Genomic DNA, 69,634 nt, shown 5'->3' with positions numbered 1-69,634 from the left:
GGCCGGCGTCACCACCCTCACCTCCATGGTAATTAACTCAATCTTCCGCGCTCTTCTCCGCGATCTGACACGGTCTCTGCTTCGGATCTGTGAGGCGCAGAGGCCAACTCCACGGATCCATCGACGCGTGGCTCCTGGCGCGATGATAAATTCAGAAATTTATGACGAATGAAATGAAATACGGGACTAGTTCTTCAGTCATGACGCTTGTCGTTCGCGCTAGTCCGTTTCTTCGATTTGATCTGGGCTGAACACCGTCAATTCGAGCTAGTGCAGAGATTGCTTTGCCTCTCAGTAGAGCCATTTCTATTTTCTTGATGTATGTTCATGCTTACTTATCGAAAAAAAAAATGTTCCCTTTATTGAAAAAAAATATTCATGCTTACTTATTCAGTAGTATGAATGTTCTGATCCTGTGCAACGATTGAGTGATGTCGATCCGAAATAAATGAGCAACCAGTTTGAACTGCGAAACTTTAATTTCAAACTACATTGGCTGGGTTGCCTTTCCTACTTCACAGTTGAATAGTTTTCAGCGTCATCAACTTCAGTAACTAGTACATGTCAAAAAAAAACTTCAGTAACTAGTATAGCATATCACTCTCCTGGCGCGATGATAAATGAAATAGTTCTCAGGATATGACGCTTGTAATTCACGCTAATTCATCCATTCGATTTAATCTGTGTTGAACACCGTCTCATTTCGAGCCGGTGCGGAGATTGCTCTGCCTCTCAGCAGAGCCATTTCTAGATGTATGTTCATGCTTATTTATTCAGTAGTATCAATGCTCTGATCCAGTGCAACGATTGATATCGATCCAAAACAATTAAGCAGCAAGTTTAAACTCACAAAACTTTATTTGGTCCTACATTGACCGGGTTTCCTTTCCTACTTGACAATTGAATAGTTTAGCATCTACAGGCTTTTCAGCGTCATCAACTTCGGTCACTAGCATATCACATCACTCTTGTGACAGTGAAACTTTATCCCCTTTCAAAAGATTATCTGGATTAATTTCTGATAATGATTGCCATTGTTTCAGTCCGCAATACTTGGTGAACTGTTGGGCTCAGGAAGGGCAACACCGAAGCTGCTTCAGGTGTATGGTCCGTACATTGTGTTTGCAGTAATTGCAATTCTGCGTGGCCTCTGCTCATGCTCGGCGCCTTCCTCGGCTGCGTCCTCTGTTCAGAAGATGAGGAAGAAGAGGGTCTAGATCAAACATGCGTTTCTGATATTTCTGGAGCAGTGTTATAAAAATTCAAGTGTACCTGATGTAAGATGATTTTTTATGAGAAATTTTGTTTTGTTAGAGGAAAAAGGCTGTTATTCATTCATTCAACATCAGCGGACAACGCCGACTTGATACAGTCCGGCGCTTCACTGAACCAGGTTTGAACTGTGAAAATTTAATTTCAAACTACATTGGCCGGGTTGCCTTTCCTACTTCACAGTTGAATAGTTTTCAGCGTCATCAACTTCAGTAACTAGTAGTATAGCATATCACTCTCCTGGCGCGATGATAAACGGAATAGTTCGTTATGACGCTTGTAATTCACGCTGATTCATCCATTCGATTTAATATGCATTGAACACCGTCTCATTTCGAGCTGGTGCAGAGATTGCTCTGCCTCTCAGTAGAGCCATTTCTAGATGTGTTCATGCTTATTTATTTAGTAGTATCAATGCTCTGTTCCGGTGCAACGACTGATATCGATCCAAAAAAAATTAAGCAACAAGTTTAAACTCACAAAACTTTATTTCATCCTACATTGACTGGTTTGCCTTTCCTACTTCACAATCAAATAGTTCAGCATCTACAGGTTTTTCAGCGTCATCAACTTCAGTCACTAGCATAGCGTATCAATCTTGTGTCAGTTAAAACTTCATCCCCTTTCAACGGATTATCTCGATTTATTTCTAATAGTGATTGCAACTGTTTCAGTCCGCGATACTTGGTGAACTGTTGGGCTCAGGAAGGGCAACACCGAAGCTGCTTCAGGTGTATGGTCCGTACATTGTGTTTGCAGTGATTGCAATTCTGCGTGGCCTCTGCTCTTGTTCGGCGCCTTCCACCGCTGCATCCAATGCTCAGAAGACAAGGAAGAAGAGGGTCTAGATCAAACATGCTTTTCTGATATTTCAGGAGCCATGTTATAAAAATTCAAGTGACACTTGATGTAAGATGATTTGTTATGAGAAATTTTGTTGAACATTCGTTCCATCCGGCATATACATATCATTCGACCAGGAAAAGACCAACAAGTGGAATGTAGTGTCCTTGCTGTCAGAGTAGAATTTATTCACAGTTTGAAAGGATTATTATACTAGTAGTGCATCCGTTCTAAGAGAGATACCTATGTAATCAAAGCTCTACAACTTATGATGAAGTGGCTTAATATGAGAGAAGCTTTAGATATCAATTAGTAATTCTTAGTGGGGAAATATAGGATACATCACAAATCATCCAAAAGGAAGTATCAAGTGCAATTGCCAAAGTAAAAAATAGATGGTAGACCATACTACTGTACACATATACATGTTACATATACAATATTGTAGCACATATACATGTTACATATACAATATTGTAGCAAATCACAAGGGTAGACCATACTACTGTACTGGACTGGATACTTATTCTGCCGTCTCATAGTGACATACCAATTGACTCTTAACTAACAGAAACACTGAAGTTACAAGGATGGATACAGCCCCAGACTAACCATAATCTTTGCAGAGCAAGACAGGTAGATGGGCATCAGATAGATATACTTCTTTCCTAAAAGCATCACAATCATAATGCTGGCCCCAAGCGATTGGCATTTACAGCATTAAGGCATCACCAGGATAATATGATAGACACAGCAATCTACTGGGCTGACATAATTACAGGCATGGCGGCAAAGATCATCCGAGATGCAGGGATGTGGTAGAATGAAATAAGCTACTGTAAGGATTTCGTGTTGTTTGAGTTCGAGGTAGTCCATCTTCTAAAGCAACAAGTTCGTGTCATCTGGATCCACAGAGTTGCCAGCTTCATCACCGAGCCCCCCTTCATGGAGTAGGTCCTCCCAGAAATCATCATTCAGCTCTCCACTGGGCCTGCTTCTCAGTTGCCCAGAGCTGCTAGAAGTGGCACCCTGTTGCACTTTGGCTCCTTTCGTCCCCACTGACGAGCTTTCAAGATCGGGTGCAAAGCCATTGACAAACGGATCCACCGGCTCATGCGGCTCAAACATTACCTGTGACCCTTGCTCCAGGCTAGAGCCAGTGCCTATGCTATCAACAACTTCTGGTCCCTGATCGATGCGGCGCCTTCTCTTGTTAGAGATGGCTTCTTCGAGCTCCTTCCTCATCTCACTCTGGGAGATCAGCTGGCGTATGAACTCAGGATTCTGCATGACTCGTGCCAAGAAGGACATCATCTGCTGCTGCTTCTGCTCAGTTCCTTGCAGCCTCTGTTCCATGGCTTGAAGATTTGACCTTGTGTTCTGTTGCTCCTGCCTGAGCTTCACCACTTCAGCCATCAAGAGCTGCTTGTCCCTTTTCAACTGATCCATTTCCCCATCATATCCAAAGTGCCCCACCTCAAGGTAGGAGGCAAGAGATTGCTGATTTGGAGACCCGTGCGTAGGTTTGCGACGCTTAATATTTTTAAGAAGGTGCCTCTGCCCCCTCAAGAATCCTTCATTTGCAAATTCCCACCTGTCGGGATCTACCTTTCTGAAGCCCTGCCGAAGGCAATAACAACCATATTAGAAATTGGATGGACCATTCAAATCAAATTAAACAAGGCAAATAAAATTTCTCCAACAGAAAGTTAATTATTCAAATATTTTTAGATAAATAACAGTGACAAAGAGAGAGGGTGTGGAGAGATGAAACTGTAAGAATATCTCCAATTTACCTCTTTATGACAGATTTCAGTTCACTTGATACATTTTTCAGTTTGCTGATTTCAGTTCTTCACTTTATTTGTCAACTTTCCTCTTCATCTTCATCCTTTAATATTCTATAAACTGGAAGTTTACTCAGGGCAAAATGAAGCATCAATTGAAAGATTTCTAAAGGCAAACAAATGAATTATGAACTGGAAGATTTTAATCGACTGCACACATGCCCTTAAAGACTTCACAAGGTAATAAAAATTGAACAGAGGTTAAATTTTTTTTTTTGAGAGGGAACATAGAGGTTAACCGATAGCCCAAATCTCCCTATATTAAAATCTCAAGGTTCTCCTAGAATGCAACAACCATCCAGAAAAATCCAACACCCACAAGTTTCTCAGATAAAAGGACAATCCACGGTATCGGCAGTGTTGCTACAGGCAACAGAGACACTAGTATAACAAACTTTCTCTTTCGTCTTTCTTTTTTTTCGCCAAAATATATATAGATGATAAATTACGTTAAATGGTACAAAGTTTTCAATTTTTCCATCTTCAATTTGAAAACACGACGATATAAGGCTTTCAGCTTGTTTTATGGTTATCATATGCTTTTAACTTCCAAATTATCAACTAATGTTGTAGTTTTGGATTTTACTCAAGAACTTTGAAGCTTGGTTATTTCAAAGATTATTCTGAACCGCCGCTTAAAAAGAAAAAGAACTACCAGTTGGATTTAAGGATATCATATGCTTGTACATTCCAAATTAATGTTTCAGCGGATTCCATAGGTCTAAAATTTCACTCACACACTTGCAATTTTTGGTGGCCATAATTCGAGGTTATTTATGAATTACTGCATAAAACGAGAACATCACACAGACTACCAAGTATCGACTATCATTCTATCAGTTATTTCTTCTGAAGAGCAAATTAACCATTTAAATAATTTCAGATAAACAACACTAACAAAGAGAGCGGGAGTGGAGAGATGGAACGGTATGTACTTTACCTCTTTCCGACAGGTTTCGGTTCACTTGATACATTTTTCAATTTGCCGATTTAATTCTTCACTTTATTTTTCAACTTTCCTCTTCATCTCCATCCTTCAATATTGTACGAACCGGAAATTCACTCAAGGTAAAATAAAGCACAGTTGGAAGACTAGGCAAACAAATAAAGTATAATCTGGAAATTTTTATCACAAGATGGAGGTGATAGCCTAATTAGAACGTGTGACACCTAATCGGAGAAACACTACCATGAAACCATTGGGTTGGTGACTGCACACATGCCCCCAAGGACTCAACAGGGTCAAGGAACTTGAAAACATAGGTTAAACCATAGCCCAAATCTCCCCAAAAGTTGAAAATTGGTCTTACAACAACCACAGGTTTCTCGGAACAATCCCTGAGTGTCAGGAGTGCTGCTACAGGCAACACAGACGGTATTATAACAAACTTTGTCTTTTATTTTTGTAGGTTTGGGATTTACTCAAGCTTTGCGACTTGGTTATTTCGAGTATTTATCTGATCCACCGCATAAAAAGAAAAACAGCAGACAAACTACTAGCTGGATTTAAGGTTGGCGTCTGCTGGTACGTTGCAAATTGATATTCAGCTGATTCTGTAGGTTTACAATTTTACTCGCACACTTTGGTTCTGATAATTCGCGGATTCTTATAAATCACTGCAAGAAACAAAAAACGGCACACAAACTACCAAGCAACGACTATCACTCTATTGGTTAGTTTTTCTTATGGTAATGGAAATAACTGGATTGGTTAGCTTAGAGGATTTGAATTCTGTCCATGTTTAAAAATTAAAACACAACTATTTTAGGCTTTTAGCTTGTTTTAAGGTCATAATATGCATTTAAACTCCCACATTGCAGTCAACTATTTCTGTAGGTTTTGTTGTTTACTCGAACTTTGGTACTTTGTTATTTCTAGTATTTTTTTGAACCGCCGCATAAAAAGAAAAACAGCACACAAACTACCAGCTGTATCTAAGGTTGGCGAATGCTGGTACGCTGCCAATTGATATTCAGCTGATTCTGCAGGTTTAAAATTTTACTCACACACTTTGGTTTTGACATTTCGCGGATTATTATGAATCACCGCATTGCACAAAAACTACCAAGCATTGACTATCATTCTATTGGTTATTTCTTTTTTAGGTACCTAGCTGCGCATTTCTGCAATATCTTGCAGCATCACTTGAGTAAAATCAAAACCCCTTGCATAGAGATGGATATCTAGGTAGTGCATGTGTAAACTACGAGCACTTCGATGTTATAGGTAGCCAGCAACTTCCACTGTCAATCACCCCCTACCTATCTTGTTCTATCCATCTGTTGCTGTTCCCCTGGCCAACCCTTGAGCTACAGCTGACAATAGGGTAGCGTGAGGCAAAATTGGATGCATGAATTTTTCAGTAATCCCAAGGTGGGGAAATGCTTGGTGCTTGTTAGTGATCTTGTAATTGAAAAAGGAACTAAAAAATGAAGACCAATTTAGCCAATTGTTCAAGTATACCACAATAAATTCATAATAATCAATCAAGCAAACTAGTCCAGTTTTTTTTTTTTTTTTTTTTTTTTTTGCGGGGAGTCCAGTTATTCCATTACCATAGCCAAGAATCATTTGAAGAATTAATTTCTTATAGAAGCGCTAACCATTCCTAACTCTTCTGCTTTAGTGAGGACTGAGCAGCACTAATTTTATCATAGAAAGGGCCAGACCAGCAAGGAGGAGGGGAGGGGGCAAACAGCAAACTTACGTATGTGTTGAGCTGGCGGACGAAGCTGGAGAAGTTGTTGTGCTTGAAGTAGCGCGGGAGCAGCACGGTCCCGAAGAGGTGCGGGTCCCAGACGACGAAGCTGTTGTTGGTGGCGCTCCAGGAGACGACGGCGTCGGTGGTGGGGTCGTCGACCATGTCGTAGGTCTTGGCGAGGAACGGCGTCGGGCCGGCGTGGTCCGCGAGCCCCTCCAGCGGCCTCGGCGCGCCGCCGTTGACGGTCGCCGAGGAGGCGTGGCCGTTCTCCACCTTCACCGGATGCATCGCCCGGTGGCTCATCGCAGCGGACGACAGACGGCGACGGCGTGGGCGAGAGAGAGAGAGAGCAGTTGAGAAGGATGGGTACTGAGAGGAAAGGCGACGGGTAGGAAGCCGCTTCGGGAATGGAAGGTTCTGGAAGGCCGAAGCGGTGGTGGGGATTATCCTCCTGGATCCGTCAGAGAAGACGGCGACACGTGGCCAGACAGACGCGCACGGGCCCAGTGGGCCAACAGAGGCGTCCAGCGAGACGGGCCGGACGGCCCACGGGTCCAACGGGCCCGCGTTTACTTGCACGGCAAAACTTCCACGCGAAGGCAGTTGGTCTTCTTCTTCTTCATCACCATCCGCGTTCGTCCAACCAAACGAAGCGTGCCATTTGCTTTCTCCTCCGACGACGACCGAAACCCTAGCCACCGCGCGCCGCGAAGATGTTCGCGTACCAGAAGGCGCCGGACCTGGAGGCCGGCGACGGCTCCTCGCTGCTCTACCCGGGGATGGAGGAGAGCCCGGACCTGCGCTGGGCGCTCATCAAGAAGATCTACGTCATCCTCTCCATCCAGCTCGCCATGACCGCCGCCGTCGCCGGATTCGTCGTCAAGGTCCCCGCCGTGTCCGAGTTCTTCGTCTCCTCCAACGCCGGACTCGGGGCCTACATCGCGCTCCTCATCCTCCCCTTCATCGGTACGCCCCCCACCCCGTCCCTCTTCCTGGAATTCGTGTGCTGATTAATTGATTCGTGTCTGTTGCAGTGCTGTTCCCGCTGCACTACTACCACCAGAAGCACCCGGTCAACCTCATCCTCCTCGCCATCTTCACCGTCTCCATCAGCTTCGCCGTCGGCATGACCTGCGCCTTCACCAGCGGTAATAATGCAACCTACCGTTTCCCTTGCTCTATCTCAATCGTTGTTAGTTGCTCACCTCTGGATGAAGTTTTAAGTATATTATGGTTCAATTGATTGAGCATATGAACTTGTGGGATAGATACTAGTTTAATTGCGACGAATAGACTCAATCATTGGTAGTTGTTCATCTGTGGATGAAGTTTAAGTATACGGTTCAGTTGATTGGGCATATAAACTTGTGGGATATTACTAGTTTAATTGCGATGAATAAACTATTTTCATTAGCAATCCTTTCCTTGCTTGCATCACTCACTGAAATCATTGTTAGATATGTGCCTGTTGGTCAGTTTTGTAATTTGCTCCAGCGAGCGTTCAGATACAACAACCGTTCCCTCTCAATCATTGTTAGTTGTTCACCTGTGGATGAAGTTAAGTATATGGTTTGATTGATTGAGCATATAAACTTGTGGGATACTTGTTTAATTGCGACGAATAGACTGTTCTCATTAGGAATCCTTTCCTTGCTTGCATTACTCACTGAAATCATTGTTAGATATGTGCCTGTTGGTCAGTTTTGTAATTTGCTCCAGCGAGCATTCGGATCAGTTCCGTAAGGTAATGCACCACATATAGAACTAGAAGGAAGCCGCTATTGCCACTAGGATTTTGTTCGACCCGTAATAGGGCTCAATAGGTTTATTCGCTCCCTCCAATTATCCTATATTTTCTTTTTTCTGTACTTAAGGATGCTCGATATGTCGGTATGGATGGGTTCTTCATTTGATCGTTTTTTAGCATCCACAACACTTATGCAAGATTATGCATGAAAGTACTGAATGGAAACCACTTTAACAGTGGGAATCTGTTCTATGATTTCCGGCACATGAACATAGAACATATTGCTGGTGTTTAATTGCGACGAATAGACTCAATCATTGTTAGTTGCTCACCTGTCGATGAAGTTAGGTATGTGGTTCAATTGATTCAGCATATAAACTTGTGGGATACTACTAGTTTAATTGCGACGAATAGACTGTTCTCATTAGGAATACTTTCCTTGCTTGCATCACTCACTGAATCATTGTTAGATATGTGCCTGTTGGTGAATATTGTAATTTGCTCCAGCGAGCATTCGGATCAGTTCCCTAAGGTAATGCACCATAGAACTGAAAGGACGCCACTATTGACACTAGGATCTTGTTCCACCAGTAATAGGGCTCAATAAGTTTATTCGCTCCCTCCATTATCCTATATTTTCTTGTTTCTGTACTTAAGCGATGCTCGATATGTCGGTATGGATTGGTTTTTCAGTTTGGTCCTTTTTGAGCATCAACAACAGCTATGAAGATTATGCATGGTAGTACTGAATGGAAACCACTTTTAACAGTCGGAATCTGTTCTATGATTTGATTTCCAGCACAGGCATATAGAATATGTTGCTGGTGTTTCGATAAGTTGAACATCTCATGCATGGAATTTTTGGATTGCTACCAGCATGTTTATGTGTGTGGTGCTTTGGTACACAGAACCTTGCTGCAATAATAGAATGCAACACTTTGTAGACCCTTCTGATTACAGGATCCTGTGTGTTTGTTTAGGTAGCATGTTTTTGTTGTCTCAAGGTTCAAGGTTGTTACATATAAATGTTCTATAATTATCACAGCCCTATTTGTCGATATGTCAGGAGAACTTAGCAAATGTAGCAAAAGACGTTCTAGTTGCCCCTTCCCATCATGTTATGATAGTTGCTAATCTTTCATAACTTTGTGCGATCATCAAGGGCCAACCTTTTCATGGTTCAGAAATATTATCATGTACCTATCCAACATGGAATCACTGTGCATATCAGCGCACCTCTGTAGAAACAATCCTTCAGTTATCTTCGTGTTCCATTGTTGTAAGGTTGCCTGGTAGTGGTTCCCTTTTGTTTTTATTTCCCTTCATGCGTTTTACCCTTGTTGTGCTTTTTGACCTTTTGGAAACAGAATTTTTTTGACTTACCTTTTTCAACAGCAACATAGTCACCTGTGACCTGTGTATTTTTCCTGCCTGCATATGTTGTAACGGGCATGTCATAAATGTTCCTACAATCAGTCAACCATTGATATACAATCACTTTAGCTCTGTATATAAGGTCCAGAGAAATTACTTAAATACTCCGAATTTTCTGTGGAAGGCACCCCCTGTTGAAATCTTTCCTCAAGCCCAGGGGTCAGAAGGGGTTGGAGGTGCTCTGGATGGCATATTTCAGAGCTCAACAATGAATTAATTGTTATTAGTTAAAAAATGCTCAGTTTACTCTTTGATTTTGAGCGAATTATGTTGGGTGCTAATTCGCCAAGCACTTGAGATATCACTGGCATGTTTGGATTTTGTAAGACCTACCTTTTTGGATTTGATGCTGGGGCATAACTGATGGCTGTTGAGGGCTTTGGCATCCCCTTCTTGCATTATTTTATTATCATGAATTTGATTATTGGATGTTCGAATTAGTTGGTAGTGCTTGTTTGGAAAATAACAGAAGTACTCTCGGTTATTATTCATGTGCTTTTGCCCTGTTTTTATGTGCCCTGGGACATTACTTGTTAATACTCTTCAACAGGAGTTGTACACATCAACTCAGTATAGGTCATATGCAGTAATAAATTGACTGTAGCATTTTGTGTGAACAGGTAAAGTCATCTTGGAGGCTGCAATTCTCACAGCGGTGGTGGTGATCAGCTTGACTGCTTACACTTTCTGGGCTGCAAAGAGAGGCCATGACTTCAACTTCCTTGGCCCCTTCCTGTTTGCGGCTCTTATGGTGCTGATGGTGTTCTCATTAATCCAGGTTGGATAGCTGCACCTTCTCACTAACTACTGTATCTTGAAACATATGCTTATTGAGATGAAAATATTGCAGAACTTGTTTTGGTTATGTTCGTTTGTGCATGATATTAATAACACTTCTGCTGGCAGATCTTCTTCCCACTGGGCAAGCTCTCTGTCATGATATATGGTGGCATCGCATCGCTTATCTTCTGCGGCTACATCATCTACGACACGGACAATATCATCAAGCGCTACTCGTACGATGAGTACATCTGGGCTGCTGTGTCGCTCTACCTCGACATCATCAACCTGTTCCTGTCTCTTATGCAAGTGCTGCGGGCAGCCGATAGCTGAGCGCATCCAGCCCTCCTCTGCTTGATTTAGTTACCTAGCTTGTGCATATAAGAAATTCATGAATCCCTCTGATCCATGTAGTCGTTATCAGTAAATTCTCTTGATACTGTTGGAGTCTCAATATCTCCCTTACCCACTTCCAGCATATGCGATGTCTGTTTACTTTCTCCATTGATGAAAATATGAGTATTGGTGGGTTGAAGTTGTAAGACGCATGAACTTAATTCAAAGTATCTCATTTTACCGCTCCATTTTATATGAAAATCTGGGTGCTTCGATCTTGTGATATAGCTCTAATTTAAGAATCGTACAAGGGTCGGAGAGAAAGGGAGAGGGAATTACAAGGTTGGTGTTGTGCGGGCATGACTCCGTCGCCAGTTCAGCACAATGCTACCATCTATCTTCAGCATTGAGATCTCCAAGCCAGGCCACTGGGCTGTAAAGCCAATTCTTTGCGGACATGGCGTTTTTGCTCTCGGGCTCATATGAGCTCGTTTTGTGAACCATTCGTTTGGTCTTGATCCGTGAGCCAATGCTATTTTTTAGTTGGGATACGGATAGTTGGGCAATGGGATACCTGCCAATGGAGTACAGTGGGGCAAGATTTAACGGGACGTTTCAAGGTGACGAGTGCTGGACCCGTGAACCTATGGTACAGATTGGATAGCCCCAGCCCGATGACGACGCCTGCCACCGCACGCCGGTGGCCGCCTCGCCAAGATTAATAAAATGTCTTAATGTTTCATTTCTGTTTAATGATTATAGAATCGCTTGTGATGGACGGGACGCCCATGCAGTTGCTCCGCTAGCTCATCCTATAATATAAGCTAACTATGCCGGCAGCACTGGCACTTTCAGTCTCACTTTATACTAGCCGGCCCGGACAGCAACCTTGGCTCGGCCGAGGTCAAAATCACTGGCGCCGGCGCTGACAGCTACGAGCTCCTTCGATGTCCGCATCAGCGGCCGCCTCCATGGCTTCGCCAGCTTCCTCTACCTCCCATTCCGCTTTCACCCGTCCATCCGCTGCTCCTCCCCTGCGTGCCCAGCTCGCATCAGACTCGGCCATGGGCCTTAAGCTATACGCCTGTACTACATCTGGACTAGACGCTGGCTGTCAACTGTGTGAGGCTTATCCACAGGCTCTTACAGGATGGCGAGATCGACGCGTTCTTGAGGTGGGTCCGTTCGATGAACCTACTGTGGTTACGGTGTCCGAGAAAAGAGGAAGCGCCGGCGAAGGAGGAGAAGACGAGCTGCCGGCTACCGCGGCCTTGAAGTTCGACTTCTACTCGGCGGTGTTCGATGCACTGTAGGCCACGGTGCCGCCAAGCAGCATAGAGCTGTTGTTGATGGAGCAGGAGTTCCTCGCCACGGAGATCGATGCAGTGCGGGGCCTAGTGGCGGTGGCGGGAGGCCCTGATGCTTCAAGGCGTGGCCTGCCGACGCGCAGTCTCTGACCGGCGAGCACGTTCGCTACAACGTAGGCGTGGGCTGCCAAGTGTTGACGCCCGCGGCGTGGGCTGCCGGCGTTCGCGACAACGTAGGCGCGGCTTCTGCTAAGGCTGCACTACCTGTGGTACCGTCGCAGGGGAACGCTGGAGAAAGACCGTGGTACTGTACGTGTTTCCTACCGACGGGACAATAGCCGTCCGTTAAGTGTAACATAAATACTGTATATGAGTAGGTGTGATCCCCTGCTCTGCCAGCCCCATGTTTTAAAATAGATATACGGCAGTGAATACATCCCAAGTACCAGCCCCTGAGAGGAAACGAGTGGCCTAGAAAACGAGCTCATATCTGCTCGGGATCAGAATAGCATTTTCGATTCTTTGCTGAATTCTTCAGGAAAAGGAGGATGCAGTCTGACTGCATTATCAAAGTGCCTAGACGAGAGAATATAATAGCCCATACTCATAGTTAGAAGAACTTTTAGAGATCGATCAGGCTTAAACTCTATGCAGCTGATTATTTTCTGAGGCATTTTTAAAGGTGCCAGGAAAATCTATACTAGGCAGTTATCATACTGGCTGCAAACATTCAAGCAGCATGCATCGCACTCAAGGAGTCAAGCAATATCTTAAACCAATATTTGGTAGCAATCTGGACTCCCCTTTTGTAAATCTAGTACGTAATCCCTCTTTCCATAAAGGATGTCTCAGATATAATGTCTAGATTCATTCAAATTTTAACAAATCTAAGACATCCTTTTTAGGATGAAGAGAGTATCTCTCTTTCAGAAATTACAATGTGCAACTAGTTGTCTTAGATTTCTAGTCACTATTCAGTGTTAGATACTGTCATATCTCTTTCTTATCAACTCCCTCCGTCCTAAAATATAAGGCGTCTAAGGATTAGTTAAAAGTCAATATTTTTAAAGTTTGACCAAGTTTATACAAAGTTTGTGCCCCAAAAGAATGGGGGGGGGGGGGCTTGGGATCCCCAATCTCCGGTATATGAACATTGCCTTAAGGGCCAGGTGGTTGTGGCTTCAACGAGTCGACGACTCAAAGCCGTGGAAGGAGTTCAATATCCAGGTCCCACGAGTGGTGCGACATCTCTTTGAAGGTGCTACCTTCTCGATACTAGGGGATGGAGCGTCCACCTTCTTCTGGACAGATCGATGGTTACCTGATGGCCGTCTGATGGATATAGCACCAAATTTACTGAATGCGGTGCCAAAGCGCTGGCTTCGAACACGTAAAGTGCGTGAAGGACTGGCTGGGGCTTGGTTGGATGATGTCCCGCCGGATCTTGATGCATCAGCGATCCAGGAGCTCTTCCACGTCGGTGATATGCTAGAGGATGTTGCCCTAATCGAGGGCGTGGATGACAGCTTCAGATAGGGCTGGGAGAAATATTTTGCTTGCTCTGCGCGCTCAGGCTACCGAGCTTTGTTTGGAGCCAGGGTGGATATGCCAGGGGCGCTCCAGATTTGGCGCTCGAGGGCCCCACCTAACTGCAAAGTTTTCCTCCGGCTGGCTAGCAGGAACAGATGCTGGACTGCTGACAGATTGAGCATGCGGGGACTTCCACACCCGGCTGCATGCCCCTTCTGTGACCACCGAGACTCTAGATCACCTGCTCATGGGCTGTGTGCTGTCCCGGGAAGTCTGGGCAACCTGAAGCGTAGTGGACCTGGAGGGGATCGCGAGCTCTGGACAGGAGTTGCCCTTGTTTGCTGGTGTCTTTGGCGACATCGCAACGACATTGTGTTCGAAAGGGCCGCTCCTTCCAAAGCCGCGGTGCTCTCAGCGATCGCCACTGAGGCGGAGATGTGGATAATCGTGGGATTTTTAGAGGCTCTCTTGCGTTAGTAGATAAGTGGAGATGCCGCGAGTAGTCCGGTTCCGTGTGTGTGCTACCCTCTGGGTAGTGGGGTTGCGTTGCGCGGGCGTCTGTGCCCCGAATGTGTTGTAACTTAGGCCTTCTGGCCTTCCTTCTTGATTCCGATACGTCTTTCCATGACGTATCCTTAACACCAAGTTTATACACAAGAATATAAATATTTACAATACTAAATCATTATCAATAGATTCACCCAAAGTATATTTTCTTAATATGTCAATTTGATATTGTAGATGTAAATATTTTTTTCTAAATATTTGGTCAAAATTTGTAAGGTTTGACTTTTGACCAATTCTTAGATGCTTTACATTTTGGAACGGAGGCATTACTTGCCAATGGCCTCTTGTAGTCTTTGCTTCCCCCTTGGAAAGATTTAGTATGTACGCCATGGTTGCTAATGAAGTAACGTCTTACTTTGCCAAAAAAAGGTTTTAAACGTTTTGGCGCTCATGTTAAAACTTTAAGCGTATGTGGCGCATCCAATAACAATTCAGTGAAATTCATGTTTCTCGATACTAAATTTAGTGAAATTCACGTCTAAACTTCATTTTGTCTGTCGATGGCGATCAGGAAGATGCTGGAGACTCGAAAGGAGACACGAGGAAATCGTTGTTTCGAGCAACCAGCCAAGAATAGAGGAAGGCATGCATAGCCGACAATCGGCCATGACCTCTAAAAAGAATTGTCGCCCATGGCTCGCGCAGCCTATCTACCATTCGCGAGGACGCCACGAGCAATCCTCGAGCTTGGAGAAGCGAGGCGCCGGAGGTACGTAGCCGGGCATGGGCAAGCACGATAAGCACCACCACCACCACCACCACCACGACGTGGAGGCAGCCTACCCGGCGGAGCACGACGGCTACATGATCGAGACGCCGGAGCTCCGGTGGGCCTTCATCCGGAAGGTCTACGTCATCGTGTCGCTGCAGATGCTCGTCACGGTGGCCGTCGCCGGCGCCATGTACCTCACCCCGGCCGTGAGGAACTTCTTCCTCTCCCAGACCCCCGCCGCGCTCGTCGCCTTCATCCTCATCCTCATCTCCCCCCTCCTCGGTACGCACGCACATAGCTAGCTTAGCTTCACCATGACACGAACAATGCCGGCCGCGTTCTAGCTCGCCATTGATCGATGCCGTTGCTTATGATGATGTGCAGTGATGCTGCCGATGGTGTACTTCCGGCAGAAGCACCCGATCAACCTGGTGTTCCTGTTCATCTTCACCGTCTGCATCAGCGCCTCCGTGGGGCTGGGATGCCTCACCAAGCGAGGGCCGATCATCTTCGAGGCGGCGGCCATGACGCTCGTCGTCGTCGCCGGGCTCACCGCCTACACCTTCTGGGCGGCCAAGCGCGGGCACGACTTCGAGTTCCTGGGGCCGTTCCTCTTCGCCGCCTGCCTCATCCTCTTCATCTACGCGCTCCTCATGGTGCTGTTCCCCTTGGGCAAGACGGCGGCGCTGGTGTACGGCTGCATCGCGTCGCTCGTCTTCTCGGCCTTCATCATCTACGACACCGACAACCTCATCAAGAGATACACCTACGACGAGTATGTCGCCGCCTCCATCACGCTCTACCTCGACATCATCAACCTCTTCAAGGCGATCCTCATCGCACTCGAAGGCGCCGACTGATGGATCGATCGTACAAACCAGGCAGAAATGATTGTCATCCCCCTTCTGCGCCATGTATGCTAAACTAGATTTGATCATACGTAGATTCTGATGTAACCTGACGTGCTCTCTGATTAACAGAAAATATTGCCAATCGAGTTATCATTTCACGTCATCAAGGCAACATGAAAAAAAGATACATAATCGAAAACGACCAACTCCCAGGAGATGATCATCAGATGAATATGATTGATAAGCAGCAATACATCATCGCTATTCTGCCACATGTAAGCTAAACTGGATCGATTATATATGGATTCTCATTCTCGTGTAACATTATGTGTTCTGCATGGCTGGAGATTTACAGAGAAACATTGGCAATCCAGTTATGGCCTCAGCACATTTTCACTTAAGGCAATATGAACAAAGACAAGACCAAAGCAAATTGAAAACAACAAATTCCCCGGCAAAAGAAGATGAATATGAATTTTCTGAAGAGGGAACATCGTTTCATTTGTGACACAAGCCCAACTTGAAATTGCAGCCTGCACGAGGCCAACAGGCAATCGCTCTAGCATAGACCGAGAGACATGAAGCCCTTAAATACCACACGTTTAAAATGGGGCATAAAGTTGCCAGGATCAACCACAAGTTTTCCCAACAGTTAACTGTTTACACCCACTGGAACACACTAACTTAGATGGGACTGCTTAATGCTCTTCTATCTTCTTCAGGTCCTTCATGTTTGTTGTGTCCACGCTGCAAAACACAATTTAGCACATCAATCACAGGTAACGATGGATTTCCATCAGAAGTGTTCTCTAGGAGGGGACATTTCAGTCTGCAATATCTATGAGGTGAAATTTTGATGTACACTCAGATGCTGGAAATAAGAACATACTTTTTTTTACAAATTATATCACAATTCTTGCACATTAAGTTCACACCTGGTAAGATAATTGCTTTCACCATTCAATTTTTTTTTTCTAGAATGCATCCTATTATGTTACTAAAAGGTATAATAAAATATAAATAGATTGTTGTGCAGCTTCAATGTTAGGAAACTACGGATGCTCATTGCATAACTAGGATCTATTGTCTTGACAGAACAGAACCAACATATGCATAGTATGTTCAATAGCAAGGAGTTGCAGCACAAAAATCGATTACAGGTTCCAAATCCAATTGACATGATTATTGTCCAACACTAATGCTCACAAACTAAACAACCTGAAAAAACTAGCTCAATATGTAATTTGACTCTCCCTTCCAGTAATTCTGAATTTAGTATCGCACCATGATGTTCTAGATCTATAGTCACTCCTACTTCAGAAATGATGACCAACTATTTTTATCTTCACTGAATCATAAACCTCCCATATTCTGAGCAATCCAACTAAAAGAGCAATACAATATGTGCGCCAGCTGCAAATTAGGAACCAAGAGCTAATATAACTTACGTTGTTCCATAAAGCGCAATCTTCTGAATTTGTGTGATGTCAGCTCCGCTTTGATTGTCTTCAATAAACATAGTCAAGCTGGAATGGGAAAAAAAGAGGTTATAAGAATAGGATAGGATAACACTAACAAAATCCCTGTTCCACGCGTGCTAGAGGTAGCGGTACATACCTGCGAACATTCTGGAACTTCACATACTTTAGCGTCACAGGCTTGCTCTGTAGAAAAGAATAGCAAGGGCTCATCAATTTGAGGCAAGGCATAAGCTAAAACAGGAACAACTGATGACGCTACATGGTAATCAAGGAAAGAGCCTGAAAAAACAAGACTGAATTTTGTTAAGAACATACTTCTAGTAAATGGCTGGAGGATAGGTCAACACTGTCACTTGGTGGAAAGTCATTGACATTGCTGCCATCAAGTAAACAAATTTATGTCAGGCCTAAGGGAAAAGCCAATAGGTTTTGAGAAGTCGGTATCAATGAGTTTCAGTTAAAACTAAAAGGTAGCGTACCTGAAACCCATATGCTCTTTGTTGGAGAAGAGTTTCACAGATTTGGGACCTGTGTTGACAGAATATGTTATTACTATTTGAGAAAACATCAAGACCCAAGAGAAGTACTGAAAGTGGTTTAATAAAGGGGCTATTCTACCAGAAACTAAATATCTCAGTTGGAGGTAGAGGGGAAAATAGCATGAACACAAAGCAGTATCAGAGAAACATGTAGTTTAGTGTGCAGAGCAGTTGTTGCCAATATCAAGCAACACTGTTGTAAAGCATTGAAAGAGAACAACTATTGCGCTTTCCAGAAATTAAACAAAGCCAAAGCATGCAGATAACCCATGAGAGTGCTTAATGCTGACATAGGTCCAAGTACAGCTTTGTTTGAACTTTGACGAGTAGAGATATCCAGCAAGTGAGTTATATATATGCACAGGAAACTTTCGAAATATTAACACATGACATATATGCAACTAAACAATCTATAATTTGAACAAGCAGGCTGTTGCAAATATGTGAGCAAGCAATGTTTCAGACACACACTAGCACCATGAATGACCTCTTGTCTCATGTAGCAGTAATGCTTGGAACAATAGGGTCACCACTTGGATCTCGCCAAGCACTAGTGGTGATAGTAATGTCAAAAATACTAGTGAGGTTCTAACATATACTACTAGCCTTCCCGGACCTAACGGACCAAGTACAGCACACAGTTCCATCTACGAGCAACCTAGTAGCAAGTTAGGAATCTCACCTTCTTCCTCGGGGCCTTTGAAGAGCACGGAATGCAGCTTGATAACCTGCATGAAGGGGATGTAGATGAGCAGCTGCTCGTCGGAATCGCTGGCGAGGTGCAGGCCGTCGTCCTCCCTGTAGCCCTGAAAACAGCAATCATCAGAACACAATCGCATCTGAAATCGGCAACAGCATACAGATGAAAGTGTCACAGTGCCACAGACAATCTACGAAACCCTAGAGACCGCCGAACCAAAAAAAATCAGGCGAGCGCATCTAAAATCCGTCGGATCGGAACGGAGATCGCGGGAACGTCCGTCAGTACCTGCTTGAAGGCGTTGGCGATGGGGTGCGCGGGGTCCTGGTTGAGGCACTCGACGCCGGTCCAGTCGATGAAGTCGACCAGATCCACCTGGCCGCGCGGCACCGAGGCGGACGGGGCGGCCGCGGCCGCCGCCGGAGGGGCCGGCGCGGCGGTGGTCGGCGCGGGGGCGGTCGCCATAGCTGGTCCCGGAAGCTGCTTCTGGATTCTGGAAGGCCGGAGCGGAGTCGAGAAGGGTCGCTGCGCTGCGGATTCGACTTCTCGACTCGTGAGATGACTTGCTAGCAGTAGATACGGCCATACGGGAACGGGAAGCCTCTGTTCTCTCGCCCTCGGTGATGGGCCAGGCCCACTGGGCCTGCCAAAACCAGGCCCGTTTTCATTCGACGCTCTGCCGGTCTCTCCTGCGGTGCGAGGAGCGGCTGGTCAGTTTAGTCCCACCTCGCCGAGCGAAGGGGGAAGCGGGGCGCGGCGAGGGTATAAGAAGGAGGGGGTGGGCACGCTAGCAACTCATACCTTTCTCGGCCTTTTGGCTAAGATCAAGTGTAGTATCTGTTCTTATCAGTTTAATATCTGATATGTGGGCCATTGGCTCACAACGATATTAAATTTATTTTTTGTGGGGGAGGGGCCACAACAGTAGCTTGCTGCTGGGCCTCTCAAGTGTCGCTCGGGCGTTGCACTCCAGCCCGGTGCCTGGCGCACCCCAACCAAATCTAATTCTGAAATTTTGGTAGAGAGATGGTTTGGCTTCTGTAGTGTAGTTCTTTCGTTCATGATGGCTCGGTCCTGGTAATGTAATCTGAAGGAGGCCCAGCTCCCCCTCCAGTTCTTGAATGATTGGGCACACTACCTTGCAGCTCTACCGTTTGAAGAAGAACACACGTTCATATCCATTGTGAGATAACCAAAAATTACTGAATTTATGTTTAAAGCATGCCCTCCTATAACCCATGCCACTATGGCAATTTCCTGTCAGTTTGACATAAACACTATTGTACTAGACAAATAGGCGAGCTTCGCCTTGCCGCCGCCTGCATGATGTTATAGTACAACATGGTTGTTGCAGTGAACTTGCTGTCGCTTTGCTCGTGCCGCTGTCAGGGCGTAAAAGGTCTACATCTTTTAGGTTAGGTCCATGTAAAGGCATCTCCAAGAGGGCGATGTATTTCAGACGTCTAAATTGTCCACGCGCGTCTGTTTCAGTGGTGGAGCCAGGATTCAAAAGTTGTGTTGTCAAGCTTTGAGAATGTGAAGATTTTTTTATAACACACATTTTTTTTATTTTTTCGGTAAAGACATAACACACTTATGTACACAAACTGAACAAGCGAACAAAAAAAACAAGATCACAAAAGAAAGAGAAATCTTAGATTTGTACTGCCCCTAAAATGGTACAATTAATAAGGCATCCTCGTTTTTCATGTTTTTTCTTTAACCAAGAATTATTTCAAATATATCATATTTTGGTATAAAATTTGCATCGTAAAAAAGTATTTTTCTATACGAATACAACGATACTAATTACATCAAATATAATCAAAATTTTATTGCTCAATTTGTTGGTCAAAGTTTATGTTGAAATACGTGTGTGCCGTATTCATCGAAACGGAGCTAGTAGAACCAGAGCGTCAACCTGCTCATTCCCACAGCGTCACGATCAATTAGGCTTGCAGATTAATTTGGGGATTTTAAATCAGACGAATTGGAAGTTTAGAAGCTAGTATATTGGAGATTTACAGTCTACACGTAATTACAGGAAGCCTGCTGAAATGGAAGAGAGAGGGATACGCATCTTGTTGAATCATGGGCAATTACTAGTGCCTCCTACGTTCGTTTTGCTAGCTCACATAAATAATACTCATAGCACATAACAAGTGGGCATGGTCGCGTGATCTTTCTTGAGTTTTTAGTGTTTAGCAGTGGGTATACATAGCCGGGGCTCTTGGACTTGCAAAAACCTGTGTAGTCAAGCGACTAACACAGCCACAACGTGGCTCCATCATTGGTCTGTTTGCGTCGCCTCGCGGATGGAAAATGACCGCTAGACGCAAATTATCCGTTTGCGTCGGGAGGCAACTCCAGCGGTCCGACGCATTTTGGAGAAACTAACTAATTATTGGGGAACAAACGTGAAAACAAGTTCAATTGATCATGTCATACTTTGTCGAATCGAACAAGTTCAAACAAATTTAAGATACAAACTAGGAGAACAAACGCGAAAATAAATAAATTCTAAACTAACTAATTCTTGGCCTTCTTGTTAGAAGGCCTGCCTCGTCATCCTCACGGACGCGCCTCTTGCTCGTCACCTCCTCCGAAGAGGTACTGCCGGTCGACGCGTCCAACGAGCTTGAGTTTACCTCCAACGAGTGGTTACGCGGGAATTTATTAGCAACACGGCTTATCTGCCAGATCCTAATCAACATAATGCTCTCGTCTCGGTCTTTCTCGTCGTCGGTGAATAGACGACGAGCCTCCGCCCGCGCCTAGGCCGTTTCCTCCTTCCTTGCCGCCGCCGCGTCGCCCGCCGCCTCCAGCGCCTCCAGTCGTGCCCACCTTGTGTCGGAGTCCTCCTCCTCGTCCTGGCCGTCGGGGCCAACGGTGCCCCCTCCTCCTCTCCCTCCGTCGGCGGGGAGTTAGGGTTGTTGGGCGTGGCAGCCCTATCCCACCAATGCCGCCATCCTGGCAGCTTCCCCTCATCGTCGGTGTCCGATGGCAACAAGATGTTGCTCATGGTGGCTAGCCGGTGTTGGAGAAGAAGAAGAATGGTGTGGTGACCCAGCATACCACTGCATGTTGTAGTATGCCAGTCGTTGATATAACATTCACGAAGTACCATTCCGCAAATATTACATCCCTCAGAGTAGTACAACAGAACATAGCAGGGTCCATAACTCATTCACTTATTATTACAAGCATCAAACATATATTGTCGTGGAGCTCCTCTTGGGTCCTAAGAGGGATACTCCTGGGTTCGAGGTGAACCCAACTTAGCTTACAACATAAGAGTCTCATTAAACTATACATTTATTGCCTCGAGCAGCTAAATACTAAGAGTTCGGGCTGCTCGGTTACTACTACTACTGGATGTCTCTAGGCTTGATCTCCTCCGGAAGCCTCCCCGATTCCGTAGAAGATGAGGTAGTCTACGCCCTCAATACCTCCAGAGAGGTCTGGTTCTTCATAGCCGATGATCTCGGCTCCTTCATTGTTGTCGTAGTCCTCCTCCAGATGATTCAGACAATCTAAGCATGGAATTTAAGAGTGGTATGAGTACGAGCGTACTCAACAAGTTCATTATAGATAAGAGGTGTTTAATGCACTATCTACAATATTAGACCAGAAAGTCTAATACCAATGCAAGTTTTGGTAAACATTTCTTCAAGAGATTGCTTTTATTCCAAAGAGCTATGTCCATCAGCCTTCACCGGTTTACTAGAACTTCATGGAGCTCCTTTCCGGCCGCGTTCGCAGTTCCTTATCCCGGAACAGGGAGTGACAGGTCACAGTTCTTTACACTCTGCAGAGGTGTGTTGCTTTACCCATAAGAGATCTTAACCTTGGTGCCAACCGGGCAGCTTTCCCGTCCACACTTCCTTCGGTGTGAGGCCCGGTATAAGGTCTAGCCAATCATGTTCCTCCGCTACCTCGAACACCCACCCTTTGTTGCATACCCCGACCCTGGGTCCTCGTCGGTCCTCTTACACCAATTAAGGATGGACCCCGACCACGACAACGAGCTTGGGACTCGTTAACCAAACTCCTTCGCCGGTAGCTGCAACCCATCATAGACCACATTACCGTGGGGAATTAGAAGGGGATCCCCACCCTCAAGTTGTTCCGCAAGCCGCAACCGCTACGGTAAGCTCTGCTATACCGTGGGGAATTAGAAGGGGCTCCCCACCCTCAAGTTGCTCCGCAAGACAGAACTGCTACGGTAAGCGCATCCGTTGATGAACGAGAGGTGGAAACACTTTTGACTACTCCGTCCCACTCCGGATCTTATGGCTAACACGGTTATTACGGCACAAGAATCACTGGCGACATTTGTTGTTTAATCCTAGATGGATATTAACCCTTGCAATGGAACCTCCACCATATCAACACAATCCATGGTTCCATTGCCCACCACATAGTCATATTCATAGTTATGAAAGTAGTGGTTTTGGTTTTTATGCAATAGTGATAACCATAATACTTTGCAAGTAATTTGATAGAAATACTCGAATGACATGAGCAAGTGATGAACTTGCCTGAACACTGCAAAGTTTTGCAGTTGGAAGGTGTGGACTGACCCTTGTCCTCTGTCTCTGAAAAATATCATCATTGTCCGATAAGGGCAATGGTTAAAGAAGCAATTATGCATGGTTCCAGTTTTAGGGTTTGTTTTCCCCCCTTCCGATGTCGTTATTATTTCATGTAAGAAGTTATTACTAAGAATAATTTGGAGATACTATATTTAGTGTAAATACAACCTTGAAATGTTGTCAAGGTGTTTTTGAAGTCCTAATTCATTAATGGACTTATTTTTATTATTGAAAATTTTATGTGTGATTGAAATGATTATTTAAATCATCAAATGAAGACTTATTCTTAATTGTCTTCAAAAATTATCTTTTGTATTTTATTATGATAGAGAATTTTATGCTGATCTATTTTCATATTTTTAATTATTTTTTTAGAGCTTTTAAACATTTCTTATGTAATTTCAAAGTTTCGTTTTAATTCATTTTGTGAAATGACTATAATGCCCCCGGGCCCACCTGTCGTGGTGGCCCAGCGGTTAGATCGAACCGACCGGCCCGGTCCGGCTCGACCAGCTCCATTCCCCTCTCTTCCTCTCACGCGCGACTAAACCCTATCCCTCTCCCGTCGCTCTGGCGATCCGTGGTCGCCGCCGTCGCCGAATTAATCCGACCAACTCCGGCGGTCGCCGCCGGCGAGATCAAGTGGATCTGATCCGCCTTTCGACGGCGGACACGGTGGTACGCGTCGATCTGACGCTGGCGTCCTTGTTCGCTCGCCCTCGTCGCCTCTCGCTCGACTCGCCGTTGGGATCCATGGCGATCTCCTCGCCGCCGATGCTCCCGGTGCCGTGGCGGTCTTGGGCGCTCGCGCTCGGCGACGTCAGGCCAGGCGCGGCTTGGCGCTGCCGTGGTGGCCCGTGCCGCCGTGCCGCCGTGGCACGCTATGGTGCTCCACTCCAGGTATGTGCGCCGCCATCCTCTTCCTTCTTCCTTCTCTACTGCTAGTTCATCCTCCTCTCCTGTTCTCTTCTTCTTTTCGTCTGGCTCGACCACTGGCCTCATCCCCCATGTGGAGATGTTGGCCGTGCCGATACGCTGCTGCGGCTTGCTAGCTTGTGCGCATGCTGCTATGCTGTGTGACTGGTCTTGTTGTGGTGCTTGCTTGCTATCTTCTGCTCGTGTAACCTGCTAGTCCCGGCCATGGCTTCAATGGCCATACCACTGCTTGTGATGTTGCCATGTGTAGCTCTGCTGCTATGCATTTCTAGCTTGAATCTCTCTCTGTGCCTCTGTTCTTGTTACTACTCTTGTTAGGCTATCAAGTGTATTCAGTTATCTTGCCCTGGCTAGATGGTTGTGTGTAAATTCTTGTAAATTTGCAAGAACCAATGCTATCTCTGTAGTGCTCTTAGGATTTGCTTCACTGTAAGGCTCTGTTTAGTTTGTGCATTGGCTAATTAACTCCACATCTTGTTGGTGTGCTTCGGTTACAATTGTAAATCATGTATTTGCTTGTCTGTGATGCAATTGTTCATGATCTGTGACTGTTTAATTCATATGATCTATGGTTGATGCTAGGCTTGGCTCTAGCATGTATTTTCATGCTCTGTCAAGCCCTGATGATCAATTGATCATCAGATGCTTGATACTGGACTGCTATTCCAACCTTACTGAGGCTTTTCCTAGTGTCTGTGTGACACAGATCAGTGCAAGTGCTTGCTCAAGCATCAGCTGATACTTGCAGTGATCCACTGGATCATTAGCATGTGTCTGTTTTATGATTTACTTGTTAATCTCAATTATCTATGTTGCTTTAATTGATGAAGTGGATAATTGATGTGAACTATACAGTGATGATCATCATAATTGGTTGGATTAGGCTAGATGGATGCCCACAGTGGTTGGGAACCCTAGCCCTTCTTTGAACCCAATCAGGGTGATGATATATGTATTTGGCTTGTTGGTGTGGTTGATCTAGGGTTTGAGGTGACCCTGGCAGTAATCATGTGCTGCCCTAGGGTAGCTCCCCTATTTGTTGGCTTGCTGTTGCTTACCAATTGTTTTCTGGGTGATCCATTTATTGGATTGCCAGTGGCTCTTGATGTTGAAATCAAACAGATAGTATTCTGTCTAGGTCTGATGGTCAATTAGCTGTAGGTGCTAAGTGTGTGTAACTGGGCTGACTTATGCACTCATCTCTTGCTGGATTTCTTCAGTTATGCAATTATTGTCATATCTGTTGTTCCCTTTTGATGATTGACCAGTGGCCTTTCTGCTCTTACTTGCACCATAGGGTTTAATAACCAGATGATGACACAATCTTGGGTATCACACCCTGTTGATCATGTGTGCTTGATGCATATGCTTATATATGAACAAAACCATCTGGTTTGTCCATGATGCTTGGTATACCTCACTCCAGCTCCTAGAAATAGTGTGTTGGTGTAGAGGTTTTGCTTCTGGTGATTTGCTTGACTTGCCCTGCTCCTCCTTGTGGCTTGTGATTCTTGGTTTGGTTCAGTGGTGAGTTTGGACAGGTTGAACAGCACTGGCTGTTCTCCTTGTTCTAGCTGTTCTTGGTGTTCTTGGTGACTTACCCTGTTGCTTGTCGATGGATGAAGCAAATAGCTAGGGTTTTGGCTGTGAAAAGCTTATATATGGCTGGCCTTTGCTTCCCTGCTCGACGGCTTAGCACTGGCATGTGTTGGTGACTCCCCCTGTGTGAGTGTCTCTGGTGAGCATGCACACATGCGGTGTGAGCTGCCTGTGTGTGTGTGTGTGTGTGTTCTCGATACTTTGCACTTGGTCGTGAGAGGATCAGCTCGGCAGCTTTGGTCATATCCTCTCAACTTTCATTTTATTTCTAACTTGCAAGTGGCTATGCCACTTGGCATAACTTGTGTTTGTTGTGTTTATGTGCGGGTTCAAAATGATGATCAAATGGACAAGATGATCTTCAAGCTCAAGATTAGATGATATTCACATTGTAGTATTTAGGATAGATTCATACTTGTACTTTTCTTTTATCTTCTTTTTCTATTTATCCCAATTTGTGTAATGTGTTGTAATAATTCCTTTATTTCAATTCTGAATATTGTAATTGACAATGTATAATGTGTGATTATCAATAAAGCTCAAAGTTTTCTCTAATGAGCTTTACTTTATTTTAATTGTTCATATTGTTTATTATTTATAATTTACTTAATGAATTTCCTCACAATTGAATTTATGAGATATTTATTTGATGTTTGAATTTGAAATTCAAATTCAACTTAGGTTTGAATTCAATCATACAACTTAAGTTGTGATGCAAACTCTCCCCTCTCTTCTCAAAACCCTAGTTTAGTTAGATAAGAGCAAGTTTGTCGCACTCTCGAAACCCTAACTCCGTAAGGTGTCGAGAGAGAAACTTGTCCCCCTTCGATGCGAGTTTTTGTTTAAAAGCGCGAAATTTCCCCGTAAATTACAATGCAATGCACATCCCTTTCTAAAATCTACCCCTCGATCGTCTCTAAACCTGGGACATTACAGCCTTTCCCCCTTAAAGAAAACTTCGTCCCGAAGTTGTGGTTGTAATACCGAACAGGTTCGGGGTATGTTTTCCTCGAGTCTTCTTCCTTTTCCCAGGTGGCTTCCCTCTCGGGATGATGCTTCCATTGTATCTTGCGGTATTTAATAGCTTTATTTCCGAGTTGTTTCCAGCTTTCTTCGAGAATCTTGGCTGGTTTCTCGATGTAAGTCAAATCTGGTTGTAACTCGAGCTCAGCATGTGATATTGGCTCATCCGGGGTCTTTAAGCATTTCTCGAGTTGAGACACATGGAATACATTGTGAACTTGTGCTAGCCTTCCCGGTAGATCCAATTCAAAGGCTAATCCTCGGTTCTGACTCAGTATCTTGAAAGGTCCGATGTATCTAGGGCTGAGTTTTCCTTTTACTCCAAACCTCTGGAGTCCTTTCATCGGGCTCACCTTAAGATATACCATGTCTCCAACTCTTGGCTCCCATGTTCTTCTCTTTTGATCGGCGTAACTCTTCTGTCGGCTCTGGGCTATTTTAAGCCTATCTCTGATGATGTCAATGATTTGTTGCTTTTCCTTGACATAATCAGGGTTGAACTCTTTGCTTGCTCCAGCTTCATACCAACATATCGGTGATCTACACTTTCTTCCATACAGAGCTTCAAACGATGCCATCTTAATGCTGCTTTGATAGCTGTTATTGTATGAAAACTCTGCTAGTGGTAAGTGCTCTTCCCATGATCCTCCGAAGTCTAGAGCACAAGCCCTAAGCATATCTTCTAAAATCTGGTTAGTTCTCTCCGTTTGTCCACCTGTCTGAGGATGATAGGCGGTACTATAATCCAACTTGGATCCTAAAGCTTCATGTAATTGCTTCCAAAATGCTGACGTGAATACGGATCCTCGATCCGACACGATCTTCTTGGGCACTCCATGTTTACTCACGATCTCTTTGATGTAAAGATCGATGAGTTTCTCTCCTTTATCTTGCTGGTTTACCGCTAAGAAGTGTGCACTTTTCGTCAACCGGTCCACAATTACCCATATCATGTCCTTCTTTTTATTGGTCATGGGTAGTCCGGTGATGAAATCCATTCCTATCTCCTCCCATTTCCATTCGGAATGGGTAAAGGTTGTAACTTTCCTGCTGGGACTTTGGTGTTCAGCCTTCACCCTTTGGCGGGTATGACATTCCGCCACATATTGTGCTATTTCTCTCTTCATGTTGTTCCACCGAATAGCTCCTTTAGATCCATGTACATCTTTGTACTTCCCGGATGGATGGAGTATGGTGTTTGATGGGCTTCCGGAGTATTACTTCCTTGATTTCAGCAATATCCGGAACACAAATTCTCTTACGGAACCATAATGATCCCGATTCTCCACGGTGAAATTCTGATGGTCTTCCTTCATCTATCCTTCTCATCTCCTCCACGATGAATGGATCATCCAAGCTGACCCATCATTATCTCATTCTTCGGAGTTAACATTCAACTCATCGGCTATTTGCAAAGCCGATAGTCCCTCATGAGCTTCCTTCTCCCAGAGTTGTATTTGGGTTTGACTTATTTCCTTCCTCAACTCCGGTGATATTTCTTGTTCCACTCCGCCGGTGCTCTTCCTACTCAAGGCATCTGCTACAACATTGGCCTTCCCTGGAGTGTAATTGATGGTCAAATCATAATCCTTGATTAATTCTAGCCATCTTTTCTGCCTCATGTTGAGTTCCTTTTGAGTGAAGAAATATTTGAGGCTTTTATGATCCGTATAGAGCTCACACTTAGCTCCATAGAGAAAATGTCTCCATGTTTTGAGTGCAAATACAACTGCTGCTAGCTCTAAATCATGTGTTGGATAATTCACTTCATGAGGTCTGAGTTGCCTCGATCCATATGATATTACCTTCCGATCTTGCATGAGTACACAACCCAATCCATGTTTGGATGCGTCACAGTACACGATGTAATCCTTGCCAACTTCAGGAACTGCTAACACCGGTGCTGTGGTGAGTTTCTCTTTTAGAGTCTGAAAACTCTTCTCGCACTCATCTGACCACACAAATGGTGTGTTCTTCCTTAACAACTTTGTCATTGGTCCTGCTATTTTGGAAAATCCTTCAATGAACCTCCGGTAATAACCTGCCATTCCTAGGAATCCTCGGATCTCTTTGACAGTCTTGGGTGCTTCCCATTCTAGAACTGCTGCTACCTTGCTCGGGTTAACAACGATTCCATCTTTACTAATGACATGACCAAGAAATTCTACTTGATCTAGCCAAAATTCACACTTGCTGAATTTGGCATAGAGTTGATGTTCTCTTAGTGTTTGCAACACTATCCTTAGATGTTCAGCATGTTCAGCTTTATCTTTGGAATAGATCAAGATATCATCGATAAATACGATGACGAACTTGTCTAGACATGGCATGAAAATCTTATTCATGAGATTCATGAAAATTGCTGGGGCATTGGTTAATCCAAAAGGCACTACAAGATATTCATGATGTCCATATCTTGAAACAAAGGCAGTTTTCGGAACGTCTTCCTTCTTGATCTTTATCTGGTGATAACCGGATCTTAGATCATTCTTGGAAAAGACTCCCGCTCCTCTAACTTGATCAAATAGGTCTTGTATTCTTGGTAGTGGATACTTGTTCTTGATTGTGACGTTGTTCAGATTCCTGTAGTCTCCGCACATCCTTCTTCCTCCATCCCTTTTATCTACGAAGATCACAGGTGATCCCCATGGTGAAACACTTTCTTGTATGAATCCTTTCTGTTCCAAGTCATCTAATTGCTCCTTAAGTTCTTTCAACTCCTTGGGCCCCATCTTGTATGGTGCCTTAGCAATTGGAGCTGTTCCTGGAATTAGGTCGATAGTGAATTCTATCTCCCTATCTGGTGGCATACCAGGTAATTCCGCAGGAAACACATCCTGGAATTCATTCACTACAGGTATAACCTCTAACTTCACCTCCTTCATGCTGTTCAGCTGTAGTTCAACTTCGATCTGGGTATGTTTGTCTCCTTGGTAAATCATTCTACTTCCATCGGGGCTTTTCAACGATACCGTCTTGTTCACACGATCGATCAATGCTCCATTAGCTTCCAACCGAGTTCATACCAAGAATGACATCAATGTCCTTCATCGGTAAGATGAACAGGTCCGCGTCAAACGCGCACTTATTGATCATGATGACTTGTTTTTGTTTGGTATGGGTTACTACTATCGTTCCCCCGTGAAAGTATGGTTATGGGTGTATCTAACTTAGTGCAACTAATCCCATGTTTGATGATGAATTGTTGAGAAATGAATGATGTAGTTGCACCGGTATCAAAAAGTACTTTGCCAGGATGAGTGAGTATCTGGAGCGTACCTATCACCGCCTGATCGGAGTTGACCACCTCCTCCAGACTGGTGCTGTTCAGCTTGCCGAAGGGCTTCTTATTCTTCCAGTTCCCTCCGGTGTTTCCTCCTCGACTTCCTCCTCCTCCAGATTGACCTCCTCCAGTGTTTCTCTTGGGGCAGTCCTTCAGCATGTGCCCCTCTGGCGACAACCAAAGCATATAATCTTTGGCTTCTTACAATCCTTCGAGGTATGACCTCGGAATCCACAAATGCGACAGACAATCTGGTTTGCAGTCTGAAACGCTTGGTTCCTCCTACTACCGTAGTAGTTGCTGTTGTTGTTGTTGTTGTTGTTGTTGTTGTTGTTGTTGTTGTTGTTGTTGTTTTTGTATCTTGGCTTGAAACTCAAGCTGGTATTGGGCTTGTTACTAACAAACCTCTTAGGCTCAAACTTGGCCTTTTTCCTTTTCTCCTCCTGCAGTTGTTTAAAATCATCTTCCAGAGTGATGGCGGCATCCACCAACTCTTGAAACTCCGTTGCTCTCATCATACGGAGCTGTACCTTGAACTGGGGACTTAACCCCTTCAGAAACCTCTTCTTTTTCTTGTCCTCGGTGTTGACTTCTTCAACAGCGTATCGGGACAGCTTTGAGAACTCCCTGACATAAGCCAGGATTGCCTTGTCCTTCTGCTCGAGATTTTCAAATTCTCGACGCTTTAGCTCCACAATACTTTCAGGGACATTGGATTCCCTGAACTTCCTTGCGAACTCCTCCCATGTGAATACCTTTCCCGCCGGGTAAACGGCTACAATGTTATCCCACCATGATGCGGCGGGTCCACACAACATATGTGTAGCATAACGGACCTTCTCCTGGTCATTACATCCAACGGTATTGAGCTTTCGCTCAGTATCCATAAGCCAATCTTCCGCGTCCATTGGCTCGGGCGCGTATGCAAAAGATATAGGCTTGGTATTCTGGAAGTCTGCTAAGGTGACTCCCTGATTCTCAGGTCTCTCAACTCTGTTCTGCTGCAGGCAATTCCCGAAAGAATTTATTCTCGCTGCTCCAACGTAATACGTTGTCTTTCTTCCACCATCTCGCATGTACCTGGACGAAATTCTGTTGCGTCATGGGTGGTGGTGGTGGTGGAAATCGATTCTCCGGCTGCTTCGTCGGCCTCTTCCTTTGTTTTGCTTCGCGCTCCATGCGCTGCGCTTCGGTCTCCTCTCCTAACGCTCCCGACATAACCCCCTAGTTTTGCAACACAAGATGATACTCATAATTACTCCATGCGCAAGTTTTCTGAGCTCAACATTGTGCATAGAACTAGTCACGCAATGGAAATCAAGAAGCAAATCCAAATCATACAAAACATATACCATATATTTACATACTTAAGTGGTCTTATTACAATACTCAAGTCGATGTGAGTATGCAAACTCACTTATTAAAGTATATATACAAATTTCTACAAAATATTACACTCTACAATACACGTGGTACTTGTGTATTGTAGCTTTGCTTCCCTTGGTAGTCTCTAGACGATCTTCACTCCCGATACATTCCAGGCTTCCATCCGGTCGAACGTGTCGTTCTCCCGACAAAACTCGGAACATAAGGTCTCCCCGTTGGCTGGTAGTCGGAATCCGATGATGATCCTAGGGAGAAATCGGTGTTCACAAACCGATCATTCGGTGCATCGTAGTCCACCCATCGGGTGTACTCCCCTGTACCTACACCATAGGTATTTCCTACATTCGTATCCGACTCAACCTCGTGTCGGATACCCTCCAACTTCCTCCTCATTCCACGGATAACTCTGGTGCTGGGTCGTGGCATCTTCATTCATCTCCCCATCATAATACGATGTGGTACTATGAGTTCCCGTATCAGACCCCCAACGCCAACCCGTGGAGTTTTCTATCGGAGTCACGGAACGCTGATTGTTCCCGGATTCCTCTCCACCCTCATATCCCCCATAGGAACTTCCCAGATAGTTCCCAGGTGTAACAGGTGTAGCTTCACGCTCAAAAGGATCTATACTTGATATAATCACCAGCTGAGTAGACCGGTGTGTGCACCTCATTCTCCATAGGTTCCTTCCCCTTAGTCTCCTCCTTGGGTTCGATAAACTCCTCTAGCATTGTATCAATTGCTCCCGTCAAATGACGGTTCAACCGAAAGAGTAATGATATGAAGTTGCGGCTATTGTCCATATATTTTGTTGCTTCGGCTGGTTTGCTTTTGGCATATTTGAAATGGTTCAGCATGGGATCATCGTCCTCCTCCATATGAGGAATGTGTGTGAATTCGGAACCCATAAGCTCTTTCGTCTTATGCTCCCGAATATCGGTTATGGCTCTCATAACGGCTATATGGTAGGCTGTGTTCATAGTTCGGGCTTCCCCTGCTGGCATTACTACGCTCATTCCCAAAGATTCGGGAAGTCGTAGCCCTACCCTACATTTGGCCAATACGAGTACCATCATAGTACATGTATTTCTTTACTTGAATCTGGGGATCACACCCAAACTCAAGTAACATGGCTCGTAGAATATCCGCAAGTCCTCCTTCGTATTCACTCAGTATGGAATCCATCACCTTCACGTTTCGTCCGGGACGTGAACTTGCCATGTTGGCTGTAGAAATAGAAAGATTATGAGATTAATAATAATGCATCATAATAGAGATAATAAAGAATTATCGCACTAAAAGATATGATTGTTGTATTCTCAAGTGAATATATACCATATTTTTTTAGAGAATTCTTTACTAATCCTATTTGACTCCTAACGTTCGGTCCCATTTACTAGGTTCCAACCTAAGGTCAAAGCTTTTGCTCGATACCAAGCTGTGGTGACCCTGCATACCACTGCATGTTGTAGTATGCCAGTCGTCGATATAACATTCACGAAGTACCATTCCGCAAATATTACATCCCTCAGAGTAGTACAATAAAACATAGCAGGGTCCATAACTCATTCACTTATTATTACAAGCATCAAACATATATTGTCGTGGAGCTCCTCTTGGGTCCTAAGAGGGATACTCCTGGGTTCGAGGTGAACCCAACTTAGCTTACAACATAAGAGTCTCATTAAACTATACATTTATTGCCTCGAGCAGCTAAATACTAAGAGTTCGGGCTGCTCGGTTACTACTACTACTGGATGTCTCTAGGCTTGATCTCCTCCGGAAGCCTCCCCGGTTCCGTAGACGATGAGGTAGTCTACGCCCTCAATACCTCCAGAGAGGTCTGGTTCTTCATAGCCGATGATCTCGGCTCCTTCATTGTTGTCGTAGTCCTCCTCCAGATGATTCAGACAATCTAAGCATGGGATTTAAGAGTGGTATGAGTACGAGCGTACTCAACAAGTTCATTATAGATAAGAGGTGTTTAATGCACTATCTACGATATTAGACCGGAAAGTCTAATACCAATGCAAGTTTTGGTAAACATTTCTTCAAGAGATTGCTTTTATTTCAAAGAGCTATGTCCGTCGGCCTTCACCGGTTTACTAGAACTTCATGGAGCTCCTTTCCGGCCGCGTTCGCGTTCCTTATTCCGGAACAGGGAGTGACGAGTCACGGTTCTTTACACTCTGCAGAGGTGTGTTGCTTTACCCATAAGAGATCTTAACCTTGGTGCCAACCGGGCAGCTTTCCCGTCCACACTTCCTTCGGTGTGAGGCCCGGTATAAGGTCTAGCCAATCATGTTCCTCCGCTACCTCGAACACCCACCCTTTGTTGCATACCCCGACCATGGGTCCTCGTCGGTCCTCTTACACCAATTAAGGATGGACCCCGACCACGACAACGGTTTGGGACTCGTTAACCAAACTCCTTCGCCGGTAGCTGCAACCCATCATAGACCACATTACCGTGGGGAATTAGAAGGGGATCCCCACCCTCAAGTTGTTCCGCAAGCCGCAACCGCTACGGTAAGCCACTGCTATACCGTGGGGAATTAGAAGGGGCTCCCCACCCTCAAGTTGCTCCGCAAGACACAACTGCTACGGTAAGCGCATCCGTTGATGAACGAGAGGTGGAAACACTTTTGACTACTCCGTCCCACTCCGGATCTTATGGCTAACACGGTTATTACGGCACAAGAATCACTGGCGACATTTGTTGTTTAATCCTAGATGGATATTAACCCTTGCAATGGAACCTCCACCATATCAACACAATCCATGGTTCCATTGCCCACCACATAGTCATATTCATAGTTATGAAAGTAGTGGTTTTGGTTTTTATGCAATAGTGATAACCATAATACTTTGCAAGTAATTTGATAGAAATACTCGAATGACATGAGCAAGTGATGAACTTGCCTGAACACTGCAAAGTTTAGCATCATTGTCCGATAAGGGCAATGGTTAAAGAAGCAATTATGCATGGTTCCAGTTTTAGGGTTTGTTTTCCCCCCTTCCGATGTCGTTATTATTTCATGTAAGAAGTTATTACTAAGAATAATTTGGAGATACTATATTTAGTGTAAATACAACCTTGAAATGTTGTCAAGGTGTTTTTGAAGTCCCAATTCATTAATGGACTTATTTTTATTATTGAAAATTTTATGTATGATTTAAATGATTATTTAAATCATCAAATGAAGACTTATTCTTAATTGTCTTCAAAAATTCTCTTTTGTATTTTATTATGATAGAGAATTTTATGCTGATCTATTTTCATATTTTTAATTATTTTTTTAGAGCTTTTAAACATTTCTTATGTAATTTCAAAGTTTCGTTTTAATTCATTTTGTGAAATGACTATAATGCCCACGGGCCCACTGTCGGGGTGGCCCGGCGGTTAGATCGAACCGACCGGCCCGGTCCGGCTCGACCAGCTCCATTCCCACTCTCTTCCTCTCACGCGCGACCAAACCCTATCCCTCTCCCGTCGCTCTGGCGATCCGTGGTCGCCGCCGCCGTCGCCGAATTAATCCGACCAACTCCGGCGGTCGCCGCCGGCGAGATCAAGTGGATCTGATCCGCCTTTCGACGGCGGACACGGTGGTCCGCGTCGATCTGACGCTGGCGTCCTTGTTCGCTCGCCCTCGTCGCCTCTGCTCGCCTGCTGTGGGGATCCATGGCGATCTCCTCGCCGCCGATGCTCCTGGTGCTGTGGCGGTGCTGGGGCGCTCGCGCTCGGCGACGTCAGGCCAGGCGCGGCTTGGCGCTGCCGTGGTGGCCCGTGCCGCCGTGGCACGCTATGGTGCTCCGCTCCAGGTATGTGCGCCGCCATCCTCTTCCTTCTTCCTTCTCTACTGCTAGTTCATCCTCCTCTCCTGTTCTCTTCTCCCTTTCGTCTGGCTCGACCACTGGCCTCATCCCCCATGTGGAGATGTTGGCCGTGCCGATGCGCTGCTGCGGCTTGCTAGCTTGTGCGCATGCTGCTATGCTGTGTGACTGTGCTGTTGTGGTGCTGCTGCTATGCTGCTGCTGTGTAACTGCTGGTCCTGGCCATGGCTTCAATGGCCATACCACTGCTTGTGATGTTGCCATGTGTAGCTCTGCTGCTATGCATTTCTAGCTTGAATCTCTCTCCGTGCCTCTGTTCTTGTTACTACTCTTGTTAGACTATCAAGTGTATTCAGTTATCTTGCCCTGGCTAGATGGTTGTGTGTAAATTCTTGTAAATTTGCAAGAACCAATGCTATCTCTGTAGTGCTCTTAGGCTTTGCTTCACTGTAAGGCTCTGTTTAGTTTGTGCATTGGCTAATTAACTCCACATCTTGTTGGTGTGCTTCTGGTTACAATTGTAAATCATGTATTTGCTTGTCCGTGATGCAATTGTTCATGATCTCGTGATCTGTTTAATTCATATGATCTATGGTTGATGCTAGGCTTGGCTCTAGCATGTATTTTCATGCTCTGTCAAGCCCTGATGATCAATTGATCATCAGATGCTTGATACTGGACTGCTATTCCAACCTCACTGAGGCTTTTCCTAGTGTCTGTGTGACACAGATCAGTGCAAGTGCTTGCTCAAGCATCAGCTGACACTTGCAGTGATCCACTGGATCATTAGCATGTGTCTGTTTTATGATTTACTTGTTAATCTCAATTATCTATGTTGCTTTAATTGATGAAGTGGATAATTGATGTGAACTATACAGTGATGATCATCATAATTGGTTGGATTAGGCTAGATGGATGCCCACAGTGGTTGGGAACCCTAGCCCTTCTTTGAACCCAATCAGGGTGATGATATATGTATTTGGCTTGTTGGTGTGGTTGATCTAGGGTTTGAGGTGACCCTGGCAGTAATCATGTGCTGCCCTAGGGTAGCTCCCCTATTTGTTGGCTTGCTTGTTGCTTACCAATTGTTTTCACGGGTGATCCATTTATTGGATTGCCGGTGGCTCTTGATGTTGAAATCAAACGGACGTGATTCTGTCTAGGTCCGATGGTCAATTAGGCTGTAGGTGCTAAGTGTGTGTAAGCTCGGGCTGACTTATGCTCTCATCTCTTGCTGGATTTCTTCGGTTATGCAATTATTGTCATATCTCGTTGTTCTCTTTTGATGATTGACCGGTGGCCTTTCTGCTCTTACTTGCACCATAGGGTTTAATAACCAGATGATGACACAATCTTGGGTATCACACCCTGTTGATCATGTGTGCTTGATGCATATGCTTATATATGAACAAAGCCATCTGGTTTGTCCATGATGCTTGGTATACCTCACTCCAGCTCCTAGAAATAGTGTGTTGGTGTAGAGGTTTTGCTTCTGGTGATTTGCTTGACTTGCCCCTGCTCCTCCTTGTGGCTTGTGATTCTTGGTTTGGTTCGGTGGTGAGTTTGGACAGGTTGAACGACACTGGTTGTTCTCCTTGTTCTAGCTGTTCTTGGTGTTCTTGGTGACTTACCCTGTTGCTTGTCGATGGATGAAGCAAATAGCTAGGGTTTTGGCTGTGAAAAGCTTATATATGGCTGGCCTTTGCTTCCCTGCTCGACAGCTTAGCCTGGCATGTGTTGGTGACTCCCCCTGTGTGAGTGTGCTGGTGAGCATGCACACATGCAGTGTGAGCTGCCTGTGTGTGTGTGTGTGTGTTCCTGATACTTTGCACTTGGCTGTGAGAGGATCAGCTCGGCAGCTTTGGTCATATCCTCTCAACTTTCATTTTATTTCTAACCTGCCAAGTGGCTATGCCACTTGGCATAACTTGTGTTTGTTGTGTTTATGTGCAGGTTCAAAATGATGATCAAATGGACAAGATGATCTTCAAGCTCAAGATTAGATGATATTCACATTGTAGTATTTAGGATAGATTCATACTTGTACTTTTCTTTTATCTTCTTTTTCTATTTATCCCAATTTGTGTAATGTGTTGTAATAATTCCTTTATTTCAATTCTGAATATTGTAATTGACAATGTATAATGTGTGATTATCAATAAAGCTCAAAGTTTTCTCTAATGAGCTTTACTTTATTTTAATTGTTCATATTGTTTATTATTTATAATTTACTTAATGAATTTCCTCACAATTGAATTTATGAGATATTTATTTGATGTTTGAATTTGAAATTCAAATTCAACTTAGGTTTGAATTCAATCATACAACTTAAGTTGTGATGCAAACTCTCCCCTCTCTTCTCAAAACCCTAGTTTAGTTAGATAAGAGCAAGTTTGTCGCACTCTCGAAACCCTAACCCTGTAAGGTGTCGAGAGAGAAACTTGTCCCCCTTCGATGCAGTTTTTGTTTAAAAGCGCGAAATTTCCCCGTAAATTACAATGCAATGCACATCCCTTTCTAAAATCTACCCCTCGATCGTCTCTAAACCTGGGACATTACAAATGGCAGCCGGTAGAGCAGGCGCAGGGGTTTTATTCAGCGGGGATTAATGGCGGCGCGTATAACGAAGAGGTTTGCGGTTGCTCTTCCGCGGTGGTTCGGCGCTCCATTCCGGCGGTTGGCGCGTCGATTGGCACGGATGCCGCTCCGGCAGTTGCCCTCCACGACAGTTGCTCTGCTTTAATTCGCGTCGGCTCATGCCAGGGCCCAGGCGGGCCCGTGGGAAAAGTGAGCGGACGCTCGACGCGACCGTGCAGCGTCCACGGAGATGCAAACGTGCCGCATATTTGCGTTTGCATCTCCGTGGACAGCTCGGACACGATGCGTCGCCCCGCTGGAGCAGGGTGCATGCGTATTTTCAGTTCGTGCAAACGCAAACGATCGCGCAACGTTCATTTGCGTCGTCCCGTTGGAGATGCCCTAAGTCTAAAAAGGTAGCTGGTGTGGTTTACACATGAGAGTTGTGTGGTTCAGTCTGTGCAGACGTCGTATGCTTTCTGATTATTTATTATTTTTATAATGCAAGCAAAGTAGAAGTGCTGAACAAAAAAACATATCTATAACACCAATACAAACTCAATATCTTTGATCTGTCATCATGGGCAACCTTAAGAATATACCAAATGGTGACAAAGTACAGTTTAGCTTTCACGAAAATGGTGACAAAATAAACCAAATGGTCATACATAGCTCAACAGCAGGACGAAGGGATTTAACTTTAACAACTGCACTTGCCCATCTAACCATCTGCACAAAATTACCTAGGCTCAAATTCTTCCAAATAGCCCCACCCTCCAGAAACCTAACATACAATACAAATCACTATTTAGTGCGGAAGATAAAATCATGTGATGTTGGATGTTGCTACTGTTGTCTATTGTTATAACATCTCTGCGGTTTACATGTCTGCCAATCCTGTGCAGCATCATCGGACAAAACATATTGACCTTGATATACATTTTGTTCGGGAGAAGGTTGCTCTTGGTGCTCTTCGAGTTTTGTATGTTCCATCGTCTTCTCTGTTCGCCGATACTTTCACCAAAGGACTGTCGACACCATTATTCCTCGAGATTCGGGCTTGTCCTCGAGTTCAGACTGCGGGGGTGTGTTAGAGGATCCACCGGAACGGTGGTGACTAGGAGTTCAAGTAGTGCACCAACAATTGTATTCGGTTTCCAAACCGACCTAGTCTAGGGAGTTGTGTACGTTTGTAACTTTTCCAAATCTTATATAAATACATATACAACAATGAAACCCATCGAGGCGTGCAATTGTAGCCTGATCATATTCAATTACACAAGAAACAATGACGAGGCACATATTATTTCTAGGAATTTGTGTTATCTACTCCCTGTGGCCCAGAGTGTCGCTGGTTGAGCCTACAAAAAAATTTAGAGTTAGGGCCTTAGCCTAACTTTAAATTAATAAAACCACCAACGGCTGATGTAGTGCAGGGCAAGAAGTTGGGAAACCCCAAGAGGAATGTATGCCGAGCACAGCAGCAAGTTTTTCCTCGGTAAAAAACCAAAATTTAATTGACTAGTAGGAGAGACAAATCACTTCTGAAGGTGTTGCTGGCTGACTTTGGCAGGGCGCACTACCGGTGTCAGCAACAACGTGGAACCTGCACAAAATATTTTGCCCCAACTTACAGTGAGGTTGTTAATCTCACAGATTTTGCTGAAAACTAAGGATTAGACGTATAGTGTGAAAAGAGATATTTGTTTGTAGTGAAATAAAGAGAACAACGCTTGCAGTAGATGGTTTTATCAGTGTAAAAGAAAAGGACTGGGTCCACAGTTCACTAGAGGTGTCTCTCCATAAAGATAAATAACATGCTGGGTAAACAAATTATAGCTAGAGAATTGACAGAATAAAGAACATACATGACAAGATGATTACTATGAGATTCATTTGGGCATTGCAACAAGATTCATAGACCGTAATCCAACTGCATCTATGACTAATAATCCACATTCCGATTAGCTTCCGCACCTCTTTCAGTATTAAGTTGCAAGCAACAGATTATTGCATTAACTAAAGTGTGTAAAGTAAACAATAGAATCTTTGGATAAAATATTGTTGTTTTCTCCCTAGTAGCAACAGCATATCTACAACCTTAGAAGTTATTGTCACTCTCCCAGATTACTAGAGGCATGAACACACTGTCGAGCATAAATATTCTCTATTGGAGTCACAAACACATACTTGGCCAGAGCATCTACTAGTAACGGAGAGCATGCAAGATCACAAATAATATATAACAAGTCTATAATCAATCTCAACCATAGTATTCAATATTCATCAGATCCCAGCAAACACAACATGTAGCATTACATAAAGATGATCTTGATCATGATAGTCAGCTCACAAGATCTAAACATGAAGCATAAAATGGAGAAGACAACCATCTAGCTACTGGCTATGGACCCGTATTCCAGAGATGAACTACTCACGCATCACTTCGGAGGCGGGCATGGTGATGTAGAGGCCTCCCGTGATGATCTCCCTCTCCGGCGGGGTGCCGAGAAGAGCTTCAGAACCCTCCCGAGCTAGGGTCGATGATGGCGGCGGAGACGGAACTTTTCGTGGATGGAGGCTTGGGTATTTAGGTTTTTCCTGAACAGATGAATATATATGCGGAAGGGCGAGGTCGGTGGGCGCCCGAGGGGCCCACGCCACCCCTAGATGCGGCCAGGGGGTGGCCCGCGCCTAGGCATGGTGCGGACGCCTCCTGGCTCTTCTCCGTCTCTCCTCTGGACTCCGTCTCCGTGACAGTAAAATAGGAACTTCGGCTTTTGTTTCGTTCAATTCCGAGAATATTTCATGTACAACTTTTCTGAAATACAAAAAACAACAGAAAATAAGAACTATCACTGTGGCATCTTGTCGATAGGTTAGTTCCAAAAAATGTATAAAAATAGCACGAAGTGTAAACAAAACATATATAAATTGGTGTAAAACAAGCATGGAGCATCAAAAATTATAGATACGTTTGCAACGTATCAACGGCAGATACAAATGTGCTTACATGCAACTCAAAGGAAAATGCAACAAATGCAAACTAAGGATCAAAACAAAGAACACCATATGGAATGCCAACACCACAACTAGACGTCAAGGACATCACCAAGAAGGCATCAAGAGATTGGGGAGGCTTCCGGAACGTGTATTCGTCCGCGCTCAATGGAAAAAAACTAGATCGAAACTCCACCGTCTCCACCTCCAGAAAGAGACCTCTTGTTCCTCGCCCTGGATCGAAGGACACCGTACCGTTGGCGGGCGAAGGAGTTCCCCCTATAACACGAGGAACAAGGAGAGCTAGATTAACAAAGGAGACACCACCAGAGACATCGGGGAGCTTCACCGAGACCACCACCATCGCAGGAACAACCACAACATCAGACCGAAGCTGCAGGAAGAAGATGCACCGGAGAAGAAACAACGGAAGAGGGCGTAGCCTATCCCATGGATGAACATACCATCATGGCATGGCCGCTCGCCTGCCCAGTGTCGCTGCTGCCGTCAAGGGGAGCCATTTCCCCTTTCACCCAGGCTCAGGGCGTCGACCACCGACAAGAAGGGCTAATGGAGCGACAAAGTATCAAACCAGGCACCTGACAGTAAACATGGGGAGAAGGCTTCACCGATCAGAGCAAGTCGCCATGGCCACCTCCAGCCGCCATTGCTCAAAACCCCACCTATGCAGTTCCCAAGACGGCGCCCTTTAAGAAGGGGACCGACGTCGCAACACCGCCGCCGTCTGCAAGGAAACCCGAGGCTTTCGCCCACGCAGAGGAGAGAAGTGCGGGAGGTACGTACCTAGACGAGGCCTTCAAGAAGGAGCGTTACGCCAGCGCCTATGGCGCCATCCTCATCGTGGCCTGCCTTGCACCTAAATCCAAATTTTATTATTTCAAACATTGTTGCTGAATAAAGCCGTCGTGATCCCTCCGACATAAAAAAAAGGACTTAGCCATCCATGGAAGTTGTTTTTCACTAGGTAAGAGCGAGTCTAGCATGTATAAAATACACCATGCACTATTAAAAGTACTGTTATTTTACAGTTAGGGGGGCAACACTAGAACTATCCATTGGACGTTCTATAGAATGTATCTCGATTAAGTAGTGACGGTTATATTCACGTCACTTCCATGCATTGCTTTTCTTTTACTCTATCGTGAATACTTGCATGCATTAGTGTCTCACGGTACACAATGGTAGGTAGCTAAGGCGCAAAGCATGCTTCCATGTCCTAATGCCTATAAAAATCGTTGAATGCACCACCATAATCGATACAAATAAAATATGTCTGTCTTTCATCTAAAGAACACAAGAGAATAGATAGAAGTTACAACAAAATTGTAGCTAGTGTTTTGAGATAGGGGAGGAAAACAAGAGTAAGATGACAAAGGACGCGTATCGTTCCCCTCGCGTCGCCCCCTCCAGGCGACCGAGGGGGCGAAACCCTAAGCGCGCCGCCGCCCGCCCCCCTCCTCCTCCGCCCCTCCTTGTCGCCCCCAGAGGTGACGCCGGCCGAAGGCCGCGTCGCCGGTGAAGGGGGCGGCGGGGATTCCTTCCTCGGCCCGTCTCGTCCTCGCTCCGCGGCGCAGCAGCATGGGGGCTGGTTGCTGCGCGGCGGCCGCCATGGCTGGGGCGCTGCTCGGCGAATCCCTCCTCCACGACCTCGGCCGCGGATTCCGGGGGCGGTTGCGGCTGGTGGTGACCCCGGTGGGGATCTTTGGACACCGGAGCGGCGGCTCCGGATGGTGGCAACGGCGCTGTCTTCTACGCGGCGAGCGGCGGCCGTGGGTGGTGCGGGCCCGTGTCCTCGGCCGTGCGGGCGGCGGGGAGGCGGCGAACGTGTGGTGCGACGCTCGGGGCCCTCCGCCGGCCTGCGGCGTCAGATCTGGGGAGATCTCCGCCCCCGAACGATGAAGCTCGCAACTCTCGGCCAGATCTGCGGGTTTGTGGCCGGGTTGTTGGTGGTGGGGCTGGTCGGGACCGGGGGAAACCTCTGGCCGGCGGTGGCCACGACGTCGTCGACGCCCCCGGCGCCGATTCCCTCCTTGGAGGCTTCGTTGAGATCCCTTCTTCCTCCCCACCCAACCCCCTGCCCAGGGTGAAAACCCTAGTCCCTGCTTGGGCGGTGGCGGCGTCACGATGTCGTTCCCTTTCCTGAAGGCACCGTCCGGGGCTGCTGGGGTGGTTGGCAAGCTTCTTCTGTTGTCGGTGGTGGTTCTTGGCGGTGCTCCTTGCGCGGCGTCGAGCCAGGTCTGGAGGTTGCTCCGCAAGCTTGGGTCCGGTGGTGGTTGCTGCTTTTTGTCTGCCGATCCTCCTAGTGCGCCTTCGTTCATCAGCGTGCGTCCTCTGGACGGTGATGTGGGTGGCAGTGGCCGTGGCGTGGCTTCTGGTGCGGCGGCTGGTCTTGATCTCTCCTTTGAGCTTTGGGTAGTCTCAGCGATGGTGCGTTCTTGGGGGAACCTCTCTGCCTTTCGACGGTGCGGCGCCCTGCGATCCAGGGCGAGAGGGAAGGGATCCCTCTTCGGAGTCAGAGACCGTGTGCTGGCCTCCTTTCGTTCTTGTGGTAGAAATGCATGCAGTGTGCCTGCGGATGATGCTCCCTACTGCCCCTGCTTCTCCTGGTGTCGGCGTTCGTGAAGACGATGGACACGACATGTCAAGCGAAGCTCGTAGTTTTTATCCTTTGTTTGCTTGTGTATTTGTGTCCTGTTCGCTGTGTTGGCTATGTATGCACTCTGTATCTGCCGGTTTCGTGGCTTTATTAATTTAAAGCAGGGCTTAGGCCTTATGTTTAAAAAAAGTAAGATGACAATGGAAGGACGTGTTGCGCTCCTCGGCTTCTCTATGTCGCTGACTACCGCCGCCACCGTGCACTTGTACTTGAACCACGGCGACAGGAAGCCGAACCTCGCCATGGTGCCGGTGTACTTGGCGGATTTGGTGTATATGGCTGGGTAAACCATAGCACACCCACCACAGTGGGTGCAGTCTGCGGTCGACATGGCAAACGAGTGGCCATCCACTCTCTACTACTCCCTCCGTTCCTTTTTAATTGACTCGGATTTAGTACAAACTTGTACTAAATTCGAGTCAATTAAAAAAGAACGGAGGGAGTACTATATTACAAAAAGAACATAAATAACATCATATAATTAATTGACAACATGACGACATTACTCAAGAAATGGGGACAGCGCCGAGAAGAAGCAATTTGCTTAATTGGGATGGTGCTGAACTGCTGATGCATACTGCTTCGTAGCAAGCATTTATCTGCTCTGGGAAGACGCATGTGGTGCATCAGGCGTCCCGCTGGATCCTGAACCTGGTGGCCACTTACAACTGCTCCCACAGCAGCTGCTTCAGTGCCTGGAGCAATAGCAATATTTCTAGGTTGACATTGTTGTCAACTGTAGTGGGAAAAATTACAAATGCAAATATACTATAGCATCTGCTTGCTTGACATATCGAGGTGCTCTCATGTTGACATCCAGTGTGAGATATCAAAAATTAGTGAACTTATGTTTAAAGTATGGCCTCCAATAACCCCAAAAAACGCATTCAATTCTTTACTGTGAAAAATTCTCCAACTAGGCAAATGCCACTATGACAATTTCCTGTCAGTTTGACATAAACACTAGTTTATTTCTGAATGCCCCGAAACCGGTATGGTTGGTCAAAGCCTAACCTAGCGTGCTGGTCTGCAATTCTTCTTACAACCTTGCTCAAAGCTTCTTCTCCACTTGTGCAATCTGCCCTCCACCACCGCTACCGATACCATGTCTATGCACTGCTTTGTACTACCTGATATGCAGGTCGGGATGATTAATGAGTACAATAAGTATACAGGAATACATGATTCACACATGAAGCACCTAATCTACAACAAACCTCCGACGCAACAAGGCATAATAAGCAGTAGTACTAGTACATGGAGATTAACAAACGACTCTAACAGTTATTGTATGCCTAGACACTTTAGGTACTACTGCCCTTTTTCCTTGGCCACTCCACAAAATACCATGCTTGAAGGACAAATAAAAGATAAAAGATAATTGCATTTCTTCAGGTTTTACACTCCATGCAGTTAATCCCTATCTCGGTATTTATGACTTATTAATCATCTCCCAGAACCAACTCCCTGAACTGAACTATACAGTCCATTGCCCTGTTGAATTCGCTGCTCTCGAGAGCGAAGCTGAACCTGCAGTAGTCTGGTATCCCGGTCCATTTGCTACTGCTTATGCACAGACCGGTGGATCTAAGAATGGCTTCCCTGATGTTGCAGGCGTCGAGCTCGCCTTCAAACCCGTCCGTCTTGAATGGTCTGCCGATGTAGGCGGTCGGCTTCGCCAGCATCGAGATACCACCATGGCCGCCAGCGACCTCCCAGCCAGAGCTCTCAAGTGTCTGATAATTGCAGGGAAAAGAAGAGATCATGTCAACCATGCGAGGAAACACCAAAATGCTTAAACTCACAAGTCCTTATTGCGCATGTGCAAAATTATTGTCTACCAACTTGCAGTTATAGCGTTTTATGACTCAGCCAACTTTTGGATGCACTTCCTAACATAAACTCAAGTTTACTCAGATTAGGCCAAGGTTCTCCAATATTTATCACTAAATTAAGATTTGGAACGGTGCACGAAAACTGAGAGGGTAGTTTAGAATGTTACACCAGAACAGAGCCTGTTCGTGACCAAAATCGCCTACACAATTAGTTACAAAAGCTTTTTGACAAACACTCGCGGCACTCGGTCGTGTAAACCAAAAGCCTATCAACAAATAGAAACACATTCCCACGAGTTCCCCAAAAAAATTTGTATCAAATTTGAGCTAGTAACCAATCCCAACATAGAAAAATGTTCATGAAATCGTTAATCTTAACTTATCGGTTGGCCTTAAAATAAAGATTAACCGCTTATCGACCGATTAATCGATTTTATCAGTCAGCCATTGATCGGCTTATTTTTTGTGAACCCTAATTTTCGACACTAAATTTTCTATATTATGTTATGCAAAAAATAATATTGGAGCACTGCTGAAAGAGCAAGATCTATCCATAGTGTTTTGTGTGTTTGATAACAACACTCGAATGAATTTCACCGTGTGCATAGTTGATTTGAAAAGATTTGCAGGTGCACAGTGCCCTCACTGAACACCTCAGGATCGGAAGACTCAAGATTAGTTGATAGGTTTTCTGGTTTTGTGTGTGTGTCGCGAGGCGACATGGTTGGAGAGAAAAAGAGAAGAAAGCAGTTCCAGCATGCCCGGTAGTACCGGTACCAAGAGCGGTAGTACCGCTATCGCTATTGGTATCGGTCACTAGTACCGCTGCTGTCATCGCACGAGGGAAAGGCTTGAAGTAGGCATGCCGGTACCTTGATGGTACCTTGACCGGTAGTACCGCTCCAAGCGGTACTTCCGACCAGGTACCGGTTTGATACCGGTCATGCCAAACACGCAGAACTTCCGCCCTGGTACGCAGGAGCCCGGGGCTCCCAAAGATCCTGCGGTACCTTGACGGTACCTGCAACGGTAGTACCGGTTGAGCCCCATGTGTCAGGCTGATCCGAGACCCAGGAGCGGTAGTACCGGTCATGCGGGAACTAGGCATAACGGTTGGATTTGGAGGCCCCTATAAAAGGGGGCCTTCTTCCCCAGCTCGACTCAAGTCTTCTCTCTCTCCTCCATTGTTGATGAGCTCAAAACCTTGAGGATACCCTCCCCATCCAACCAATCATGCCCAAACTTTGAGGATTGGTAGAGGAGACCCCGATCTATAGTTCCACCGAGAAAGATTTCACCAATACCACCTAGTCCTTAGTGGATCTTGATGTTAGGGTTCCTATTGTGGGATCTGTTGGAGATGAGCTCCTATGGAGGCTAGCTTGAAGTTGTGCTAGCCCCATAGGATGTTGGGAGCCTCCGGTGTTGTGGAGCTCGCCCCAACCTTGTGAAGGAACCACCACCTCGACCGGCTTCTTAGTGGAGAAGGGAAAGCTCCTTCGTGGGGTTTTCTCGAGGAAGAAGGTGAGGCCTATGTGGCCGTTGGACCTTTGTGGTCCACACCTCCTCAACGCACTACGTACTCCCTTTTTAGGTTGTCCCACTCCCTCTCTCTTTACCTGTTTGTCGGTTTCTTTACTTGTTGCATCGTATAGCATCATACTAGGTTCACCGTAGTTGCTAAAGTTGCCACCTTTACTTCCGCATCGCGCTTAAAACTGAAAAAGATATAAAAATTGAGTAGCGACCATTCACCCCCCCTCTAGTCGCGCCACCGACCCGTTCAACTGCACATAAGTATTGCCTTGATTCCTTGCATTTGAATGAATAATAATGGAAAATTTGAGCTAATGCACAATTCTACAAAACCATAGGACGGAAATATCGACTGTCATACCAAATTTCATTGAAATTTCACTGACAATTAGCCGAAATATCGGCCATGAGAGTGAAAATCGGGCGAAATATCGGCTCTCATGCAGTAAATCGGCTGAAATATCGGTGACGCGATAAATTGGCCGATATGTTGAAATCTTATCGTTTACCAACCGATTCACGATAAACTGGGTATCTCGGCCAATCAGCCGAAACAAAGATGACTCTCTTTTACGACTGTCTACGTCACAGCAGATATAGTGTTTTACGTGGTAGCATTGACTCAACTTAACATTAACTTCCCTAAAAAAAACTTAACATTAACCCAAGTTACCAAGATAAGGCTAAGGTTCTGCCAATATTTATCTCTGAAGTAAGAACTGAAAGGGAAAAGTTGAGAGGGTACTTCACATTATTACAGAGTACTAACCTTTGTCAACTTGTTGGCACGACTCTTTAGTTTCTCCTTTTGCTCCATGATGGGATTAGGGAACGGCCCATCCCACTCGTTCTTACGACCCAACAGTTCTCTCAAATTGTAGTGCAGTGTGCTTATTCTATACGGCTGACTCAAACCCAACAGTTTTCCGAAAGTGTACTTCAGTGTGCTATGTGGTTGACTCAAATTTCGGAAACTAACTTCCACATCAGACGGCTTACTCGAAATCAGGAATCCAAATTCAAGCCCACCTGTGGTCAGCTCAAGAGACAGCTCTCCAAGCATAAAATAACTGAGTGGGGGGCATAAACAAATATCATAAGACAAATTACTCAAATTCCACCGACTCCAGCCATCAGTTTGAAACTCACGACCAGAGAAGGAGATATCTATCACTACTCTAGCTGCATGTTGAGCACAAACGGAAATCAGATCTTTTATCTCACCATCACTGTACAGGAAACCAGAAGGGTTGATTGTAGGGCCTGAAATATATACCCATGCCCGAGTTACATTCTTGTTCTCATATGCATCCTCTAGAGCTGCGTCTAACGCCATCGGTTCAATCTTGAAGCCTGAATCTACATTTGTTGGAATTGTCAAGGTTTTTGCATTCAAAAACTTCGCCAGTTTGACATAGTGCCCATTTGTGCCAAAGGGGAAAAGGAAGGTGCCTTGTTCTTGCATACAACAAAGGACAAGCTTGTTGAAGAGTGCAAGACAGGTGCTGCCACACATAATTTCCTTACGGTAACTGACTTTTGCAATGTCGGGACAATCGTCTCCTGGGAAACCATAGGTATCTCTCACCAGCTTTTCAATGCTAGAATGAACATCAGTTTCAGAATCCGTGAGGTTCTGCCTCACAAAACTTTCAAAAATGGAGGCGTTCACTGAAGAAGGTACTGTCAAGAAGCTTCGATCTAAATCCATATGAATGACACTAGAATCCTTGGAATCAGGAACAAAAAATTCAGCTTCTTCTAGGGTAGACCTAGCTGAATTGGAAAATCCTATCATCATTTGAGGTTTCACTTCTGCAGGTTGTCTCTGGAAAAAAGAGCAAGGAGAAACTTAAAAGCAAGAAAACCAAAAAATACACATTGAAGTCAACAAGCACACTTTGATATGATGAGATCATAATCAAACATCGTAGTAAAGTAGCAATACATTTGTCTGTTTACTATGAGTAGGTGTTATCCAACTAAGTGGAGGGATTAATCCAAGATTTATGAATTACTTGAGTCATGCTGAGGAGTGAGGGGAATGTCCAATAAAGAAAGGTTTACCAGACATCAGTTGTTATCGTGAGGATGGATGAGGTGGAGCACTAGATGAGGGAAATTATGCTTACCTCTTGCTGTGGATGACGATCACCGGTTTGAACCGTCAGCAGCTCATGTAAAAGACAGCCATAATAGTGCTGGCTGATCACAGAAGTGTGTCCTTCCAATAGCTCAATAGTTTGTGATAATGCCTTACATACAGCTGTCTCAGAAATGGCAAAACCAACTTCCATGCCAGAGTAAACCTGTATATTTGAACCCAAAGTTAGATAGAGCAGATACAAATTGAAACCTTTAGACAGTGTTTCTAATGCAGGTGTAAGAATGCACAGAAGTTAAGTTACAGTTCCAGGCTAATTGACATAACATGGTATGTAAGCGTCCTTCACGGAAAGAACAATGCTAATGGAAAAACAATTGATGTGGTAAGTTACAGGCACCTGATTTTTTACAAGACCACATAGTATAGTTGCATGCGAAGGTAGGGTGATTCCAGCAAGATATTTCAACACGCCATCAGAGCTTGGCAGACTAGATAACTCCAGATGCTCTGAAATGTCTATGAATAAGCGAGAACCAACATCTTCCGTTGTGCTTAGTAAGTTCACGAAAGCTGCATTGGTGATAACCTCAAATTGAGCTACGCCAGTAACAACAACCTGAGGCTTCAGTTTCCTGACCAACTCAATCAGCAAATCTGATTGGGCCGGTGCTTCAATTACAGTGACCGCGTCTTCAGCATGGTTACAATCTGCTCTCCCCTGAAGTTTCAAAACAAAGTTGTAGCATTAACATTCTCCAAACATCATTTTTGTTCACAGAACAGACATGTCTTTTCCGCTGTTTCCGTCTAACAAGATACTTTTTTTATAAGGCAAAAGAAAATGGAACTGCTTAGTACATATTAGAAGTTGCTCAAACAAGAAGTGTTGCATGACTTGCACAAGCTGTGGACGCATGCACGTGCACCTTTTTGTTGAGAGAGAGAGAGAGAGAGAGGTACCTCAATTGCTGAAGATGTTAACCATTGCTTGGGCAAGTACCTGGTCAGATGTTCATCAACAATTGCAAGTGCTGGAGAGAATAGTCGAAGAGAATATTCTATTGCCACATCGCGGGAAGGGAATACAACAACATTCTGGTATACCAGAAAAGAAAAACATCATATGAAGCATAAGATAGAAGCAAGGGATACCTTGATGTTACGAATTTATGGCATAAGCAAACATGATTGTGAAAAACAATAGAGACAAAGCATTACATCAGGAGTTAATGGTATGTGGTGGTAGCAGTCCATAAATTCCACGACAAGATTCCGGAAGTTTAAACATCCAGCTGGAGGTTCACAAGGAATGGGCTTATTATCTTTCAGAAGACTAGCTAGGTGTACTAGGAAGGGCATCTTTTCAGCGGCAACAGAATCATCATCAAAGGATAAATCGAGGGAGCTGCTGACTTCATGCAATCCATTTTTAACAATCTCAAATAGTTTCTTCACCTGAAAATTTTCTGAATTAGCACTATTCCCTTTGTTATACTATTGCTTTTATAAATCAAAAGACAACATGAAGGAACCTGGTTAGGTTGGCGAAGTTGACAGCTATACACGTAGAAAGCATGTGAAACATGGCCACCAGATTTCATGTATGCCAAGGCAGTGCGTGCAGAGACAGGTTGATCCCCATGAAGATCAATGAAAAACTCGAAGCGATGAGGGCACATTTTCTCAATTTCAACTAAAGCTGAAATATCTGTGTCGATAGCCTGCAAAAAACCGAAGTAGATGGTAATCCAAACGAAGTCGTTGCAAAATAGAATAGGCAGGCAGGTGATGATCCTAGGCCCTACTAACAGCGGCTGTGCAACTCGAAGTACATATTGTTGGTCAAACACGAGCATAATGCTGGCATGGAAAATACTTCCTGATTAATTAGTATGGCCTGTCACAGCATTGCTACCTGCATAATTTTTGTTTGCCAGAGCTTATTGATGCGTAATCCACGGCGAAGAAATATGCGTTCGCAGATGCTTTGACCTGGTCGGCCTCCCATGTTGAATATCATAATACCCATAGGCTTTATGATAGCTATCCCTTCTTCAACTGCCCGAGCAATCAACCCAAGGCCAAATTGGTTTTCAGCAAAACTCTGGATGCAATAAGACATGCATCAAGCTTAGAAACATAATAAATTAACAAAAGGAATTGAAATAGAACAAGCCCATCACCATAGGAAATAACTTGATCAAAAGTATGTGTACATCATGACATACATATTATCAAATAGTTAGCAACTGATCCAAACACATTCTTTTCTTCTAATATGGTTATAAGAAAGAATGCAGCTACAACGAGAAAAATGGGTAGAAATACATTCACTCTTGATCCTCCTACTCCAGCTAGAAAAACAACATGAAGATGAGTCATCATTGGTATTAGGTAAATTGAGTTGGCTAAAGTGATGAACATGCAAAAGGATGTCTTTCAACTTACCTGAAGATCATAGTAGTTGTTCAGGGAGTACAAGAACTCAACACTTGATTTTTCAGTTATAATGTTTGACATGGCCTCTGGGTTGGGGTTAAGAATCTGAAAATCATATTTTGGGAGTAAGCATTTTCCTTCTGTTCTGGTCTAATATATTTTTGCTTGACTAAATAGAGTAACTGACCGTACCTGTGGTATGCATCCAACAATGCAATCAAGTTCTGTCTTATTGTTTCTACAGTATGCAAGAAGATCAGACTCATGGAATTCAACTCTATCAAGTAATGTTTTCCCCTCCCCATCATAGATTGGGAGACCATCGTCATCTAGTGCATTCAAGTAAAGATTTATCCATGCAATCTTGATAACCCTTGGGTCAACATCCAGACCATATACCTTCATAGAAACAAACAATGCTCAGCTTGGATAATGTTTTCTTAGATGTACCAAGCAAATTAGGTTGTTGGTGATCACTGAAAAGTTCTGAAAACTGGTGTATCATGAAATTTGGGTAAATATCTCACTGCTGCAGCTCCTACTTGTGTAATAAAAATGTCTAACTGCGGCAGGTCCCATTTGTGTAACAATGGTGACAAGGTAAAGTATCCAGAGAATAAGAGAAAAAACCTTCAAAGGGGACCACTTTTCTGCAAGCGCAATGGATATCCAACCATTGCCACATTCCAGCTCTGCAACTGTCTTATCCCTGAAAACATGATCTGGAAGCTGATTGAGGCCCTCGTAGAAAGCGAAGCGCCGATCTTCAGAAATGAAAATGCTAGGAATCTCCATGACTGTTAGCTTCTTTCTTTTTTGGGATCCTAGAAGCAGTTGATAAATTTCTCAAGTTATGAAAAGAAAATAAAAATACTAGACAATGAAAGTTATGACCACTGCGTCGACTGAAGACATCAGTTGATACATTGTGCACACAAACAGTAACAACAAAAAATCATGTTAGAGCCAGACTCCATATATAACATACTGTAAAAATTATTTTCCTCGAACGCGCACCAAAATGATGTGTCATTTTGCATTCGAAGGAGAACACCAAGAAGGCGCAAAAGTTACAGGTAAACCAAGGCAACATAAACAGCAGATAAGCTAAGCTAACAAAGAGGCCAAAACCTGAACTACACGAAAACGAGAACAGGCCGCTCATGTTATTTTTGTTTCTTTTCTGAAATCATGTCTACTTGGTAGTCAGGGCATGCCACTCTAGGCTTTTTCCCAACACTATAACAAGAACAGTTGATTACCTATATAACAATTAGAGACCAAGGTTTTAGTTATCGTCGAATTACTGATCGATGGATGGCCGTAACCGGGTCAATACATGACATTCCAATCGGCGAAAGGTTCTGGGTTTGCGGGGAGGAGGGAGGTGTAGAGCAGGGAGGGAACCTTGGAGGTGGGGGTCGAGGAGGACGTCGCGGATTCGGAAGTGGAAGGTGCGGGCACATTCGTCGTCCTGCCCATCGGCGAAGTGGCGTCGGACGGCGCCGAGGAGGCGGCGCGCCCCGGCACGGGAGGCGGGGTCCTGGAGGCGCCGGAGCACGGCCTCGGCGGCGCCGTACGCGGCCTCGCTCGACGCCGCGCACGACGCCAGGAAGGCATCCACGTCCTTGCTGCTGATCGCCACAGGCGCTGCCATACCCTTGAATCTATTGATTTGGTCGGGACGCGACGCGACGCGAGGAAGGAGGATGGGCGGCGCGGAGAGACGAGACGAGGGGCAGAACCGAACACTACACAAAGTCAAGAACAGGACACGAGTCACACTCACACGACTGGAGTCAGCCGCGGTGGTCAACTGCACGAACGAAAATGGTCGCGTCTAGCGAGCGAGCAGCCATTGACACGTTGGCCAGGCAAACCTACGTTTACGTGGGCCTTTGTAGAACTCTAGATCACATCTAGGACATAGATGAAAAGTTTATCTTTTTTTTTGTTAAGAAATAATTCAAGGCTGCCGTGGCGACCCCACGAAGCCGCGGAGAAGGCTTTCGGCAAGCCATGAGCGAGTTGGCGGCGAGTACAGCTGAGCATGAGCAGCCCTTCCCGAACGACCCGACCCGGCCTAGCACATTGGGCTGGGCTCGGGCCTGGTATTTGAAGCTCAGACGGTCGGGGCGGGTTGGGCTTGTAGTTTGCACAATTTAGATAAGGATCAGGCAAGACCTCTCAGGCCGGGCCGGGCTTTTGCTTCTTCGAAGCGAGTTCATGCTCGATTTATAGGCTCGATACTCGGGTCAGAAGTAATGAAGAGAAGGAAATAATGGGATTAAAGAGATGACAGCATGCCAGGCCAAATGATCCAACATAGCGAAGCACTTGTTGGATGATATAGATAGAGTTGGCTCAACTTGTGGCGCTCATACAAGCTAAAGAGTTGGCTCAGGCTGAGTTAGCAGCGGCTAGACAAAAGGTTGAAGATCAGGCTGCCAAGGACAAGGAACAGGCTCAAGAGAAGGAATCGGCAATCAAGACCTCGGAAGAACTGCCTCCTCAATCAAGCCAGGGCTTGGATGCTGCCCCTACTCAACAGAGCCCAAGGGGGGCTCTCGCGAAGGGAACATGCAAGCACAGAAGCTCAACAACCAAAGCGAAGAGCAGAAGGGCTGCGGCGCGACCAAACCCCATCGGCACTCGCCCACTAACCCGCCGAGCACGGGCTCTACAGCTGGTTTCCCAATGAGGTGCTTATTTTGGAATATTCGAGGGTTCGGCAGGAAGGGGCGCCGAACCCTCCTCAAGGAATACCTGCGCCTTCATCGGATCGACGTGGTGCTGCTGCAAGAGACTATCAAACAAGACTTCACCGACGCGGAGCTCAGAAGTCTTGAGGTGGGTGACAAATTCTTCTGGGACTGGCTCCCGGCAGCTGGCCAATCGGGAGGGATGCTCATTGGGGTCAGAGACAGCGTTTTCGAAGTGGGATCGATTGACAGGGGTCAATTCTTCCTAAGTGTGGCGGTTCTTCATAGGGCGACGAACCGCACGATGGATGTGATTGGCGTCTATGGTCCGGCTGATCATGGGCGTTCGAGACTGTTCCTGCAAGAAATTTCTAACAAGATTGCTGCTACGACTAGACCCCTTCTCATGGGAGGAGACTTCAACTTGATTCGGTCAGAGGAAGATAAGAATAACAGCAACCTGAACTGGCCACTGATGGATTTTTTCAATGAAAATATTGTGAGCTGTGCCCTTAGAGAAATACCGCGCACAGGGGCAAGGTATACTTGGACCAATCGCCAGCTCAACCCGGTTCGCTCTGCGCTTGACCGAGTGTTCGTTTCGCCGACCTTTGAATCCATCTTCCCTCTCTGCTCCCTGGCGGCCGAAACTAGCCTCGGATCGGACCATACTCCGCTCCTTTTTGACACAGGGGAAGGGTCCCCTGTCCGAAGTAACCGGTTCTTCTTCGAATCAAGCTGGTTTGAGCGAGCAGAGTTTCGCCCATTGGCTCAGGCTTCGTGGGAGAAGCTCAGTAACAAAGTTGGCGGCAGAGACATCATTGACTGGTGGAATTTCATGAGTTCGGGACTCAGACAGCAACTTAGAGGTTGGAGTCATAATCTGGGACGTGACTCCAAAGAGGCAAAAAAAGGTCTTGCTCGACCAGATCGCTCAATTGGACCTCCAGGCCGATGCGGGAGGCCTGGATGAAGAGGGCTGGGCAGAGCGTTACCATCTGGAGGAACAACTTCTCCAACTCTATAGGGTAGAGGAGGAGCATTGGCGACAGCGTGGCAGGACGCGATGGGCACTCCAGGGGGATGCTAACTCTGCGTACTTCCATGCGGTTGCGAACGGTCGTCGGCGCAAATGCCACATCTCGGTCCTTAACACTCCTCAAGGCCCGATCACGGATCACAGGGTGATTCAAGAGCACGTCTACGAGTTCTACCGGCAGTTATTAGGCACAACTGCAGCTAGGGGCTGCGGGTTGGCGCCTGAAGCTTGGCCGGTCCATCAAAGGGTGTCTCAGGAGGAAAACACTAATCTGGCCCTCACTTTCACTGAAGAAGAGTTGGACAGCATTGTCAATGAGATGAAAACGAACACGGCCCCGGGCCCGGATGGTCTGCCGGTGATCTTCTTCAAATCTTTCTGGCCCTTGGTCAAAAAGGGAATCCTACACATCCTCAATGACTTTGTGCTGGGGCGCATAGAAATTGCCCGCCTAAACTTTGGTATCTTGTCCCTCATCCCCAAGGTTCCGGGAGCGGACCAGATTACCCAATTTTGACCTATAGTCATTTTCAAGATTGTGTCCAAAGCTTACGCGACACGCCTTGACCCGGTGGCCAACAGAATCATCAGCCCAAACCAGACTGCTTTCATAAAGGGTAGAAACATCCTCGATGGGCCTCTGGCTCTCATTGAGATTATTCATGAGATCAGGTCCAAGAAGCTGGGAGGGATTCTGCTCAAGCTCGACTTGGAAAAAGCCTATGACCGTGTGAACTGGTATTTTCTTGCTGAGGTGCTTCGAGGAAAAGGCTTTGACGAGGGGTACATCCACCGTATTGCTCAGTTGGTGTCTGGAGGGCAGACTGCCATCTCGATCAACGGGGAGATTGGCCCATTCTTTCGTAACAAGCGAGGGGTGAGACAAGGGGATCCACTCTCTCCACTGTTATTCAACTTCATTGGAGAGGCGCTCTCCACTATCCTTTGTGCCGCCGGGAGAGCGGGCCACATCCATGGGTTAGTCCCGCACCTGATTCCCGGGGGAGTCTCTCACCTGCAGTATGCGGAGGACACGCTCATCCTGATTCAGAATTCCGAGGAAGATATTGCAAACCTGAAGTTCCTGCTTATGTGCTTTGAAGACATGTCGGGACTGAAAATCAACTACCATAAGAGTGAGGTAATCGTCATGGGACAACCTCAGGGGTCCCAGCGTCGGATTGCCAACAAGCTCAACTGCAAGCTTGGAGCCTTCCCCTTCATCTATCTCGGGCTGCCCATTTCTGACTGGAAATTGACTTTGGAGCAATGGTTTTTCCTTGTAAGGAAATTGGCTGGAAAGATTGAACCCTGGCTTGGAAAATTACTGTCCTCGGGTGGGCGGCTAACTCTTTCCAATGCATGTTTGGACAGCCTTCCAATGTTTGCCATGGGCTTGTTTTTACTGCATGATGGGATCCATGCAAGGTTTGACTCACATAGGTCCAAGTTTTTCTGGGAAGGTGCTAGACCAAAACGCAAATACCATTTGGTCAATTGGCCCACGGTTTGTAGACCGAAATAAGTCGGAGGCCTTGGCCTTCTAAACACAAAGAAAATGAACCAAGCACTTCTCCTAAAATGGATTTGGATATTGTATCATGAGGAAGACAATATCTGGGCCAGGTTGATCAGAGCTAAGTACCGCGACGCCGACGACATCTCCAGTGGCTCTGGGCAAAGCGGATCGCCATTCTGGAAGAGTCTGCACAAGGTCAAACACCTCTTCAAAGTTGGCGCGAAGCACTTGGTGCGGGACGGGGCCCGCACCAACTTCTGGCTTGATTGGTGGATCGATACAAGGCCTCTTAAAGAGGTTTTCCCGGCACTTTTTGCCATTTGTGATAATGAGGCAATTTCGGTGGCTCATGCTCTTCAAGGGGAAGGCTTAGCCATCCGGTTTCGCTGAGCTTTCGACCAGGTGTGCACCACTCAGTGGAGAGACCTATGCGACATGGTCGACGAAGTTGCTTTGGCTCATGGAAAGGATCAGATCAGATGGCATTTGGAGAATTCTGGAAATTTTTCTGTAAAATCCCTATACTTCAAGCTCTCCCAGGGCGCGTCGGTGGCGCACTTCAAAGACATGTGGGAATCCAAGGTCCCATTAAAAATAAAGATCTTCTCCTGGCAGATGGCTTTAGACAGACTCCCTACTAGCCTCCAGATTGCTACTCGTCACAGCCCTGCAACTGGAGGGTGTGCGCTCTGTGGAGCCCCAGAGGATGCGACACACATCTTCTTCTCATGCTCGCCTGCTAAGTTCGTTTGGGCAGTTCTGCGCCAGTTACTGGGGTGTAACTGGAGGCCGGCCAACTTCCCTCAATTCCATGCTATCCTTTCTAGTTTTGCTGGCTATTCTCGTCGTATTCTGTGGGCTCTGTTCCTTGCCCAATCGTGGGCGCTCTGGACAATCCGCAATAAGCTTACCGTTGAGAAAAAAGTGATTAACCACCCAGCTGACATTATATACAAAACTGTGATTTTTACGCAGCTACGGAGGCTCAAGTTCAACGGACTGGAAAGGGAAGGGCTTGACTGGATGGAGCGCGAGCTACGGGAGCTCTACGCGTCCATGAAACCAAGAAGCTGAAGCTCTGAAGCTCTGAGGCGCGGCCATCGTCCACTTTCGCCATCTTTCTCGCTGCTGCGCCTGGAAGTGAACTTGTCTCCTCCTTTTGGAGTGTTGCTATCTAGTTTTTTTACCTAGCGTTGTATCACCTTGGCTAAGCTGTATGCCGCAGCATGTATGACCACTGTATTATGTCTGAACTCGTGTGATCCTGGGCTTTATTAAGTTAAAGTCGGGCAATAAAATTTGCCTTTTATCTAAAAAAAAAAATGATATAGATAGAGGGGAACATGATCATCAGGATCTTGTGGCCTTCAAAGTAAATTTTTTTTGACAAATTGTGAAAGTTTTGTTGGATCGTCTTAGCGTTAGGGTAGTGCCAGAATCAAGAAGCTTAACAAACTAAAGAGATGCGAGGAATGTGGTGGAACAGTAAGAGGTTGGATGACTCAGCTGAACATTGTTTTATTCATGAAACGGTGCGGGGACATAAGTTAGATTTCATTGTTCTATTGGAGACATGTAGTTATATTTTTTCTGCACCTTTCCTAAAGACATCTTTCGGGGGGTTTAGATTACATGTGGTAGTGGAGCTGATTACCCCCACCCCCCACCCCCACCCCCACCCCCACCCCCCATGGACGTTTTAGAGGCTTATATAATTGACATTAATATGGAGACCATCTCAAAATCAAAAGAGTGGAGATGGGTGATTTATATGTAAAGTGTTGTGTAGAATCTAGGATCGATGGATTTGAGTGAATTCTTGTAGAGGGTGTATGGGACAGCCCAAAATACACTCAAAGCATATTTCCTAGCAGAGTTAGTGAGAATCTGCGATTCTAATACTCCTATGTTGGTAGGAGAAGATTTCAATATCATTAGATGATAATAAAAGAAGAAAAATTTAACTTAATGCTCACTAGGTTTTTCTATTTAATGCTATCACTGAAAATCTTGATCTAAAAGAGATCATTCTGTTTGGTCGTTAGTATACATGAGCAAGTAGAAGAGAAGGTCCTACTCATGAGAAGTTAGATCGTGTTATAACTAAACATGATGTGTATTTCAATCTATCACTTTCCCATGATATTTTGTACATATACTAGACCATTAAAGCGCGCTTTGCCGCGCCCGTCCATAATGAAAAAAATGTGACATAAATAATTGAAAATAGTTGAGAAGTAAAAACATATGATAAGATTTGAACCATTTGAAGAGAAAATTTAAACTGATACTACCTACTTGGAGCAGTGTGTTTGTATTTATTACTATGGAAAGAATGAATGATTTTAAGTCAACATGTTGGAGCATAAAAATATACCCTTTTTACTGTACCTTGAGAGTTAGCTAAATACTGGATTGCAAGCCAATACACGAAGTCATCACAACCTCACTGCTCCTCCACTCCAATCATGTGCATTTGATTCTATATAAATCAAGGGGAATTGCTAAGAAAAAGTCGCATGTGAGATCAATGACATCTAACAAAGTGAGCTCCCCAAATCAAAAAATGGCAGGAGGGGTGGTGTCGGATGGCAACTTGGCAAGTATAATATTCTCGTTTTTCCTATTTTTCGTGTAGCACCTGATGCAACATTGCTGTTTAAAGGTTTGGTCGTTATTTCTGCACAGGTGAGGCAAATTGGATTCAACAAAAACTCTGGAACCTTCTACAAAGAAAGATAATTGTTGGAAACAAGAAACATAGTTACATATGCTAATGGAAAGTTTTGATTGAACTATAGAAAATGCACAAAGTGAGAAGAGAACCTGATCGCGTTCCAAAACAGTTTTCATCTCTTTGTCGAAACATCAACGATAGTCATTTTGCCAGACTCAGATAACAGATTGATCGACATCTTTTCCATCTGAATGGAAAGAAACTTCACATGATTATTTACAAACAAAAACTTGAGATAATGCATTCATGAACAGATAAGAGATCGTAGCAAATAAATCAAGCTCCCCGGTTGTGGTTGCAGACTTGCACTCAATTCTGGTACTCTCTTCTCTCCAAGGGAGACCTGAGAATATTTATACAACAACATTGCAAAAAATAAGGGGCTGAAATTGAGTTAGGGTAGAGAGCTGCGAAGGGACTAACCAGCGGCAAAGAACGGCCAGGTCTTGGGTTTGACGGGAAAGAAGACGACTCTTGAATCCACAAGAGCAGAAGACGGAGGTGGAAGCCAAAAAAAACATGGGCATGTATCCGCCGCCTCCATCCAAGAATGAGAAAACATGAGGCAAACGGATATTAAAGCCGTGCAACAGTGCAGGCCGAGCTTAATCACCATTATTACGGGAGGGAGACAGTCGAGATTTATCACCATTATTACGCCTCCGGCGGATCGGACTATTTTATTTAGCAACTTCAGATCGGACTATATGAACCGGCGAGATGGCGTTTCGACGTTGGGCTGACCAACGAGGAGAGAGTACGGCGGCCGATTTAACTGTTGAAAATCCAGTTCACCTTCACTCATCTAAGTCAACGAGGAGAGAGTACGGCGGCCCATTTAACTGTTGCAAATCCAGTTCACCTTCACTCATCTAAGTCGATCTCCAGAGTAGAAGCCCAGACACGTTGGTCCGTTGTTATAGTTGAACTGAGACGACGAATGAGGCCCAGGTAAATATAAGGGACGATCTGGACCGTTGACGAGCGGATCGGAGGGTCCAAAGCGTGAAATCGCTGTGTGATGGCCCTGGTCGCTCTGTTTTACTGTTACTCAATGCCTAGTAGTGACTTGTTATTGGCAATTGTGATATAGTTTGTTGTTGATTGCATACAGGTATATGTTATCTTCTACGATGATCGTGTGTACTAACATATAAGTGTACACATATGTTGAGGGATGCACAAAGTTGTCACCCTTGCATGTTGATAGGATGAGGGATAGCCGGAGTTGACAGGAACCGGATTCCAAGTCTTAGATATACATGTTGTATTAACTCATAGTTAGTCAACGGGGTATTATCATAGGAACCTTAGATCTAAATGCGGTGGTTGGACTTTATGTATTAATAATTCCATTGTTTGCTCTTGATTTTTCTTGGGATCAATTACTAGGGGTGTATTTGCAAATATATATGGCTGCACCCATTCATGGCTCCTCCTTAGAAGAAACACTAAGAAAAACTATATTGAGCTTCACTAATTGTGACAACCGCACAAATGAAATAGCAATTTTCCTGAACACCCTTGGGTTACTTCACCTTGCTCCACTTCACATCACAGCCTTTACTTTACTTGCACTATTTACTTCCTACATTTATTTTTAGAGTTTTCTAGTTAGTACCAAAAACAACAACACACACGCTATAGTCCCAAACTTTGCATAAAAGGCCATATAACCGGGTTATAGGACTTTAGAGAATAGATAGTTTACCTTTACCACCTCGTGGGTTCGGCAATAAAATACTCATCAAATTGTACTACGATGATCTCCTGTACTTCGGGGTTATCAGCGAACCAGCATCGCCCTCGCGTGTGGGCGAGTCGGGACCTGCAGTGCACCCGTCCGGATCAGCGCGGGAATCAACAGCTCGCACGGGCAACGACGGACGCGAGGAGACCATGCGCACGAGAGGCACGCGTACCGAGTTGTTGTCGGGTGCAGGCATGTTGATGGTCTGCAAGAACACAGGGTCATTCGCGCATGTTTTCCTGGAAATATTATTCTGGTTTTTATATCGTATCATAACGAGAAGCCTGGTATGGTGTTTATCTGCGGTGTTTTTGTCGCATCCAAGGTGTGACAAGTCTTAGGTGAATTGACTACAATGATTGAAATGGAAAAGGGTGAATGTGAATATAGGAGTTTTGTATATTGAAAGTGCAAATAAGTAAAGTGCATAAAAGTAAATAGTTGTTGAGAAATGTAATGAGTTCATGCAGAATAAAGATTAGGCACGGGGAAATACAGTTCATGGTGATAGTAAATGTGTGATACGTCTCCAACGTATCCATAATTTCTGTCGTTCCATGCTTGTTTTATGACAATACTTACATGTTTTGCTTGCACTTTATAATGTTTTTATGCGTTTTCCGGAACTAACCTATTAACAAGATGCCACGGTGCCGGTTCTCGTTTTACTCTGTTTTTGGTTCCAGAAAGGCTGTTCGGGCAATATTCTCGGAATTCGACGAAACGAAGACCAAACCTCTTATTTTTCCCGGAAGGCTCCAGAACACCGAAGAAGAGTCGGAGAGGGGCCGGAGGGCCACCACACCATAGGGCGGTGCGGCCTGGCCTGGGCCCGCGCCGGCTGTGGTGTGGCGCCCCCGAGTGCCCCCCTGCGCCGCCTCTTCGCCTATAAAATCCCTTTCGACCTAAAAACACTGTAACTCTTGACGAAACTCCAGAAAGACTCCAGGGGCGCCGCCGCCATCGCGAAACTCCAATTCGGGGGACAGAAGTCTCTGTCCCGGCACCCTTCCGGAACGGGGAAGTGCCCCCGGAAGCCATCTCCATCAACGCCATCGCCTCCATCATGCTCCGTGAGTAGTTCCCCCATGGACTACGGGTTCTAGCTGTAGCTAGTTGGTATTCTCTCCCCCATGTACCTCAATACAATGATCTCATGAGCTGCCTTACATGATTGACATTCATCCGATGTAATCGGTGTTGTGTTTGTCGGGATCCGATGGATTGTTACGTTATGATTGTCTATCTACAAAGTTTATGAAGTTATTGTTGCTGCAATCTTGTTATGCTTAATGCTTGTCACTAGGGCCCGAGTGCCATGATCTTAGATTTGAGCTCTATACTTATTGCTTAGATTGTATCTACAAGTTGTATGCACATGTCACTGTCCGGAACCAAAGGCCCCGAAGTGACGAAATCGGGACAACCGGAGGGGATTGCGGTGATGTGAGGGACACATGTTTTCACGGAGTGTTAATGCTTTGCTCCGGTACTCTATTAAAAGGAGTACCTTAATATCCAGATAGTTTCCCTTGAGGCCCGGCTGCCACTGGCTTGGTAGGACAAAAGATGTTGTGCAAGTTTCTCATTGCGAGCACGTACGACTATTATTGGAAAACATGCCTACATGATTAATGATCTTGATATTCTGTCTTAATGCTATTTCAATCCTATCAATTGCCCGACTGTAATTTGTTCACCCAACACTTGTTATTGGAGAGTTACCACTAGTGTAGATAGCTGGGAACCCCGGTCCATATTTCATCATCATATACTCGTTCTACATGTCATTGGAAGTAGTATCAACTGTCTTCTGGTGCCATTGCTCTCATATTACTATTACTGCTGCTGTGTTACTGTTACTACTGCTCTCATATCACTACTACTTTCACATCACCCCTGTTGCTAGTGCTTTTCCAGGTGCAGCTGAATTGACAACTCAGTTGTTAAGGCTTATAAGTATTCTTTACCTCCCCTTGTGTCGAATCAATAAATTTGGGTTTTACTTCCCTCGAAGACTGTTGCGATCCCCTATACTTGTGGGTCATCAAGACTATTTTCTGGCGCCGTTGCCGGGGAGGCATAGCTCTACTCATAAGTTCACCTGGGGAGTACACTCTACCTCTCTCTCTATTTTTATTTTACTTTGTTTTGCTTAGTTTACTTTTATCTAGCTTATTTGTGCTTAGTTTATTTCTGTCTAGTTTTATTTTGTTTAGTTTACTTTTGTCTAGTTTGTTTTTGTTTTGTTTTATTTTCCTCATATACCCAAAAAATCCATAAAAATTTGAAAAACCTAAAAATTAAAAACTGCTGTTATGGGAGAACCAACAACCTACTTGGAGCTTATAGAATGCTATAATAATTATAGAGAATCAAGAACTGGTAAAATAATGAGTGCTATGATAGAAAAATTGAATACAATTGCTAAAATCTTGCTTAAATGCCATGATATAAACTGTTGCTCTCAACAGGATACTAAACATCTTAAATTTCAATGTGGCTTTAGTGAGGAATTTTTAATTAAGAGCTATAATCGGAATTGCTATATTCATTATGGGTTCGAAGAGGTAGAACAATTTGTCTTATTTATGGGAGCCTCCGAGATAGAATCCTTCATGGTTGAGAATTATGAAACTTGTGTTGTTTGTAAGGACCTTAAAGATTATGTCTCTACTATCCTTAATTCTTGCATAGAATGCTACGGTAGGAATCCTTATATTCTTGATTATAAAGAGAGACACATTAATGCACAAGAATGCACTCACAATTTGCGAGAACCGGTGGAAGAAGAAATTGATGAACCTGAAAGCTCATTGGATGAAAAAGATGAGGAAATTGATGAACCTGAAAGCTCATTGGATGAAAAAGAAGAGGAGAGCGACGAACAAAAGGAGGAAGAATGGATTAGCTACCCATGTCAACCTTCTAATGAGAGTAACTCTTTATCTCTTACACTATTTGATTGTCCTCCATGCTTACCGGAAGAGGTTGAATGTTATGTTCCTGTGGATTCTCTTGAAATAGTACCTATGAGTAATACTTGTGAGAATGATTATGCTACTCGTTATCTATGATAATCCATGCTACTTTGATAAATCTTATGATAATGCTTTGTTTGTGCCTGATGTCGAAATGCATGGTACTAAAGAATTTTGCTTGGCAAATGTTTATGATAAAGCTCTAGATGATGGTCCTATGTTACTTGGTAATATTAATTGTACTACTAATGAAAATGGGATTGGAGAGTTCTTGACTTATTCTATGAGTCACATATCTCTTGAGATTGATCAACTACCTTGTTATATTATTAATAAAAGTAAGTTTGAAAGTTTTAATTCCACTATTCTTGAACTTGATAAAAATTATGTGTTTGGAAATCATGAAAGGTATGCTGCATGTGATAGTTATGTTGTTGAGTTTGTTCATGAAGCTACTGAAAATTATTATGAGAGAGGAAAATATGGTTGTAGAAATTTGCATGGTACTAAAACACCTCTCTATATGCTTAAAATTTTGAAGCTACACTTGTTTTATCTTCTTATGCTTGTCACTTTGTTCTTCATGAATTTATTTGTGTACAAGATTCCTATGCATAGGAAGCATGTTAGACTTAAATGTGTTTTGGATTTGCCTCTTGATGCTCTCTTTTGCTTCGAATACTATTTCTTGCGAGTGCATCATTAAAACTGCTGAGCCCATCTTAATGGCTGAAAAGAAAGAACTTCTTGGGAGATAACCCATATGTTATTTTGCTACAGTACTTTGTTTTATATTTGTGTCTTGGAAGTTTTTTGCTACTGTAGCAACCTCTCCTTATCTTAGTTTTGTGTTTTGTTGTGCCAAGTGAAGCCTCTAATCGAAGGTTGATACTAGATTTGGATTTCTGCGCAGAAACAGATTTCTATCTGTCACGAATCTGGGCTGTTTTCTCTGTAGGTAACTCAGAAAAATATGCCAATTTACGTGCGTGTTCCTCCGATATGTACGCAACTTTCATTAGTTTTGAGTTTTCTGATTTGAGCAACGGAAGTATTTATTTAAAATTCGTCTTTACTGGCTGTTCTGTTTTGGCAGATTCTGTCTCTGTTTTTTGCATTGTCTCTTGTGGACTTTAAGCGAGGTTTTCTAGACGTAGAGGGCTGTAGCTAATGTTTTATTGACTTATTGCAATGTGCCACTACAGGACCAAGGTGGATTCAAATTTTTTGAGTACTAACCCCTCTAATGAAGTTTGTGAGAAGTTTGGTGTGAAGGAAGTTTTCAAGGGTCAAGAGAGGAGGATGATATATGATCGAGAAGAGTGAAAAGTCTAAGCTTGGGGATGCCCCCGTGGTTCATCCCTGCATATTTCAAGAAGACTCAAGCGTCTAAGCTTGGGGATGCCCAAGGCATCCCCTTCTTCATCAACTTATCGGGTTCCTCCCCTGAAACTATATTTTTATTCGGTCACATCATATGTGCTTTACTTGGAGCGTCTGTGTGCTTTTATTTTTGTTTATGTTTGAATAAATTCGGATCCTAGCAATCCTTGTGTGGGAGAGAGACATGCTCCGCTTTTTCATATGAACACTCGTGTTCTTTGTTTTACTTTTAACGTTCAATGATAAAAGTTGGAAGCTATTGCACTTATTTATATTTGGTTGAAAACAGAAAATGCATCATCATGTCTTGGATAATTTGACACTTGGCAATTGTTTTGAGCTCGCAAGTAGATCATGATTAAGTTTTTTCATGTAGTTTAAACCTATTAGTGGAGAACTACCGTAGATCTTGTTAAAATTGGTTTGCATAATTGATCTCTCTTAAGGTCTAGATATTTTCTGGTAAAAATGTATGAGCAACAAGGAAGACAGTGTAGAGTATTATAATGCTTGCAATATGTTCTTATGTAAGTTTTGCTGTACCGGTTCATACTTGTGTTTGCTTCAAACAACCTTGCTAGCCCAAAGCCTTGTACTGAGAGGGAATGCTTCTCGTGCATCCAAAACCTTGAGCCAAAACCTATGCCATTTGTGTCCACCATATCTACCTACTATGTGGTATTTCCTGCCATTCCAAAGTAAATTGCTTGAGTGCTACCTTTAAACAATTCAAAATTTATCACCTCTGATTTGTGTCAATGTTTTATAGCTCACGAGGAAGTATGTGGTGTTTATCTTTCAATCTTGTTGGGAAACTTTCACCAATGTACTAGTGGATTCATCCGCTTATCCAATAATTTTGCAAAAAGAGCTAGCAATGGGATTCCCAGTCCCAAATTAATTAACCAAAATAGACACTCCTCCATGGTATGTGATTGTTGGACGGCACCCGAGGATTCGGTTAGCCATGGCTTGTGTAAGCAAAGGTTGGGAGGAGTGTCATCATAATAAAACTAAAATAAAAAGGCACTCCTTCATGGTATGAGATTGTTGGTAGGCACCCGAGGATTCGGTTAGCCATGGTTTGTGAAAGAAAGGTTGGAAGGAGTGCCACCCAAAAATAAAAATAACTCATGGGAGCCGCTCTTGAAGGTTTGTCTGGCAAGGGGGTTAGAGTGCCCACTACCATTCGTTGACAATAACAAACACCTCTCAAAACTTTACTTTTATGCTCTCTTTATGTTTTCAAAACCAAAGCTCTAGCACAAATATAGTAATCGATGCTTTCCTCTTTGAAGGGCCATTCTTTTACTTTATGTTGAGTCAGTTTACCTACTTCCTTCCACCTTAGAAGCAAACACTTGTGTCAACTGTGCATTGATTCTTACATACTTGCATATTTGCATTCATCATATTACTTTGTGTTGACAATTATCCATGAGATATGCATGTTACAAGTTGAAAGCAACCGCTGAAACTTATATCTTCCTTTGTGTTGCTTCGATGCCTTTACTTTGAACTTATTGCTTTATGAGTTAACTCTTGTGCAAAACTTTTGATACTTGTCTTGAAAGTACTCTTCATGAAAAGTTTTGCTATATGTTATCTATTTGTTAGCAACTATAGATCATTGCCTTGAGTCACTTCATTCATTTCATATGCTTTGTAATAGTATGATCAAGGTTATGTAAGTAGCATGTCACTACAGAAATTATTCTTTTTATCGTTTACCTGCTCGGGACGAGCAGGAACTAATGTGCCTGGTGGAATAAATGTGATAAGTGAATAGGATTATTTTCATTTATATCTTAGTAGGCAAGCAACCTAAAAGAGATAAATACTCCTCTTAATAGATTTCTTCTTTCTCCAATGATCTTTTTGCATGTTACCAAAACCATGGCCAACACATCTATTGAGGTGGTTAAACTAGATCAAAGCTTTAAGCTTGGTGGTTACATGTTGTCCTCGAGTATTGCTAGATCCTCTTTGATATCGGCCATGTCACTCGGGGGGTCACCGGTTTACTAGCAAACAAGTTTCAGTTTGAGAGTTCTCAAGATCATGTTACATGCGCCATTAACTTAGATAACAACATTAGTTGCAAAAAGACATTCAATCTCATATATAATCATCTTAATCATAATTCACAAATGGATGAAATGAAATAGGCACGACACATTTGACCAATCCCCTACATCTCACACGCCTATGGGGATATACTCACACATGAGAGGAGAAAAGCACAATGATGTCCTAGCAATATAAATCGAGTTCATCTTGATATTACCGTAGCAAGTCACAACAGTTGAATATCAAATCAAATACAAACCAAGATGGGAATAGAGGTTCAAATCTCTAATCTTACAAGTATGAATCCTCTCTCTCTCTCTCTCTCTCTCTCTCTCTCTCTCTCTCTCTCTTTGTACAAGTAGGATGGGATGAATGAGTGGATGATCTAGAGGGGGTAGATCTTTGCGAGAGTCGATGGTGTTCTTCTCCTTCTTTAGATCTGATCTCCTCTCTTCTTCTAAATCTGGTGGATGCGCCTCTCCTCTTCTTCTTCTATCAGGCTCTTCACGAAAGTACTTGTATTGAGATGGAGAAGGCGGCGGCGCATAGTACGGGCGCGTGGTACGGGTGGCCCTTCCCATACTGTTGCCCGCGAAACTCTCTGTTGCGCCTTGATCAAATTGGCTTCAATAGGAGATCTTCATATTTTGTTGGAATTGGCTCATAAATGTCCTCGGACCTACCAAAAGTGGTGGTTTCCTGAAATACACAACTCAAAGCAAGGTTTCGCCTGGATTGCGATATTAACATTAGTTGAAACACATAATTCAATGAAAACCCAATGAAACCAAGTGATAAATAGCGAAGAATCCTTAGTCAAAAGTGTCAATACTTGGAGCTATCAACTTCCCCAATCTTAGATGTTACTCGTCGTCGAGTTACAAAGTGATAAAAGAACAATAGGCAAACATGCATGATCATAAAATATTTAAATGGTTGCACCTAATGTCGCGTCCTAACCACTTGTAGCTTTGAAAGTGCACGGAGCTCCATGTGTGGTTTTGGTAATAAATGACAATCCCTATGGACTAATGTTTGCATTGAGTAATATTTGTAGGAGTTGTTGATGTCTACGGGAGCTTCTATTCTTGTAGACAGTGTTGGGCCTCCAAGAGCAGAGGTTTGTAGAACAGCAGCAAGTTTCCCTTAAGTGGATCACCCAAGGTTTATCGATCTCAGGGAGGAAGAGGTCAAAGATATCCCTCTCATGCAACCCCGCAACCACAAAGCAAGAAGTCTCTTGTGTCCCCAACACACCTAATAGGTGCACTAGTTCGGCGAAGAGATAGTGAAATACGAGTGGTATGAATAAGTAGTAGCAACGGCACCGGAAAAGTGCTTTGCCCAGGACGAGTAAACAAGCAGTAGTAACGCAGCGGTAGTAACGCAACGAGTAGTAACGCGATGAAAACAGTAAACAAGTAGCGATAGCAGTATTTAGGAACAAGGCCTAGGGATTGGACTTTCACTAGTGGACACTCTCAACATTGATCACATAACAGAATAGATAAATGCATACTCTACACTCTTGTTGGATGATGAACACATTGCGTAGGATTACACGAACCCTTAATGCCGGAGTTAACAAGCTCCACAATTCAATGTTCATATTTAAATAACCTTAGAGTGCAAGAAAGATCAACACGACTAAACCAAGTACTAACACAGCATGCACACTGTCACCTTCACACTATGTAGGAGGAATAGATCACATCAATACTATCATAGCAATAGTTAACTTCACAATCTACAAGAGATCATGATCATAGCATACGCCAAGTACTAACACGGATGCACACACTTGTCACCATTACACCGTGCGGGAGGAATAAAACTACTTTAATAACATTGCTAGAGTAGCACATAGATAAATTGTGATACAAAACACATTGCAATCATAAAGAGATATAAACAAGCACTTCACTACGCCATTCATAACGGTGAGTAAGTATTACGTGAAATATAGCCTAAGAGACCC

The 69,634-nt window shown here is 44.6% G+C and overlaps 6 protein-coding genes and 1 non-coding gene across 9 annotated transcripts in view; 4 read left to right on the top strand and 3 right to left on the bottom strand.

Annotated features, from left to right (window-relative positions):
* Positions 1-2,214, top strand: part of LOC124700825 (sigma intracellular receptor 2-like) — a 2,510-nt gene extending 296 nt beyond the window's left edge. Inside the window, exons 1-3 of one of the 2 annotated variants that reach the window (XM_047232895.1) lie at positions 1-28; positions 1,044-1,393; positions 1,947-2,035. The exon at positions 1-28 is cut by the window's left edge and continues 296 nt beyond it. In XM_047232895.1, the coding sequence (XP_047088851.1) occupies positions 1-28; positions 1,044-1,217 (202 nt within the window). In that variant the 3' untranslated portion in view covers positions 1,218-1,393; positions 1,947-2,035. Of the gene's footprint in view, positions 29-1,043; positions 1,394-1,946 lie in introns of both variants that reach the window. The other variant, XM_047232894.1, reaches the window with a different exon arrangement.
* A 286-nt stretch (positions 2,215-2,500) lies between these two features.
* On the bottom strand, positions 2,501-7,068 carry LOC124704547 (heat stress transcription factor A-2e-like). Of its 2 annotated transcripts, none has more exons than XM_047236817.1 (2): positions 6,671-7,068; positions 2,501-3,735 (listed from the first exon to the last, which is right to left on the bottom strand). In XM_047236817.1, exons 1-2 carry the CDS (start codon positions 6,965-6,967, stop codon positions 2,995-2,997), a joined length of 1,038 nt encoding a protein of 345 aa, XP_047092773.1. In that variant the 5' UTR covers positions 6,968-7,068; the 3' UTR covers positions 2,501-2,994. The 2 variants fall into 2 exon arrangements, 1 of the variants encoding a protein (XP_047092773.1); XR_007003592.1 differs by lacking the exon at positions 6,671-7,068 and adding an exon at positions 3,912-4,909 and having other exon boundaries at positions 3,662-3,735.
* A 272-nt stretch (positions 7,069-7,340) lies between these two features.
* Positions 7,341-11,201, top strand: LOC124704548 (protein LIFEGUARD 2-like). Its single transcript, XM_047236818.1, has 4 exons — positions 7,341-7,630; positions 7,699-7,812; positions 10,466-10,623; positions 10,752-11,201. The coding sequence occupies exons 1-4, from the start codon at positions 7,378-7,380 to the stop codon at positions 10,956-10,958; spliced, it is 732 nt and encodes a 243-aa protein (XP_047092774.1). The 5' UTR covers positions 7,341-7,377; the 3' UTR covers positions 10,959-11,201.
* Positions 11,202-15,169: 3,968 nt separating this feature from the next.
* Positions 15,170-15,941, top strand: LOC124700824 (protein LIFEGUARD 2-like). The gene is made up of 2 exons (XM_047232892.1): positions 15,170-15,359; positions 15,462-15,941. The coding sequence occupies exons 1-2, from the start codon at positions 15,170-15,172 to the stop codon at positions 15,935-15,937; spliced, it is 666 nt and encodes a 221-aa protein (XP_047088848.1). The 3' UTR covers positions 15,938-15,941.
* Positions 15,942-16,375: 434 nt separating this feature from the next.
* On the bottom strand, positions 16,376-19,127 carry LOC124700823 (PITH domain-containing protein At3g04780-like). Its single transcript, XM_047232891.1, has 7 exons — positions 18,937-19,127; positions 18,631-18,754; positions 17,889-17,937; positions 17,725-17,785; positions 17,546-17,592; positions 17,377-17,454; positions 16,376-16,675 (listed from the first exon to the last, which is right to left on the bottom strand). The coding sequence occupies exons 1-7, from the start codon at positions 19,111-19,113 to the stop codon at positions 16,627-16,629; spliced, it is 585 nt and encodes a 194-aa protein (XP_047088847.1). The 5' UTR covers positions 19,114-19,127; the 3' UTR covers positions 16,376-16,626.
* Positions 19,128-19,445: 318 nt separating this feature from the next.
* On the top strand, positions 19,446-19,643 carry LOC124705100. The gene has a single exon (XR_007003942.1). It is a non-coding gene; the product is annotated as a U2 spliceosomal RNA (small nuclear RNA).
* A 25,253-nt stretch (positions 19,644-44,896) lies between these two features.
* Positions 44,897-53,132, bottom strand: LOC124697686 (methionine S-methyltransferase-like). Its single transcript, XM_047230236.1, has 12 exons — positions 52,883-53,132; positions 52,106-52,320; positions 51,668-51,874; positions 51,485-51,580; positions 50,952-51,140; positions 50,569-50,757; positions 50,255-50,491; positions 49,997-50,131; positions 49,434-49,754; positions 49,062-49,238; positions 47,699-48,757; positions 44,897-45,294 (listed from the first exon to the last, which is right to left on the bottom strand). Exons 1-12 carry the CDS (start codon positions 53,130-53,132, stop codon positions 45,001-45,003), a joined length of 3,369 nt encoding a protein of 1,122 aa, XP_047086192.1. The 3' UTR covers positions 44,897-45,000.
* Between the last annotated feature and the right edge of the window lie 16,502 nt (positions 53,133-69,634).

Source organism: Lolium rigidum, chromosome 3, assembly GCF_022539505.1.
Source record: "Lolium rigidum isolate FL_2022 chromosome 3, APGP_CSIRO_Lrig_0.1, whole genome shotgun sequence".
Taxonomy (NCBI): Eukaryota; Viridiplantae; Streptophyta; class Magnoliopsida; order Poales; family Poaceae; genus Lolium; species Lolium rigidum.
Note: the sequence above shows the minus strand (reverse complement) of the source record. Positions and strands in the feature narration are given on the sequence as shown.

What these genes read in the sequence shown, in the direction of transcription:
- LOC124704547 (XM_047236817.1), bottom strand. Translation starts at nt 6,967, where the DNA reads ATGAGCCACCGGGCGATGCATCCGGTGAAGGTGGAGAACGGCCACGCC. An exon ending in TCCGCCAGCTCAACACATAC is followed by an intron (nt 3,736 to 6,670) that starts GTAAGTTTGCTG and finishes TGCCTTCGGCAG; the next exon opens with GGCTTCAGAAAGGTAGATCC.
- LOC124704548 (XM_047236818.1), top strand. Translation starts at nt 7,378, where the DNA reads ATGTTCGCGTACCAGAAGGCGCCGGACCTGGAGGCCGGCGACGGCTCC. An exon ending in GACCTGCGCCTTCACCAGCG is followed by an intron (nt 7,813 to 10,465) that starts GTAATAATGCAA and finishes TTGTGTGAACAG; the next exon opens with GTAAAGTCATCTTGGAGGCT. An exon ending in TGGTGTTCTCATTAATCCAG is followed by an intron (nt 10,624 to 10,751) that starts GTTGGATAGCTG and finishes TTCTGCTGGCAG; the next exon opens with ATCTTCTTCCCACTGGGCAA.
- LOC124700824 (XM_047232892.1), top strand. Translation starts at nt 15,170, where the DNA reads ATGATCGAGACGCCGGAGCTCCGGTGGGCCTTCATCCGGAAGGTCTAC. An exon ending in CCTCATCTCCCCCCTCCTCG is followed by an intron (nt 15,360 to 15,461) that starts GTACGCACGCAC and finishes GATGATGTGCAG; the next exon opens with TGATGCTGCCGATGGTGTAC.
- LOC124700823 (XM_047232891.1), bottom strand. Translation starts at nt 19,113, where the DNA reads ATGGCGACCGCCCCCGCGCCGACCACCGCCGCGCCGGCCCCTCCGGCG. An exon ending in AAAGAGCATATGGGTTTCAG is followed by an intron (nt 17,786 to 17,888) that starts GTACGCTACCTT and finishes ACTTGATGGCAG; the next exon opens with CAATGTCAATGACTTTCCAC. An exon ending in ATTGCGCTTTATGGAACAAC is followed by an intron (nt 16,676 to 17,376) that starts GTAAGTTATATT and finishes TGTGTTTTGCAG; the next exon opens with CGTGGACACAACAAACATGA.
- LOC124697686 (XM_047230236.1), bottom strand. Translation starts at nt 53,132, where the DNA reads ATGGCAGCGCCTGTGGCGATCAGCAGCAAGGACGTGGATGCCTTCCTG. An exon ending in AAAAGTGGTCCCCTTTGAAG is followed by an intron (nt 51,875 to 52,105) that starts GTTTTTTCTCTT and finishes GTTTCTATGAAG; the next exon opens with GTATATGGTCTGGATGTTGA. An exon ending in ATCGTCATCCACAGCAAGAG is followed by an intron (nt 48,758 to 49,061) that starts GTAAGCATAATT and finishes TCTTTTTTCCAG; the next exon opens with AGACAACCTGCAGAAGTGAA.